The sequence below is a fragment of the Rutidosis leptorrhynchoides genome, chromosome 2 (assembly GCF_046630445.1).
Source record: "Rutidosis leptorrhynchoides isolate AG116_Rl617_1_P2 chromosome 2, CSIRO_AGI_Rlap_v1, whole genome shotgun sequence".
Classification (NCBI taxonomy): domain Eukaryota; kingdom Viridiplantae; phylum Streptophyta; class Magnoliopsida; order Asterales; family Asteraceae; genus Rutidosis; species Rutidosis leptorrhynchoides.
This window is the reverse complement of record NC_092334.1, coordinates 626,782,909-626,854,997: the sequence shown is the minus strand read 5'-3', so window position 1 is coordinate 626,854,997 and position 72,089 is coordinate 626,782,909. Positions and strand designations below refer to the sequence as shown.

At 33.8% G+C, this 72,089-nt stretch overlaps 3 protein-coding genes across 7 annotated transcripts; 2 read left to right on the top strand and 1 right to left on the bottom strand.

Annotated features, from left to right (window-relative positions):
* Positions 1-34,087: 34,087 nt before the first annotated feature.
* Positions 34,088-39,852, top strand: LOC139893613 (uncharacterized). Its single transcript, XM_071876780.1, has 8 exons — positions 34,088-34,228; positions 34,604-35,935; positions 36,037-36,226; positions 37,037-37,140; positions 37,229-37,331; positions 37,412-37,710; positions 38,238-38,543; positions 39,140-39,852. Exons 2-8 carry the CDS (start codon positions 34,625-34,627, stop codon positions 39,494-39,496), a joined length of 2,670 nt encoding a protein of 889 aa, XP_071732881.1. The 5' UTR covers positions 34,088-34,228; positions 34,604-34,624; the 3' UTR covers positions 39,497-39,852.
* Positions 39,853-50,653: 10,801 nt separating this feature from the next.
* LOC139893611 (protein RDM1-like) lies at positions 50,654-53,112 on the top strand. 5 transcript variants are annotated; one of them, XM_071876778.1, is made up of 3 exons: positions 50,654-50,730; positions 51,963-52,130; positions 52,618-53,112. In XM_071876778.1, exons 2-3 carry the CDS (start codon positions 51,980-51,982, stop codon positions 52,983-52,985), a joined length of 519 nt encoding a protein of 172 aa, XP_071732879.1. In that variant the 5' UTR covers positions 50,654-50,730; positions 51,963-51,979; the 3' UTR covers positions 52,986-53,112. The 5 variants fall into 5 exon arrangements, with proteins under 5 accessions (XP_071732879.1, XP_071732880.1, XP_071732876.1 ...); XM_071876779.1 differs by having other exon boundaries at positions 50,678-50,717; XM_071876775.1 differs by lacking the exon at positions 50,654-50,730 and adding an exon at positions 50,884-51,832.
* A 287-nt stretch (positions 53,113-53,399) lies between these two features.
* On the bottom strand, positions 53,400-57,484 carry LOC139893610 (CDP-diacylglycerol--glycerol-3-phosphate 3-phosphatidyltransferase 1, chloroplastic/mitochondrial-like). Its single transcript, XM_071876774.1, has 7 exons — positions 57,079-57,484; positions 56,126-56,223; positions 55,992-56,042; positions 55,673-55,786; positions 54,370-54,426; positions 54,168-54,253; positions 53,400-53,737 (listed from the first exon to the last, which is right to left on the bottom strand). Exons 1-7 carry the CDS (start codon positions 57,263-57,265, stop codon positions 53,617-53,619), a joined length of 714 nt encoding a protein of 237 aa, XP_071732875.1. The 5' UTR covers positions 57,266-57,484; the 3' UTR covers positions 53,400-53,616.
* Positions 57,485-72,089: the final 14,605 nt, after the last annotated feature.

The following is a 72,089-nucleotide window of genomic DNA, read 5'->3' as shown; positions in this document are numbered from 1 at the left end:
ATATATATTTAGTAGACGTTATCATAACGATAATCGTTATATATATCATTTCGAGTTTCTTAACTTAGTAATCTCATTTCTTATGTATATCACACATTTTTAATATACTTAGTGAGATACTTACTCATCATAATCTCATGTCAACCATATATATATGTCTATATATACCACAACATGTAGTTTCTACAATTTTGTAACGTTCGTGAATCGCCGGTCAACTTGGGTGATCAATTGTCTGTATGAAACTTATTTCATTTAATCAAGTCTTAACAAGTTTGATTGCTTAACACGTTGGAAACATTTAGTCATGTAAATATCAATCTCAGTTAATATATATAAACATGGAAAAGTTCGGGTCACTACAGAAACAAGTCATGCATTCTGGTTGTACTAATATTATTTCCCATCCTTGGTTATGTAGCAGATAACCATTATGACCGTTAGCTAGGCAGCACGTTGTAACATTGTCAAAAGGACGAGGGTTTCATAATGCCCAACAGCCCCGTAACAATCTAAAAACCTTGTTTTTCACCTCAACTACCGAGTCCGTCACTTGTGGGAATGTTTTATTTAAAAGTTGCAACCCAATCTTCTTTTTCTCAATTTGATGAGAGGCGAACATTATTAACCCGTAAGCATAACATGCTTCTTTATGTTGCATGTTAGAAGCTCTTTCTAAAGAACGGAGTCCTATATTGGGATATGTTGAGTCAAAATAGGTTCGTAACCCGTAGCGTAAAATTGCATCTGGGTTTTCCGCACTAAATGCCTTAAAGAAAACTTGGCGTAACTTAAAGTCTCCCCAATGTGATATACCCCATCTTTCAAAGGAAAGCCTTTTATATACTAAGGCATGCCTGGAATGTCTTTCAAACGTCTGACAAACTAATTTTGCCCTAACTAATTGTGCTGATGAATTCTGCCCAACTCTAGACAAGATTTCATCAATCATATCTCCTGGTAGGTCTTCTAAAATTTTTGGTTGTCTATCCTTAACGTCCATTTTTGTTTTTATACTGTAAAATAAACAAGGATTAGATTCGTAAAAGGTTATTAACAATACAAGCAATTTTTACATATAAAAAATACAAACACGCTACAATACATATATTACACAACATGATTACAACTCTTTATTCCGACTCACTCGTTTCTTCTTCTTCGGACTTAGTTCGTTTGGCTAATTTCCTAGGGATACTTGGTGATCCTCTAATACGAGCCGTCATTTTCACAAATGGTTTAGAAAAACCTGGTGGCCTAGATGTTCCCGGATTATTGTTAAAATCTAAGAAATACGGGCGTTTACGATATATATAAAGTTCATCGGGGTTGTAATCAGGTTTCTCTATTTTGATATCTTTTCCCTTATTGTTTCCTTTTGCTTTTTCAAATTGGGTCGAGGTAATTTCTATAACATCATCGGAATCCTCGTCGGGATCCGATTCATCAGAAAATTGGTAATTTTCCCAATATTTTATTTCCTCAGCGGAAACACCATTGACCATTATTAAGTTTGGTCTGTTGGTTGAGAATTTTCTTTTATTTAATCGTTTAACTGTTGGTATTAATATTTATTCCTCCGGAACCTCTTATTCTTCCGGTTCCTCCTCTTCCGGTTCCTCCTCTTCTGGTTCCTCCTCTTCCGGTTCCTTCTCTTCCGGTTCCTCCTCGGGATTTTGTGAATCTTCCCAAAATATATTCGACTCTTCATTATTAATAAGTGAGTCGATGGGATTTGTACTAGAAGTAGACATCTATCACACAATATCAAACACATTAAGAGATTAATATATCACATAATATTTACATGTTAATAATATATAGTTTTCAACAAAAAGTGTTAAGCAATCGTTTTAGAAGAAAACACGGTCGAAGTCCAGACTCACTAATGCATCCTAACAACTCGGTAAGACAAACTAATACAAAATTCTGGTTCTCTAAGACCAACGCTCTGATACCAACTGAAATGTCCTGTTCATATTGATTATAAACGTTCCATATTAATTGATTTCGTTGCGAGGTTTTGACCTCTATATGAGACGTTTTTCAAAGACTGCATTCGTTTTTAAAACAAACCGTAACCTTTATTTTATCGACAAGGTTAAAAAGTCACCACCTAGATTATCCAGAAATGATAATCTAAAAATATCACACTTACACACTACCAATACATATTGGTTTACAATATTAATATGTTACAACAAAGTAAATCTCGAATGTATTTTTAAACAATATTATCCAAGCATGCTGACACCAAATCTTGTCCATATTTTAGCATGCAACAGCGGAAGCTCTTAATAATCACCTGAGAATAAACATGCTTTAAACGTCAACAAAAATGTTGGTGAGTTATAGGTTTAACCTATATATTTATCCAATCGTAATAATAGACCACAAGATTTCATTTTTCAATAATATACAATCTGTATAAAAATCATTCATATATTGAACACCTGGTAACCGACATTAACAAAATGCATATAGAATATCCCCAAAATAGAAATCCATCTGTACTAATAACTCGAAGTACTAAAGCATACCATTTTCCAGTATAGGGGGAGTTAGGGCCCGTAGATCTACCTTTAGGATTCGCGTCAATTAGGGTGTCTGTTCCCTAATTCTTAGGTTACCAAGCTAAAAGGGTGATATTCGGTATTCATAATCCAACATATAATGTAATTTCAAGTACTTGTGTCTATTTTGTAAAACATTTACAAAGATGCATGTATTCTCATCCCAAAAATATTAGATTTAAAAGTGGGACTATAACTCACTTTCACAGATTTTTACTTCGTCGGGAAGTAAGACTTGGCCACGGGTTGATTCACGAACCTATAAAAAGTATGTACATATATATCAAAGTATGATCAAAATATAATTATAACATTTTTTATTACATTTTAATGATTTGAGTCTTTTAAGTCAGCAGTCCTCGTTAGTAACCTACAACTAGTTGTCCACAGTTAGATGTACAGAATTAAAGCAATATATTTTATCTTGAATCAATCCACGACCTCGTGTATACAAGCCTCAGGCTAGATCACAACTCAAAATATATATAATATATTGGAATCAACCTCAACCCTGTATAGCTAACTCCAACATTACTGCATATAAAGTGTCTATGGTTGTTCCGAAATATATATATAGATGGGTCGATATGATATGTCAAAACATTGTATTCGTGTCTATGGTATCCCAAGATTACATAATATATGTTAGATTACATGTATAATACAATATAAGTTAATTAAGTTAGGATTTGTATAGATTTGTTACAAATTTCACGTAGCTACAACAAGCAAAATTATCCAATCTTGTTTTACCCATAACTTCTTCGTTTTAAATTCGTTTTGAGTGACTCAAGTTGCTATGATTTCATATTGAACTTAAGTTTATGAATCTAAACAGAAAAAGTATAATTTTATAGTCAGAAATACAGGTTACAAGTTGTTTTTGTAAAGGTAGTCATTTCAGTCGAAAGAACGACGTCTAGATGACCATTTTGGAAAACATACTTCCACTTTGAGTTTAACCATAATTTGGATATAGTTTAATGTTCATAAGAAAAATCATTTTTCCAGAAGAACAACTTTTAAATCAAAGTTTATCATAGTTTTTAATTAACTAACCCAAAACAGCCCGCGGTGTTATTACGACGGCGTATATCCGGTTTTACGGTGTTTTTCGTGTTTTCAGGTTTTAAATCATTAAGTTAGCATATAATATAGATATAGAATATGTGTTTAGTTGATTTTAAAAGTCAAGTTAGAAGGATTAACTTTGTTTGCGAACAAGTTTAGAATTAACTAAACTATGTTCTAGTGATTACATGTTCAAATCTTCGAATAAGATAGTTATACATATATGAATCGAATGATGTTATGAACAACATTACTACCTCAAGTTTAGTAGGTAAACCTACTGGAAATGATGAAAAAATAACTTGAACATCAAAGGATCTTTGATGGCTTGGAAGTTCTTGAAATAGAATCATGACGCAAAAACAAGTTCAAGTAAGATTATTACTCGAATTAAGATAGTTATAGTTATAGAAATTGAATCAAAGCTTAAATATGAGTATTACCTTGATTTAGAAAGATAACCTACTATAAATAACAAAGGTTTCTTGATCTTAGATGATTGCTTGGAATGGATTAGGAAACTTGGAAGTAAACTTGTAAACTTGGAAATGTTCTTGAGTAATTGTTTTTATGATGATTATACGTAATAACCAAAGCTTGTATTTGATGATTTTTGCTGGAAAAATAGTAACTTAGATATTCATGGAAGAGTGTGTGTGTTTTGAGAGAGAATTGGGAAGAAAATTGGAAGTGAAATGGAGTAGGTGGTGAGTGGTGAAGGTGAGTGGGGTTAAAAGGAGTTCTTGTTTTTGTTTTCTTGCTCATAAGTCATGCTAGTTGTCTAATTGTTGGTTCCCCATGTTTTTTGACTATCTAGGGCTGCTAAGAGCTGAATTATTATGTGTATATACCAATAGTATATACGTCTAGAAGCTGGGTATTGTACGAGTACGAATACGGTTGCATACGAGTAGAATTGTTGATGAAAATGAATGAGAATGCAATTGTAAACATTTTTGTTAAGTAGAAGTACTTTGATATGTGTCTTTAAGTCTTTTAAAAGTGTACTAATACATCTAAATACACTACATGTATATACATTTTAACTGAGTCGTTAAGTCATCGTTAGTCGTTACGTGTAAGTGTTGTTTTGAAACCTTTAAGTTAACGATCTCATTTAATGTTGTTAACCCATTGTTTATTATATCTAATGAGATGTTAAATTATTATATTATCATGATATTATGATGTATGAATATATCTTAATATGATATATATACATTAAAACGTCGTTACAACGATAATCGTTACATATATGCCTCGTTTCAAAATTCTTAAGTTAGTAGTCTTATTTTACATATGTAGTTCATTGTTAACATACTTAATGATATATATAATTATAATTTTATCATGTTAAATATAGTGTAACAATATCTTAATATGATACATATGTATTTAGTAAGACGTTGTAATAACGATAATCGTTATATATATCGTTTCGAGTTTCTTAACTTAGTAGTCTCATTTTTATGTATATAACTCATTGTTAATATACTTATGGAGATATTTACTTATCATAATCTCATGTTAACTATATGTATATCCATATATATATCGTCATGTCGTTTTTACAGGTTTTAACGTTCGTGAATCGCCGGTCAACTTGGGTGGTCAATTGTCTACATGAAACTCATTTCAAATAATCAAGTCTTAACAAGTTTGATTGCTTAACATGTTGGAAATATTTAATCATGCAAATATAGTTTTCAATTAATATATAATCCTGGAAAAGTTCGGGTCACTACAAAATATGTGTTGGAGACTTTTGTGATCGGTATATATAATACTTTTGACCCCATATAAGTAGTGCCTCCAAGTCTTTAATGCAAAAACAACCGCGCCTAATTCCGAATCATGCGTCGTATAATTCTGCTCGTGAATCTTCAATTGTATAGACGCATAAGCAATTACCTTCGTTCGTTGCATTAATACACAACCGAGACCTTGCTTTGAGGCGTCACAATATATCACAAAATCATTATTCCCTTCAGGCAATGACAATAAAGGTGTCGTAGTTAACTTTTTCTTCAACAATTGAAACACTTTTTCTTGTTCATCATTTCATTCAAATTTCTTCCCTTAATGCGTTAATGCAGTCAAGGGTTTTGCTATTTTGGAAAAATCTTGGACGAATCTTCTGTAGTAACTAGCTATTCCTAAAAATTAGCGTATGTATTTCGGATTTTTCGGGGTTTCTCACTTTTCAACGGTTTCAATCTTTGCCGGATCCACCTGAATACCTTCTTTGTTCACTATGTAACCGAGGAATTGAACTTCTTCCAACCAAAATGCACACTTTGAAAATTTAGCATACAATTTTTCTTTCCTCAACAGCTCTAGCACTTTTCTCAAATGTTATTCGTGCTCTTGATCATTCTTTGAGTAAATAAGTATGTCATGGATGAAAACAATGACAAACTTGTCAAGGTATGGTCCACACACTCGGTTCATGAGGTCCATGAACACGGCTGGTGCGTTAGTCAACCTAATCGCCATAACCATAAACTCGTAGTGATCGTAACGTGTTCTGAAAGCAGTCTTCGGAAAATCATCCTCCTTTACCCGCATTTGATGATACCCAGAACGTAAATCAATCTTCGAATAAACTGACGAGCCTTGTAGTTGATCAAATAAGTCGTCAATTCTTGGTAGTGGATAACGGTTCTTGATGGTAAGTTTGTTCAACTCTCGGTATTCGATACATAACCTGAATGTACCATCCTTCTTTTTGACAAACAAAACAGGAGCTCCCCATGGTGATATACTTGGTCGTATAAAACTACGCTCTAAAAGTTCTTGTAGTTGGCTTTGGAGTTCCTTTATTTCACTGGGAGCGAGTCTGTATGGAGCACGAGCTATTGGTACAGCTCCTGGTACAAGGTCTATTTGAAATTCAACGGATCGGTGTGGAGGTAGTCCCGTTAATTCTTTCAGAAATACATCGGGAAATTCTTTTGCGACGGGAACATCATTGATGTTCTTTTCTTCGGATTTGACTTCTTCGATGTGTGCTAGAACGGCATAGTAACCTTTTCTTATTAGTTTTTGCGCCTTCAAATTACTAATAAGATTTAACTTCGCTTGCTCTTTTCTCCGTACACCATTAAGGGTTTTCCTTCTTCTCGTACAATACTAATTGCATTTTTGTAACATACGATCTCTGCTCTCTCCTTTTTCAACCAGTCCATGCCAATTATCACATCAAAACTCTCTAACTCTACAGCTATCAAATCAATCTTAAACGTTTCGCTAACCAGTTTAATTTCTTGATTCCGACATATTTTATCTGCCGAAATTAATTTACTGTTTGATAATTCGAGTAAAAATTTATTATTCATAGGCGTCAATGGACCACTTAAGTTAGCACAAAAATCTCTACTCATATAGCTTCTATCCGCACCCGAATCAAATAAAACATAAGCAGGTTTTTCATCAATAAGAAACGTACCCGTAACAAGCTCCGGGTCTTCTTGCGCTTCTGCCGTATTAATATTGAAAACTCTTCCGCGGCCCTATCCGTTAGCATTCCCCTGATTTAGGCATTCATTTCTGATATGACCCGGCTTCCCACATCCATAACAAATAATGGCGGTATTATTTGTTCCAAAATTATTTGTTCCTTTATTCTTGTTAGCCATTGGTCCGTAAACTTCATACTTCATCATACCATGACCCTTTCTATTACACTTAGTACACGATGTCGTACAAAGCCCAGTCGGATGGTATCCTTCACACCTCTGGCATGGTTTCTGCCTCTGGTTGTTATTGTTGGGATTGTTATTGTTGCGGTTGTTGTTATTGTTGGAATGCTTATTGTAGTTGTTGTAGTTTTTGTAGTTGTTGTTGGGATTGTTATTGTTGTTGCGGTTAAAGTTGCGGTTGTGGTGGTAGTTATTGCATTTGTAATTGCGATTATTGTTGTTGTTGTTGTTGTTGTATTGGTAACTCTTGTCACTGTTTTCTTCCCACTTCCTCTTGACTTGTTTCGTGTTGGCTTCTTCGGCCGCTTGCTCTTTAATTCTTCCCTCAATCTGATTTATGAGTTTGTGAACCATTCGACTTGCCTTTTGTATGGAGGCGGGCTCGTGTGAACTCACATCTTCTTGAATCCTTTATGGTAACCCTTTTATAAATGCGTCAATTTTCTCTTCTTCATCTTCGAACGCTCCCGGACACAATAGGCACAACTCTGTGAATCGTCGTTCGTATGTGGTAATATCAAACCCTTGTGTTCGTAACCCTCTAAGCTCTACCTTGAGCTTATTGACCTCGTTTCTGGGACGGTACTGCTCGTTCATTAAGTGTTTGAATGCTGACCACGGTAGTGCATAAGCAGCATCTTGTCCCACCTGTTCTAGATAAGTGTTCCACCATGTTAACGCAGTACCCGTGAAGGTATGCGTAGCGTACTTTACTTTGTCTTCTTCAGTGCACTTACTTATGGCAAACACCGATTCAACCTTCTCAGTCCACCGTTTTAATCCGATTGGACCCTCGGTTCCATCAAATTCTAAAGGTTTACATGCAGTGAATTCTTTTTAGGAGCATCCTACACGAGTTCTCGTGGCGTTAGTTTCATTGCTGGATTCAGAGTTATTGTTATTTTGCATCGCAGCCTGTACTGCGGCTATGTTTGCTGCAAGGAAAGCACGGAAGTCTTCCTCATTCATGTTCAAATTCTGACGAGTCGTCGGTGCCATTTCCTTCAAAAATAGCCAAAAGGATTGAGTTAATCATATAGAATATTAAGAGTAGTCAATAGTATGTCGTAGCATAATATGAACTCATTTATAAAAGCTTTTTCTTCATATTAGCGTTTTATAGTTTTAATTCGGGTAGTACCTACCCGTTAAGTTCATACTTAGTAGCTAACATACAATTCAACTACTACAATTCTATATGAAAAACTGATTATAATAATATTTCGCGTTCAAACTTTTATACAATATTTTACAAACTTACAATACCGCTATTTTTCATATAGCATAAAAATATAGCACACAATAACTTTGATACAAAGCAGTTGCAAAGACAAATTCCAGTTTAACGCAAGTCGTTCAGCAAAGACAATAAAGACACGTAATTCATAGGTCCAGAAACAAGTCATGCATTCTGGTTTTACTAAGACTACTTCCCATCTTTGATCTTGTGGAAAATAACTGTTATGACCATTAGCTAGGCAGCATGTTGTAACGTCGTCAAAAGGACGAGAGTTTCGTAATGCCCAACAGCCCCGTAACAATCTAAAAACCTTGTTTCTCACCCCAATTACTGAGTCCGTCACTTGTGGAAATGTTTTATTTAACAATTGTAATCCGATGTTCTTTTTCTCACTTTGGTGAGAAGCGAACATCACTAACCCGTAAGCATAACATGCTTCTTTATGTTGCATGTTAGAAGCCCTTTCTAACTCACGAAGTCCTATGTTGGGATATGTTGAGTCAAAATAGGTTCTTAACCCGTAGCGTAAAATTGCATTTGGGTTCCCCGCATTTAACGCTTTAAAGAAAACACGGCGTAACTTACGGTCTCCCCAATGTGATATACCACATCTTTCAAATGAAAGCCTTTTATAAACTAAGGCATGCCTAGAACGTTCATCAAATGTTCTACACACTAATTTCGCCGTAAATAATTGTGCCGACGAATTCTGACCGACTTTAGACAAGATTTCATCAATCATGTCCCCGGGTAGGTTTTCTAAAATTTTTGGTTTTCTATCCTTAACGTCCATTTTTAAAGAAAACACGGTCGAAGTCCAGACTCACTAATGCATCCTAACAAACTCGATAAGACACACTAATGCAAATTTTCTGGTTCTCTAAGACCAACGCTCGGATACCAACTGAAATGTCCCGTTCATATTGATTATAAACGTTCCATATTAATTGATTTCGTCGCGAGGTTTTGACCTCTATATGAGACGTTTTTCAAATACTGCATTCATTTTTAAAACAACCATAACCTTTATTTTATCGATAAAGGTTTAAAAAGCATTACGTAGATTATCAAATAATGATAATTTAAAATATACCGTTTACACACGACCATTACATAATGGTTTACAATAAAAATATATTACATCGAAATAAGTTCCTTGAATGCAGTTTTGTCATGACCCAGAAAATTTCGACTAATTTTGAACTAAACTCTCGATACGATTTAATATCTTTGACAAGATAAGCGAAGTCTGTTAGGTTGAGTCTCAAATTTTTTTTGATCTGTTTCATATATTCATTTACCATTCGACTGCTCTCGATGATTCACGAACAATTATGTGTAAATAGATATGTATGAATATATACATATGTGTGATTATTAAATTGAGAAATATTAATAAAACATTTAACGGTTTGGTTGATACGAAAATAAGTTATATAAAATAGCAGGCGACTATATAATACAACATGTTTTTAATTAATATAATATTATATATTCTACTTTAGGTTATTGAAAACAACAATAACAAACTTTCATTTCATCCGTGATTTATACTGTGCTTAATTGAAATTATGTAATGACTGTATTGTTTCCGTTAGACACATGTGGATATCAATCCACCTTTTTGTATCTATCATCCATCATATATATATATATAGATATATATATATATATATATATATATATATATATATATATATATATATATATATACATCTAGTTAATGCATGTACCAACTCAATCATGCAAGTTGTTTTCACTTTTCAATATCCTTTGTCACATTAGTGTATCCATTATCATATTTGAGTACTGTGTTTAATTGATGGATACAAAGACCCGTGATAATTAAAAAAAAAGGATTACTGTGTTAAATTTGTACTTCATGTCCTCATCATATTATTTATACATATACATAACCCACCATCGTTGAATCAGAAAAAAAAGAGATAATCAATCACCACTCTCCATCTCTTCTCTTAACTACCCATTACCTTTTCTTCAACCTTCTTACTTGATCACTAAACCATCAAGCAAACACCACAATGGAAACCCATCATCACCTTCTTTACTACTACTTGCTACTGTTATGTTTGAACACATACATGACAACCATCGTAAACCACCACTTTTCTCTTTATCTATTTTCCATCGACCCAAATCCAACACCCACCAAACCAAACCCACTTGACTGTGAATTTGTTTATGTATTGGGCCAATTTTCGATTGATGTGTAGCTGTGGATTGAAATGATGATGATAATAGAAGTTAGGATTTATGATGATGATATTTTGATGACGATGACGAATTGATATAGTTTAGGTAATGATGATGTATGTTTATAATCGAGATGATGTTGATATCACATGAAACGTGATATATGGATGATGTATGTGATCGATGATGATGGCAAGATAGATTAGATAAAGATGATGATAAAAGTTATAGGTGGTGATGAAATGGATCACGATAATGATAATGTTAGGATTTGGATGACGTTGATATGATAAAATGATGAGATTAATGAACGAACGCAGAATAAAGAGATTATGATTATGATTCATGATTATGAGTATGGGATGGTAAAATAATGATGATAAGTTCTAAAAAAGAAAAAAGAAAAGGTGTTAATTGGGTTAGCGGGACGTCGTGGGTTCAAACCCGGACTTGGGCATTTTTTTAAGGACTACTTCGTTGAGGTAGTACTATTTACTTAATTATTTATGATTATCATTATCTTATTATTATTATCATTATCATTATTAAATCTAGTCATTTTCATAAATATTATTAATATAACTAATAATATTATTATTATTAATATTTTGAAACATTTTTATAGTTATCATTATTATTAGTATTATTAATATCATTATTATTTTATTATCATTATTATTATTATTTTTAACATTAATATTATTTTATCAAGTAACTATTAGTTATATAAAACTATACTTAATACATATAATATAACTATATATATTTTTTTAAAATATATAAAATGAATACATTTATGAAACATACAAATTATTAATATAAAATGATATCACTAATAAATATATATATATAAATTTGTTTGATTTCAATTATATGTGTTATATATATATATATATATATATATATATATATATATATATATATATATATATATATATATATATATATATATATATATATATATATATATATATATATATATAAATGATATAGGCTCGTGAATCCGAGACCAACCCTACACTTGTTCAATGACGTCATATGTATTTTTACTACAAAATACAGTATGGTGAGTTTCATTTGCTCCCTTTTTAATTGCTTTTGCAATATATATTTTTGGGCTGAGAATACATGCGCTGCTTTTATAAATGTTTACGAGATAGACACAAGTACTTAAAATATATTCTACGTTGAGTTGTACCACCCTGCATATCTTCCCTAATAGCTTGGTAACTACTATTTACATGTGGTATTGTAAACGCGAATCCTGTTGATAGATCTATCGGGTCTGACAACCCCAACTGGACTGGACGACCAGTATTCAACGGTTGCACAGTACTTCATTTCAGTGACTACACTTGGTACAGTGTAGTGAGATTTCATAATAAAGGGAATATGCGACGTTGATTAAAGGTTAAGTATGGTTACCAAGTGCTCAACCACTTAGAATATTTTATTAAAATGTTTATGTATATGAAATCTTGTGGTCTATTAATATATTGAAATGATTGTTATGATAAATGTAACATCCCGCCTTTTTCCGTTTACTTTTCCGTTTAATTATTTAAAGTCCGTTATATGTTTATAACACCTCCCGTTAATACGCGTTTTAAATTATCTCGTTTAGGTAATTCACACACCCGATTAAAACTTGAGGGACCAATCTTTCCATGTGACCAAATTTTTGACTAGGTCAAAGTGGTCAAACCACTCCCATCCATTCAACTTTTTCATTTTCATTTTTCCTTTTCTCTTCATACTTTCCATTTTTCTTTCAATTCTCCAAACAAAGGAATCATCATCTAAATTCGTTCAAGAAAGCTTCAATCAAAACAAATTACATATTTGAACTCCTTGCAACTTCCTCTTCGATTCCATACCGATTATATCTCATTTGTGTAACTTTCTAAAATCACTAGATTTTGTGTTCTAGATGTTTTTAACTTATAAAGTTGGTAATTAGTGTATATGGCTCAAGTCTAACATGAATATATGATTTATATGTTCGATCTTGTTATTTTTGATAACTAGCATGAACTTGAAAATTTGGTGTGTTTGATTGATGATTTGGTTGCTTAAATGTTGTTAAATGTTATAAATGCATGTATTAAATGTGTTCCTAGTATCACTAGCTTCAATTTGATGTGTAGGTTGCTTGAGAAAGCTCCATAAACTTGATTAGTGAATTTGGTAAATTTGAGTTAGGGTTTGATAAGCTTGAAATGAATATTTGATGCATTGAATGACATAAATTATTGTTAGTAAGTAGTTAGTTGTATTGTATGCTTGATTATCTACAAAAAGGCGTGTTTTATGTATGCATTAAATGCCCGAATCATAAATGTGCACTTGTAAAATTTGAAGCATTAAATGTGTGCATTGATTGATCATTTGATTTGAAAAGTCGGTTATTGCAAATAAGGTTTTCGGTTGGTGAAATGTGTTTAGTTAAGTTCCTTGTCAAATTAGCTTTCTAACGATATAAGGTGCGAGTTCTAAGTGTTAGCGGTTTGTAATTTATGCTTAAAAGAGTTTTGATTTGGGACTTGAATAATTGAGACTGACCAGGTACCAGCACACGACCAATGCCGCGGCGCGGCAATCCTGGGTCGCGGCGCGACCTAAGCCGTGTCCAGCTTCTGACCTACTTGTCAATTATACGGAAAATGTTTGGCACGCTATGGACCTCCGATTCACATGAGACTTGTTCTAACATACTTATATATGAATAATTAGCACAGAAAAATAGTTCGGGACCCGACCCGAATGCGTTGACTTTTTCGTTGACTTTGACCGACCAAAGTTTGACTTTTTGTCAAACTTAACCAAATGATTATGCAATCCTTCTAACATGATCCTATACTTGTATCTTGCATGAAACTTGACAATTTGATTCACATGCTACATAATCGAGTCGTATTGAGCCATAGGACTAATTGGACATCTTTGACCTATCGTGTTTACCGTTATTGATACGACCTATTTGTTTAGGTCAAGACTAGCATTGTTCTTTGCACACATTACTTGTCGAAGTACTTATTTGCTCTTGCGCTCAAGGTGAGATCATAGTCCCACTTTGTACTCTTTTGAACTTACTTTTGGGATGAGAAAACATAAACGCTTCTTTTAACTAAGTGAACACAAGTACATGAAAACAAACATTCTACATACGAGTTTAGAATGAAAATCCTCAATTCGATTATAATTAGTTACACTTGACAGTGTAAGCGAGAACTTATGTTATATGGCCATATGGGTTTGACAAACCCTCATTCAGACGGTTCGCTACCGTTATTCGGATGAAATATATTTTCGAGAAACAGTGTATGTTCTAGCACTATTGTGATGGGGTACTATGGAAGGAAACGTTAAGCTTTGATAATTGGGTGCTCGTGAATATTAACTTTTAGAATGTATTACTATTTTATCAATGTGCAAATCTTGTGGTTCGACTTACATTTACTCACTTACTTATTTAAACCTATGATTTCACCAACGTTTTTGTTGACAGATTCCCTATGTTTTTCTCAGATCCTTGATCATTAGGTGATACATGCTTTCGCACATTCTTTTTGATACTTGCTTTGGATGTCGAGTATACTTGCATATGTGGAGCATCTTTTGACTACTTTAAACTGTGTCGCACGTGTTTCATTTATACTTTAAACACCGTTATGTACAAGTTATGGAAACTACTTTTGTAAACTTTGAAACATCCACACTTATGAAATGAATGCGACATATTTTCGATCAAACTTTATCTTAAAGACTTATGACCATGTAATGGGACCTACGTAGACGAAGCCGTCAAACATGATTTGGTTGGGTCGCTACAGATGGTATCAGAGCATTGGTTGTAGGGATTTAGAGTTCATTGGTGTCGACCCCGAGTCATAGGGTACATTGGTGAGTCTAGACTACAACCGGCATATAGACTTGACGTAGGAATTACTTGACTACTTGTGCATTTATACTCGAACTCTCCTACTCATATCTATTCTTATTCTACCTTAATCTCACGTTGACTAATTTGATTGACACACCACCTTGACTATATGAAGTAATGTCGAATGCACATATGAATTAGGGTAATATAATTTCCAGGATTATATTTCGGTGACTCATATGAACGTTCTGACATTATGACATTAAGAATTTAAGGCGAGTCAAGGAAAATTTTCTCTCTATCTTTATTCCATATCACGGTTAGTATTATTTAGAATACTAACCAACGGTATTCTTTTGTTTTGAAGGAACAATGCCTCCTCGCCGTGTGCCACGCCGTGAAACTCCCGAACAAGTACTACAATGAATGGTGGCCACCGCCGTAGAGGCGGCCATGGCCGGTCACTCCTCTAACAACAACAATAACAATAACAATAACAACAACAACAATCAAGGGGCCGGTAACTCAAGCGAAGGGTACTCCTACAAAGCTTTTATGGGGTACAAACCTCACACTTATGATGGAACCGGGGGACCGGTTACACTCACTCGATGGTTCGAACAAACGGAGGCCGTCTTTAGCATAAGCGGTTGTCGGGACCAAGATAAGGTCAAGTACTCCACCCACACTCTCGCTGGCATCGCTCTTACATGGTGGAATACCTATGTACAATCGGTGGGTACCGATGAAGCTCATGCCCTCTCTTGGGCCGATTTAAGGAAAAAGATGATTGTTGAATATTTCTCTCGCGAAGAAACCCGAAAGCTAGAACAAAAGCTAAGAACTTTGAAGGCAGTCAGAAACGATCTCAAGGCCTACAATCAACGATTCGTCGAGCTATCCTTGATGTGTCCCAACCTCGTGAACCCCGAATCTCAAAGGGTTGAACTCTATATGGATGGTCTTCCAAAGAGCATCAAACAAGGTGTGATGTCCTCCAAACCCGCTAATCACCAAGCCGCTTTGAACATGGCCCGCTAATTGATTGAAACGGTTGATGAAATTGTAGTGCCGGCTCCTAAGGCTGAGGACAAATCGGGTGGCAACAAAAGGAAATGGGAAGCCACTCTATCAAGTAACTACAACAACAACACCTTCACCAAAAATCCTTTCACCAACGACGACAAGAAAGGTTATGCCGGAACTCAACCTTTTTGCAACAAATGTCACAAGCACCACTCGGGTGAATACGGCAAGCTAATTTTCCACCGGTGCTAACGAGTTGGTCATAAGGCCAACAATTGCATAAGTGTTGCCCCCATCACTCGAAAGGGGCCCAATCCTCCAAAAACGGTCACTTGTTATGAATGTGGCCAAACGGGCCATTATAGGAACGAATGCCCGAAGAAGAAGGCCAACCCCAACACACGCGGCCGAGCCTTCAACATTAACACCGAGGAAGCCCGGGATGACAATGAACTAGTCACGGGTACGTTTCTTCTCAACAACACTTATGTTACTTGTTTATTCGATTCGGGTGCCGATAAGAGTTTTGTATCCAAGACTTTGACTCATTCTTTTAGCACTCCACCACTTTCACTAGATACCACTTATACCATTGAAGTGGCCAACGGGAAACTATTGAGTGCTGACACATATTACCGGGGGTGTACGTTAAACATTTTGGGTAATGAGTTTGAAATTGACTTGATACCCATGGAACTAGGAAGCTTCGATGTAATAATCGGTATGAATTAGCTAGCTAAAACGAAATCTCACATTCTTTGTGATCTTAACGCAATCCGAATTCCTATCGAGAATGGTGAACCTTTGATTGTTTATGGCGATAAGAGTTGCACCGGACTCAACCTTGTTTCGTGCATTAAAGTTAGAAAACTACTCCGTAAGGGTTGTTTTGCGATCCTTGCTCATGTTAAGAAAGTCGAGTCCGATGAGAAGCATATCGATGATGTGCCAATTGTTAGTGACTTTTCCGATGTATTTCCCGACGAATTGCCGGGTCTTCCACCTCATCGACCGGTTGAATTCCAAATCGATCTTATTTCGGGAGCTGCACCCGTAGCACGTGCACTATATAGACTCGCTCCATCCGAAATGCAAGAATTACAAAGTCAAATCCAAGAACTACTTGATCGTGGTTTTATCCAACCTAGCCATTCACCTTGGGGCTCTCTGATTTTGTTTGTTAAAAAAAAAGACGGATCCCTACGAATGTGCATTGATTATCGTGAACTAAATAAATTAACGGTTAAAAACCGATATCCTCTTCCTCACATCGATGACCTCTTTGATCAACTACAAGGGTCTTGTGTATATTCGAAAATCGATCTCCGCTCGGGTTATCATCAATTAAGGGTTAAGGGGGAAGATGTCTCCAAAACCGCTTTCCGAACTCGTTATGGTAGTTATGAATTCCTTGTCATGCCATTTGGTCTCACTAACGCACCGGCGGTGTTCATGGATCTTATGAACCGCGTGTGCAAACCGTATCTTGACAAATTCGTTATCGTATTCATCGATAATATTTTAGTTTATTCTAAAAGCGAAGGAGAACACGAGGAACACCTTCGACTTGTGCTTGAACTTTTAAGATAAGAACGACTCTATGCCAAATTCTCCAAGTGTGAATTTTGGTTGAAGGAAGTTCAATTTCTTGGTCATGTTGTAAGTGATCAAGGTATTAAAGTCGATCCAACAAAAATCGAAGCCATTAGTAAATGGGAGACTCCTACTACTCCTACTCACATACGTCAATTCTTGGGTCTCTCCGGATACTATCATAGATTCATCAAGGAAAGAAATTCGTTTGGGCGACCGAACAAGAATCCGCATTTCAAATCTTGAAAACAAAGCTAACCACCGCTCCTATCTTGTCACTTCCCGAAGGCAACGATGATTTTGTTGTGTATTGCGACGCCTCGAAACATGGTTTTGGGTGTGTGTTGATGCAACGAACGAAAGTCATTTCTTATGCTTCTCGACAACTCAAAATTCATGAACGAAACTACACGACACATGATCTCTAACTTGGAGTTGTTGTCTTCGCACTTAAAATGTGGAGACACTATCTTTATGGAACCAAGAGTACTATCTTCACCGATCACAAAAGCCTCCAACACATCTTTGATCAAAATCAACTAAACATGAGACAACGAAGGTGGATTGAAACCTTAAACGATTACGATTGCGAGCTTCGTTACCATCCCGGGAAGGTAAACGTAGTAGCCGATGCCTTAAGTCGAAAAGAAAGAACGGTGCCTCTTCGTGTCCGATCTTTAAACATCACCATCCACACCAACCTTAATAGCCAAATTCGGGTAGCCCAAGATGAGGCTCTCAAGGATGAAAACATTTCACACGAGCTCTTGAATATTCTTGTCTCTCGACTCGAAGTTAGGGAGACCGGACTTCGATATTTCTCCGGAAGGATTTGGGTGCCTAGATATGGGGACCTACGAAGTCTTATTTTAGATGAAGCCCATAAGTCACGATACTCGATTCACCTCGGTGCCAATAAGATGTACCACGACCTTAAACAACAATATTGGTGGCCGAACATCAAAAGGGACGTAGCTACTTATGTTTCCAAGTGTTTGACATGTTCCAAAGTCAAAGCCGAACACCAAAGACCGTCCGAACTACTTCAACAACCCGAGATCCCGCAATGGAAGTGGGAAAGGATAACGATGGATTTTATCACCAAACTACCAAAAACGACGGGCGGTTATGATACTATTTGGGTTATTGTTGACCATCTCACCAAATTCGCACACTTCCTTGCCATGAAAGAAACGGACAAAATGGAGAAACTTGCACAACTTTACACTAAGGAGATCGTAGCCCGACACGGTGTACCTTTATCGATTATCTCCTACCGAGATGGCCATTTTGTTTCTAGATTTTGGCGTACCTTGCAAGAAGCGTTGGGAACGCGTTTAGACATGAGCACCGCCTATCATCCACAAACCGATGGGCAAAGTGAACGTACAATACAAACCTTGGAGGATATGTTACGAGCTTGTGTTGTCGATTTTGGGAAAGCTTGGGACAAGCACTTACCTCTCGCCGAATTCTCCTACAACAATAGTTATTACGCGAGTACAAAAGCCGCACCTTTTGAAGCGTTATATGACAGAAAGTGTCGCTCTCTTCTTTGTTGGGCCGAGGTAGGCGATGTGCAAATCACCGAACCCGAACTCATTCACGAAACCACCGAGAAAATCGTTCAAATCTGAGATAGGCTTAGGACGGCCCGAAGTCGTCAAAAGAGCTATACCGACAAATGACGCAACGACCTCGAATTTCAAGTCGGTGACCGAGTAATGTTAAAAGTCTCTCCTTGGAAAGGTGTAATCCGTTTTGGGAAACACGGGAAGCTAAATCCAAGGTATATTGGTCCTTTTGAAATCTTGGAGCGTATTGGAACCGTTGCTTATCGTTTAGATCTTCCACCTCAATTGAGCTCCGTTCATCCTACCTTCCATGTATCTAACTTGAAAAAGTGTCTTGCCGAACCCGATATCGTCATCCCTCTCGAGGAACTTACTATTGATGACAAACTTCATTTTGTGGAGGAACCGGTTGAAATTGTGGACACCTCCGTCAAGACATTGAAACAAATCCGAATTCCGATTGTTAAAGTCCATTGGAACGCCAAAAGAGGACCCGAGTTTACTTGGGAAAGGCAAGATAAAATGCAAAGGAAATACCCTCATCTATTCCCGGTTCCGGAAACGCAAGATTCCGAGGAAGAAACAACGACTACTACGCCTACTTAAATTTCGGGACGAAATTTCTTTTAAGGAGTAGGTAATGTAACATCCCGCCTTTTTTCGTTTACTTTTCCGTTTAATTATTTAAAGTCCGTTATATATTTATAACACCTCCCGTTAATACGCGTTTTAAATTATCTCGTTTAGGTAATTCACGCACCCGATTAAAACTTGAGGGACCAATCTTGCCATGTGACCAAATTTTTGACTAGGTCAAAGTGGTCAAATCACTCCCATCCATTCATCTTTTTCATTTTCATTTTTCCTTTTCTCTCCATACTTTCCATTTTTCTTTCAATTCTCCAAACAAAGGAATCATCATCTAAATTCGTTCAAGAAAGCTTCAATCAAAACAAATTGCATATTTGAACTCCTTGCAACTTCCTCTTCGATTCCATACCGATTACATCTCATTTGGGTAACTTTCTAAAATCACTAGATTTTGTGTTCTTGATATTTTTAACTTATAAAGTTGTTAATTAGTGTCTATGGCTCAAGTCTAACATGAATATATGATTTATATGTTCGATCTTGTTATTTTTGATAACTAGCATGAACTTGAAAGTTTGGTGTGTTTGATTGATGATTTGGTTGCTTAAATGTTGTTAAATGTTATAAATGCATGTATTAAATGTGTTCCTAGTATCACTAGCTTCAATTTGATGTGTAGGTTGCTTGAGAAAGCTCCATAAACTTGATTAGTGAATTTGGTGAATTTGAGTTAGGGTTTGATAAGCTTGAAATGAATATTTGATGCATTGAATGACATAAATTATTGTTAGTAAGTAGTTAGTTGTATTGTATGCTTGATTATCTACAAAACGGCGTGTTTTATGTATGCATTAAATGCCCGAATCATAAATGTGCACTTGTAAAATTTGAAGCATTAAATGTGTGCATTGATTGATCATTTGATTTGAAAAGTCGGTTATTGCAAATAAGGTTTTCGGTTGGTGAAATGTGTTTAGTTGGGTTCCTTGTCAAATTAGCTTTCTAACGATATAAGGTGCGAGTTCTAAGTGTTAGCGGTTTGTAATTTATGCTTAAAAGAGTTTTGATTTGGGACTTGAGCAATTGAGACTGACCAGGTACCAGCACACGACCAATGCCGCGGCGCGGCAATCCTGGGTCGCGGCGCGACCTAAGCCGTGTCTAGCTTCTGACCTACTTGTCAATTATACGGAAAATGTTTGGCACGCTATGGACCTCCGATTCACATGAGACTTGTTCTAACATACTTATATATGAATAATTAGCACAAAAAAATAGTTCGGGACCCGACCCGAACGCGTTGACTTTTCGTTGACTTTGACCGACCAAAGTTTGACTTTTTGTCAAACTTAACCAAATGATTATGCAATCTTTCTAACATGATCCTATACTTGTATCTTGCATGAAACTTGACAATTTGATTCACATGCTACATAATCGAGTCGTATTGAGCCATATGACTAATTGGACATCTTTGACCTATCGTGTTTACCGTTATTGATACGACCTATTTGTTTAGGTCAAGACTAGCATTATTCTTTGCACACGTTACTTGTCGAAGTACTTATATGCTCTTGCGCTCAAGGTGAGATCATAGTCCCACTTTGTACTCTTTTGAACTTACTTTTGGGATGAGAAAACATAAACGCTTCTTTTAACTAAGTGAACACAAGTACATGAAACAAACATTCTACATACGAGTTTAGAACGAAAATCCTCAATTCGATTATCATTAGTTACACTTGACGGTGTAAGCAAGAACTTATGTTATATGGCCATATGGGTTTGACAAACCCTCATTCGGACGGTTCGCTACCGTTATTCGGATGAAATATATTTTCGAGAAACAGTGTATGTTCTAGCACTATTGTGATGGGGTACTATGGAAGGAAATGTTAAGCTTTGATAATTGGGTGCTCGTGAATATTAACTTTTAGAATGTATTACTATTTTATCAATGTGCAAATCTTGTGGTTCGACTTACATTTACTCACTTACTTATTTAAACCTATGATTTCACCAACGTTTTTGTTGACAGATTCCCTATGTTTTTCTCAGGTCCTTGATCATTAGGTGATACATGCTTCCGCACATTCTTTTTGATACTTGCTTTGGATGTCGAGTATACTTGCATATGTGGAGCATCTTTTGACTACTTTAAACTGTGTCGCACGTGTTTCATTTGTACTTTAAACACCGTTATGTACTAGTTATGGAAACTACTTTTGTAAACTTTGAAACATCCACACTTATGAAATGAATGCGACATATTTTCGGTCAAACTTTGTCTTAAAGACTTATGACCATGTAATGGGACCTACGTAGACGGCGCCGTCAAACATGATTTGGTCGGGTCGCTACAATAAACCTATGAACTCACCAACCTTTTGGTTGACACTTTTAAGCATGTTTATTCTCAGGTATGAAAGAAACCTTCCGCTGTGCATTTGCTCATTTTAAAGATAATACTTGGAGTCATTCATGGCATATTTAGGACAGTACCTCGCAATGGGACCAGATGTTGATGATTTCGTCCAGGTGGATAAGGGCGGGTTTTTGACATTTGGTATCAGAGCGTTGGTCCTAACGAATCAGGTCTTGCATTAGTGTGTCTAACTGATAGTTGTTAGTATGCATTAGCAAGTCTGGACTTTGACCTTAGCTGCATATTATAAGTATTGTTTATCATTCCTAGTGGAAAATTAGCTGCTTATCATTCCTAAGTCTAGACACAACTTCCTGCACTTGTTTGATAGATAGTGTACAGATAAATTCATATCTTAGCGTATCTGCTAATTCATATCTTAGCGTATCTGTTACTGTAGACTTTATCTGACACGTTTCCTTAAATTCCTTAGTAATCTACGGGATCTTCTGTACTATGTATAGGTATTCTATATAATTAGAATATCATCCGATATTCGAAAATCATTTCATATCGAAAAATCCTTTATTCAATCGTACGCAATGGAACTCACAACTAGTTCAAGTCCCTCGGATTCCGATATAGAGTCCCACTCCAGCCCCAGAAGCAGCGTCACCAGAATGAATCAATCAATCAGCCATCCCCAATTCATCTGATGGGTTCGTATTCGACTTAACCAATGGAGACAAGAAGAAGGCGATCCTTTCTACCCACCAACCTGCACCCTCTGCGAAGAACCTGAAGCACTTACCGATGAATCTATCCGAAACACCATTTTTAGCCTCATCTCCAGGGTAGCTCGTCACGATTATCTTCTATCTAAAATTCTAAACCTTATTCATCCTCTTGTTCAAACCGCCAATCATCCTGGAATAATAGAAGAAGTCAACGAACTTCGTGCTCGAGTAGTAGCTTTGGAGAGTACGATGCACAACTTGCAGGCATCACCATCAACACCAGCACCAACAGTACCACCAGCATCAGCACCAATACCATCAACAACACAAGCCTCAACACCACACATCTCAACATCACAATCTATACCTCGAGCATAATCATAGTTCTACGTATCATTCTATCTACTTTATCTTCGTTCTACATATCGTTCTACATCGATTATCTTCGCTCGACATGGCGATTATGTAATTTCTAAAGTTTTAGAGATTATGTAATCTAGTACTAACGATAAATCAAATGAGTTTAATATCTTATTGACTCATTAAATCTATGATTACATCTGAAGAAAATATATATGTAGATATGTTTTCATAAAGATTGTAATTAAAAATATCTCTCGTACAAACTGTTAATGGTGAAAATATTTTAACGGGTAGGTAATACCCGAGGAATATTTAGATTTCACATTAATAAATTACATCGTATATTCTTCGAATTTGATTCAACAGTCATTTACTATCCGATTTACATTCACCGATATACGAATCTGTTCACCACAAAATAACCATTTTTATTCAATTTCATAATTGGATTTTGACTCCTCAAAATCCAACAAGTGGCATAATGAAGAAAACATTGGACAAATAAAATTTGTTAGAAACAAACGAATTAACTAATTGAAATATTGATAAATATTCACGCTAACTGTTCCTAGCTAACTGATTACATTTTATTTATCGCAATTTATTCATCGCAATTTATATTCTTGCAATTTTATTTATCGTCATTTAATTTCTATTATTTACTTTATGCACTTTAAATATCAGGACACGTATACAAAGTTTTGACATATCATATCGACGCATGTATATATATTATTTGGAATAACCATAGACACTCTATATGCTATAATGCTCAAGTTCGCTATACAGGGTTGAGGTTGATTCTACAATAATATATATATACTTTGAGTTGTGATCGAGTCTGAGACATGTACACGAATTCTGTAATGGTATATATGTATAATAATATTCTTGGTACATCCTAATACAATAAGTATACAATACGTTTTGATAAATCCAAAGACAACACGTACACAATACGTCTTAGTTAATTCTAAGACAATATGTATACAATACGTCTCTGGGTTGATGCAAAGACAATACGTATACAATACGTCGTGGGGTGATTCTAAGATTATATATATATAAACCGATTATTGGACTATCAACATTGGACAATTAAAAATGAATTAAAATATTAATTATAACATATGAAACTAAACAATTCTTCAAGTCTGTCACTTGATTTCATCTTAAACCTCATTTGTACCTTGACAATTATAATCTGCGTTCAAACCTTTCATGATTCTTGAAAAAACCTCAATCGAGAGGATAAATCAACCGCACTTCATCTACGGAAGAAAAGATTGATACACATAGTTATGCAACTGAAAAACACTCGGAACCTGAGCAAACGTTTAACACGTATCTGTGCTAGCACCTTTGGCGTTGTTATTACCGAAAAATCACTTTACAATCCCATTTCAAAGTAGCCAATTTTGTCACAGCTCCAGCAAGTCAACTTCAACTTTTATTCGGGTTTGCCTTATTATAACTTTGATATATATGCGTGCTCATTTATTGTTACCGGGAAACCATTTATATTCCACCATATTACCATCAGCGTTTAATCATCTAAAAGCACAATTCTCCTGGAAACACCTCGGATTGATAATCGATGATTCAAATATGGCTGCATTAAATGCATACGAAACAGTAAAATTGTAGATGGCCTAAATGGCCAAGAGGTTGATGATAAATAAGAGAGTGTTAGGGAACGCTCGATAGAAAATTTGGTACTGAAAAATGGATTGAGCTAACCATGAAGGAGACCATGGACAAATACAAGGACCAAACCCTATATTCATGAATTCAGGTAATTCTGAATCCGATGAAATCTTTAGATATTATCCTGCTCCGAAGTCATGTTAAAATCGTGCGAATTTTTTTTTTTTTCATCAACCTTCGAACTTAGAAATTCCAAAATATCATCATAAATATCTTTGATATTTCTGAGGATATTTTCATAAATATTCTTGTCCGAAATTATCTACCTCTTTGTATTTCTGTATTCCATTATATTGGAAACTTCTGTAAAGTCTAAGTATAAATTATGAATGAATTGTGGAGAAGTGTTGGGAACTGAAGCATGAGTTAGTATAATATAATGCGCTTGGCCAACGTGATTATATTACAGTAAGTCATGCTGAGTTTCTAATGAAATGTGATGATGGTTCACAGTAGATTATACCATCATCATGTGTCATGTTACATAACTCTTTCATTCTACATAACCTCCGAACATATCAAGAAGAATATATTCTTGATAGTTCTATCTTCAGTAATTTTGATAAATTTGAAAATCAAATCGTGCTATCACGTTCCTTCCTGCTTAGAACATTATAACAATTCGAAATTCTATATCTACGAATTCTGGACCATTATTCGATTGACTTAAAGTCGGAAAGAGAAAACAAAAGCATAGAGCTTCGAAATATAAGGGAGAATATAAAGCCCGATAACAACGCATAAATTACAAACCGTGTATATCAATGTTTATCGCAACATAAAGACACGGGAGAATTAAAAACACTATAACCCCAAAGGCGAAGTAGAAGAAAGTAGATTCCTCTGGTGAAAGTTGGAAAAGGAGAATGAATGTTGCGATAGTAAGTATGAGGACAAGGATCAGAACTGGATTAAGCATTTTCACAATCGTTTGAAAGTATGGATCGAGAAAGAAAGAATTGGAGTGGTGAAAATAATGGAACGAAAGAAGTTCATTTATAGAGAATATACCAGACAAAGCAATCGAGACAGATAATCGCATTAAATTAAAGAGGATCCTAATTTTCCATAAATCCCGAAGAATCAAATCTTATAGATTTCCAAGATTTTCTTTTAAATCCCTTGAATTCCGAAATTCAATCGAGACAACGTCAAAAGTTAAGACGAACCTTATTTTCCAAAAATTCAACCATGACTAGTCAAAAGTTATGATGAAATTTGTCTTTCTCGTTTCACTATTTAGTGATAGCTTCATTCGTACTCTTCGAGTAATCGAATTGTCTTATTCATATTACTCAATAGTGATAAAACTCTTTTTATTAACTCATATTTGTCATGAAAACATTTTTATTGTTAGCCATGACGATCGCATTCAAATTTCGGGACGAAATTTATTTAACGGGTAGGTACTGTCATGACCCGGAAAATTTCGACTAATTTTGAACTAAACTCTCGATACGATTTAATATCTTTGACAAGATAAGCGAAGTCTGTTAGGTTGAGTCTCAAATTTTTTTTGAGCTGTTTCATATATTCATTTACCATTCGACTGATCTCGATGATTCACGAACAATTATGTGTAAATAGATATGTATGAATATATACATATGTGTGATTATTAAATTGAGAAATATTAATAAAATATTTAACGGTTTGGTTGATACGAAAATAAGTTATATAAAATAGCACGCGACTATATAATGCACCATGTTTTTAATTAATATAATATTATATATTCTACTTTAGGTTATTGAAAACAACAATAACAAACTTTCATTTCATCCGTGATTTATACTGTGCTTAATTGAAATTATGTAATGACTGTATTGTTTCCGTTAGACACATGTGGATATCAATCCACCTTTCTGTATCTATCATCCGTCATATATATATATATATATATATATATATATATATATATATATATATATATATATATATATATATATATATATATACACATCTAGTTAGTGCATGTACCAACTCAATCATGCAAGTTGTTTTCACTTTTCAATATCCTTTTGTCACATTAGTGTATCCATTATCATATTTGAGTACTGTGTTTAATTAGTGGATACAAAGACCCGTGATAACTAAAAAAAAAGGATTACTGTGTTAAATTTGTACTTCATGTCCTCATCATATTATTTATACATATACATAACCCACCATCGTTGAATCAGAAAAAAAAACGAGATAATCAATCACCATTCTCCATCTCTTCTCTTAACTACCCACTACCTTTTCTTCAACCTTCTTACTTGATCACTAAACCATCAAGCAAACACCACAATCGAAACCCATCATCACCTTCTTTACTACTACTTGCTACTGTTATGTTTGAACACATACATGACAACCATCGTAAACCACCACTTTTCTCTTTATCTATTTTCCATCGACCCAAATCCAACACCCACCAAACCAAACCCACTTGATGTGCACCCTATATTTTACGTTTCTGTTTTAAGAACACCATCAGCGATCATTCCATTAAACCATAATTCAACAACCACCTCCTTGATAAACACTCGACTAAAACCAAATGAATACTATGTTTCTGCCGTTATGAATTTCTGTTGAAACCACCATCGAACTACCATCAACACCCACTTGTTGTTCGGTTGTTAACCACCGTCAAACTGTCGTGAAAACTTCTTCTTTTATCGTTGAGATGATGACCGAAGGAAAACCCACAACCTTCCATCACCTTTGAAACACCATCATCCACCATTATCATTTAACCTTGAAACCATACACCACCTCGACCCTCTTCGAAAACCAACAACAAATGCCATCACCTGCTATCTTTGAACCTCATTTATGCTGTTTTGTTTCTGTGTTCAACTGAAAACCGAGAACCATCTACTATTTTCTTGTTGATTGTTCCATCGTGAATCAAATACACAACCAACTACAAGTTACCTGCTTCCTGATTCCTGTTTAGTTTCGAACAGCATAAAGGTTGTGTGTCTGTTTCTGTTTCAAAAAGTGATCATATTATGACAATAATGATAATAGATATAAGATAATGGTAAAGGAAAGTGTTGAAGAATAATTAAGGTAACTAGTAACTATATTCTTATTCCAGTAAATTGCTTTAAGTGGGACAACTTAAAAACTTTATGGCCAACATCCATTTAACAATTTAACCACTGGTTGATTATTGAAAGAAAAAGGAGAACGGGTTGTTACAGAATTCCTAGTTGGACTGTTAACATGTTTGTAGTATTGGGCCGAAATCCAATCTTTTTCTTTTGGGCGGATAGTTTGTTGGACTGTGAATTTGTTTATGTATTGGGCCAATTTTCGATTGATGTGTAGCTGTGGACTGAAATGATGATGATAATAGAAGTTAGGATTTATGATGATGATATTTTGATGACGATGACGAATTGATATAGTTTAGGTAATGATGATGTATGTTTATAATCGAGATGATGTTGATATCACATGAAACGTGATATATGGATGATGTATGTGATCGATGATGATGGCAAGATAGATTAGATAAAGATGATGATAAAAGTTATAGGTGGTGATGAAATGGATCACGATAATGATAATGTTAGGTTTAGGATGACGTTGATATGATAAAATGATGAGATTAATGAACGAACGCAGAATAAAGAGATTATGATTATGATTCATGATTATGAGTATGGGATGGTAAAATAATGATGATAAGTTATAAAAAGAAAAAGAAAAGAAAAGGTGTTAATTCGGTTAGCGGGACGTCGTGGGTTCAAACCCGGACTTGGGCATTTTTTTAAGGACTACTTCGTTGAGGTAGTACTATTTACTTAATTATTTATGATTATCATTCTCTTATTATTATTATCATTATCATTATTAAATCTAGTCATTTTCATAAATATTATTAATATAACTAATAATATTATTATTATTAATATTTTGAAACATTTTTATAGTTATCATTATTATTAGTATTATTAATATCATTATTATTTTATTATCATTATTATTATTATTTTTAACATTAATATTATTTTATCAAGTAACTATTAGTTATATAAAACTATACTTAATACATATAAAATAACTATATATATATTTTTAAAATATATAAAATGAATACATTTATGAAACATACAAGTTATTAATATAAAATGATATCACTAATAAATATATATATATAAATTTGTTTGATTTCAATTATATGTGTTAATATATATATATATATATATATATATATATATATATATATATATATATATATATATATAATGATATAGGCTCGTGAATCCGAGACCAACCCTACATTTGTTCAATGATGTCATATGTATTTTTACTACAAAATACAGTATGGTGAGTTTCATTTGTTCCCTTTTTAATTGCTTTTGCAATATATATTTTTGGGATGAGAATACATGCGCTGCTTTTATAAATGTTTACGAGATAGACACAAGTACTTAAAATATATTCTACGTTGAGTTGTACCACCCTGCATATCTTCCCTAATAGCTTGGTAACTACTATTTACATGTGGTATTGTAAACGCGAATCCTGTTGATAGATCTATCGGGTCTGACAACCCCAACCAGACTGGACGACCAGTATTCAACGGTTGCACAGTACTTCGTTTCAGTGACTACACTTGGTACAGTGTAGTGAGATTTCATAATAAAGGGAATATGCGACGTTGATTAAAGGTTAAGTATGGTTACCAAGTGCTCAACCACTTAGAATATTTTATTAAAATGTTTATGTATATGAAATCTTGTGGTCTATTAATATATTGAAATGATTGTTATGATAAACCTATGAACTCACCAACCTTTTGGTTGACACTTTTAAGCATGTTTATTCTCAGGTATGAAAGAAACCTTCCGCTGTGCATTTGCTTATTTTAAACATAATACTTGGAGTCATTCATGGCATATTTAGGACAGTACCTCGCAATGAGACCAGATGTTGATGATTTCGTCCAGGTGGATAAGGGTGGGTTTTTGACAAGTTTTTACACAATATCATACAATTATGGACTCCAAATCTTGTCCTTATTTTAGTATGCAACAGCGGAAGCTCTCTAATATTCACCTGAGAATAAACATGCTTAAAACGTCAACAAAAAATGTTGGTGAGTTATAGGTTTAACCTATATATTATCAAATTAATATAATAGACCACAAGATTTCATTTATTCAATAATCTTACACTCGCAAGTGTATAAAAATCATTCTATGATGAACACCTGGTAACCGACATTAACATAATGCATATAGAATATTACCCGCATACTCGCAAGTATGTCATAAATTGGCAATCACAATCACCATATAAATCGAAGTAATAAAGCATTCCAAATTCCAGAATGGGGTTTGTTAGGCCCATAGATCTATCTTTAGGATTCGCGTCAATTAGGGGTCATTTCCCAAATTCTTAGGCTACCAGACTTGAAGGGGCAATATTCGATTTAATAATCCAACCATATAATGTAGTTTCGCGTACTTGTGTCTATTTTGTAAAACATTTATAAAGCTGCATGTATTCTAATCCCAAAAATATTAGATTTTAAAAGTGGGACTATAACTCACTTTCACAGATTTTTTACTTCGTCGGGAAGTAAGACTTGGCCACTGGTCGATTCACGAACCTATAACAAATATGTACATATATATCAATTTATGATCGGAATATATTCACAACATTTTTTATTACGTTTTTATGATTTAAGTTTGTTAAGTTAGCAGTCCTCGTTAGTAACCTACAACTAGTTGTCCACAGTTAGATGTACAGAAATAAATCAATATATATATCTTGAATCAATCCACGACCCAGTGTATACACGTCTCATGCTAGATCACAACTCAAAGTATATATATTTTTGGAATCAACCTCAACCCTGTATAGCTAACTCAAACATTATTGCATATAGAGTGTCTATGGTTGTTCCAAATAATATATATAGATGGGTCGATATGATATGTCAAAACATTGTATACGTGTCTATGGTATCTCAAGATTACATAATATGTATAATACAATATTAATTAGTTAGGATATGGTTAGTTTAGATTTGTTACAAAATTTTCGTAGCTAAAACTAGCAAATTTATCAAATTTTGTTTTACCCGTCATTTCTTCGTTTCAAATCCGTTTGGAGTGATTCAAGTTGCTATGGTTTCATAATGAACTGAAATTTATGAAACTAAACAGAAAAAGTATAAGTTTATAGTCGGAAATACAGGTTACAAGTCACTTTTTAAAGAGGTAGTCATATCCGTCGAAAAAACGACATCTTGATGACCATTTTGAAAAAACATACTTCCACTTTGTGTTTAACCATGATTTTTGGATATAGTATCATGTTCATATGTAATATCATTTTTCCAGAAAACAAACTTCCAATTCAAAGATTAAGATAGTTTTTATTTTTCTAACCCAAAACAGCCCGGTGTTACTACGACGGCGTATGTCCGGTTTTACGATGTTTTTCGTGTTTTCAGGTTTTATATCATTAAGTTAGCATATCATTTAGATATAGAACATGTGTTTAGTTGATTTTAAAAGTCAAGTTAGAAGGATTAACTTTGTTTGCGAACAAGTTTAGAATTAACTAAACTATGTTCTAGTGATTACATGTTCAAATCTTCAAATAAGATAGTTTTATATATATGAATCGAATGATGTTATGAACACCATTACTATCTCAAGTTTAGTAGGTAAACCTACTGGAAGTGACAATAAATGATCTAGCTTCAAATGATCTTGGATGGCTTGAAAGTTCTTGAAGTAGAATCATGACACGAAAACAAGTTCAAGTAAGATTTTTATTCGAATTAAGATAGTTTATAGTTATAGAAATTGAATCAAAGTTTGAATATGAATATTACCTTGAATAAGAAAGATAACCTACTGTAAATAACAAACGTTTCTTGATCTTGGATGATTACTTGGATTGGATTAGAAAGCTTGGAAGTAATCTTGCAAACTTGGAAGTATTCTTGATTTTATGAAACTAGAACTTGTAGAATTTATGAAGAACACTTAGAACTTGAAGATGGAATTTGAGAGAGATCAATTAGATGAAGAAAATTGAAGAATGAAAGTGTTTGTAGGTGTTTTTGGTCGTTGGTATATGGATTAGATATAAAGGATGTATAAGTTTGTTTTCATGTAAATAATTCATGAATGATTTATAATATTTTTTGTAATTTTGTGAGATATTTCATGCTAGTTGCCAAATGATGGTTCCCACATGTTTAATGACTCGCATGGGCTGCTAAGGAGCTGATGATTGAGTGTATATACCAATAGTATATACATCTTAGAATCTGTGTATTGTACGAGTACGAATACGAGTGCATACGAGTAGAATTGTTGATGAAAATGAATGAGGATGTAATTGTAAGCATTTTTATTAAGTAGAAGTACTTTGATATATGTCATGAAGTCTTCCAAAAGTGTATTAATACATCTTAATACACTACATGTATATACATTTAACTGAGTCGTTAAGTCATCATTAGTCGTTATATGTAAGTGTTCTTTCGGAACCTTTAAGTTAACGATCTTGTTAAATGTAATTGATCCATTGTTATTACACTTAAATGAGATGTTAAATTGTTATGTTAACATGTTAACATGGTGTATTAATATATCTTAATATCATATAAATATGTGTAAAATACTATTACAACGATAATCGTTACATATATGTATTGTTTCGAAATCCTTAAGTTAGTAGTCTCATCTTACTCGTGTAGTTCATTTGTAATACGCTTAATGATATATGTAATTATCATTTCATGATGTTAAACATAGTGTATTAATATCTTAACATGATACATATGTATTTAGTAAGACGTTGTTGTAACGATAGCCGTTATATATATCGTTTCGCGTTTCTTAATTCACTACTTTCATTTTATGTATATAACTCATTGTTAATATATATAGTGAGATACTTTCTTATCATAATATCATGTTAACTATATATATATATATATCCATATATATATATATATCATCAAATAATTTTTACAAGTTTTATCGTTCGTGAATCGCCGGTCAACTTGGGTGGTCAATTGTCTACATGAAACTCATTTCAAATAATCAAGTCTTAACAAGTTTGATTGCTTAACATGTTGGAAACATTTAATCATGCAAATATAGTTTTCATTTAATATATATAATCATGGAAAAGTTCGGGTCACTACAGTCACGCCTCCTATTGCGTCGTCGCGCCTCCTATTGCGTCGTCGCGCCTCCTATTGCGTCGTCGCGCCTCTTATTGTGTTGCCATGCACCTATTGCGTAGTCACGCCTCCTATGGTATTGTCAACATCAATGCGATTTGGAAAGATCTTTTGGGAGGTTTTCTCAACCTTCGATGGTACTGCCAACATCGTCGCGAATTGAGTTACCTCCTAACGCGTGTTGAGTGACAAATGAGAGTTTTCGATGTCGTCATTAAAATAAAATTAAAAATTAAATAATTAAATAAATAATAAATAAATAGATGAATACTCCGTAATACGTAGTAACTAGTGTATGAACCCTCGCTTCGCGCTGGGGGTTCGGTTTTCAATGTATTTTATTGCGTTTAGTTTGTAAAATTATTTCGTGGCTAACGATGATGTCGTTGAAGCGCAACTCGAGTCGAATCAAAAGGTATAACCCGTGAAAGATTTAAATGTTATTTTAAATTAACAATATATGTGCATCTCCGCGTTTCGCTATGGAATTGTCAACTTTTAAAAATTTGACGCAAAATCAACGTGTATGAAACACACCCCAAATATTTAGCGTTTTTTTAAAAAACGTCCGTTTTGCGTATAGCTAGTGACATTGTGTTTCTAAAATTATTTCGAGTTTAACGATGGTGTCGGAAAAATTTGACTCGTTGCGAGCGAGAAGATATGGCCCGTTGAATATTTGGGTGGAGTTTATTTAAGATTTTTTATGAAAATGATAATTTGACACTTTACCCCCTGTATGAGGGGCCGATTTGATTCTTTGAAGAAAGTGTGGGGGTTTTTGTTGTGCAAATGAAATTTAGCTAAGTTAAAAAAAAAGGAAATGAAAAGTCGAAAATGCCCTTGAGCACTATTCGTTACACCCCTCTCTTTTAGATTTTGGGGGATGATTCTCACACACTGTTTTTTGATCCTCACACACCAATTTACTTGAACTCCTCCCTAATAATAGGGTAAAAGGGTGTGTGAGGATCAAAAAATAGTGTGCGAGAATCATCCCCCTTAGATTTTAGATATAGGTATAATATAATATAATATAATATAATAATACAATATAATATAATATATAATATATAATATATAATATAATATAATATATGATAAACTGAGTAAATAAAGTATCTTATAAAACTTGCAATTAACAGAAATAGAAGGGCAGTTTTATAAATTTTATGAAACCTCCTTTAATCTATTATCGAATTGGGCCGATTTCCTCTCACGAATTCACGAATTCACAAAAATATTTGGGGGTCTCATAAGCGTCGCTTAACCCCGATCCGATATCACTGATTTTTAGGTTTTTTCACTCAGCAATCAATCAATCAATTGTATTGTATATTCTCCTCGTTTGAATTCCGTCTGCTCGCCGGTAAGTTTTCTGAAACCGTAACCCTAACCCTAACCTTTTTCTACTTTTCAATTTCATTAAGTTTGATACTATTTTGTGCAACCTGAAGCTATTGCTGTAGTTATAATAATAATAATGTTTCTTTCTTTTATGTGATTAACTGATACAGTACATAAATAGTCTATATACACACACACACACAGAAGAATGATATGATTTTTTTATATTGGGAGAGTGAAATTAGGGTTTACAAGTTTGAGCTTAACCAGCTTTACAATGTATAACGTTCGCGATTTGTTTGTATCGCTCAGCTATAATTACCAATGTTGCGTTTAGTTTTGGCTTAAATTATACGATTTGAGTGTTTATATTGATGACATTTTATTGTTGTTTTAGTGACAGGACATTGAATATATAATGGATCGACAAAGGGAACGAAATGGGGATAGGAGTGATGATGAAGATAGATATAGAAGCAGAAGAGGTGGTGATAGGTTCAGGAGTGAACGTGATAGTCGAGATAGGAGGATCAATGATAAGAGTGATGACGAAGATAGATATGGTAGGAGGGGACGATATAGGAACAGGGATCAAAGAGTTGTTGATGAAATTGTTAAAGACAGGAGAGGTGGGAACAGGAATATGAGTGATGATGAAGATGCTAATGATAGGAGGAGAGATAGAGATAGGGATGATATTAGGAGGAGAAGAGATGGAATAAGTGACGATGAAGATGTTAATGATAAAACGGTTGATAAGAACAAGGATAAAAAGGTCAGTGATGAAGATGATGGTAAAGATAGGGTTAAGATGAAAAAGAGTGGTGATGGGAGAAAAAGTAATGGGCATGATCAGAGTGATGAAGATGGTGAAATTAGGAAGACTGTTAGAAAAGGGAGGCATGAAGGTAAGAGTGATGAAGAAGATGGTGAAATTGGGACTAATGCAAGAGAAGGGAAGCATAAAGTAAGGAGTGATGATGAAGATGGTGAAATAAAGAAGAGAGGGAGAAAAGGTAAGGATAAAAAAAGTGATGATGAAGATGATCGCAAAGACAAAGCAAGAAGGGATAGGAAGAAGGATATGACTGACGACGAAGATGATAAATATAGAAAGAAAAGGGAGAGAAACAAAGATCGAAGGCATGATGATGATGATAAGAGGGAGAGGAACAGAGATCGAAGGCATGATGATGATGATAAGAGGGATAAGAGAAGGAATGGTGATCATAAAGATAGGAGGAGAAGTGATGACGTGGCGAAACCTAGAAGTGATCAAAATGGAGATAAGGAGACTGTGGATGAAGGTCCAAGGTTCCAAAAGTTGGCTGAAATGCAAGAAGGGATGACTAATTTAGGGAAGAGTGGAGGGGTTTATATTCCACCGTTTAAGTTAGCTCGTATGATGAGCGGGGTTCAAGATAAAAGTAGCATGGAATATCAAAGGTTGACTTGGGATGCATTAAGGAAGAGTATAAATGGGTTGGTCAACAAGGTCAATGCCACAAATATCAAGAACATTATCCCAGAGTTGTTTGCTGAAAATTTGATCAGGGGAAGAGGACTATTTTGTCGATCTTGTATGAAGTCCCAAATGGCCTCTCCTGGTTTTACAGATGTCTTTGCGGCGCTCGTTGCTGTAGTCAACACGAAGTTTCCCGAAGTGGGAGACCTTTTGCTGAGAAGGATTATTCTTCAACTACAAAGGGCTTATAAGCGAAATGACAAGGTGCATACTTTTTACATCTTCGTTTTGTAATTGACATGTATTTGTAATTTGGTATTCATGGATGTTTTTGTTTGTGATGACACTATTACTTTGTTTTACAGCATCAATTGCTAGCTGCTGTCAAGTTTATCGCCCATTTGGTGAACCAGCAGGTAGTTCATGAGTTGATTGCTCTTGAACTACTGACAACTCTTCTTGAGAATCCAACTGATGATAGCGTGGAGGTTGCAGTTGGTTTTGTTACAGAATGTGGGTCGATACTTCAGGATCTCTCTCCCAAAGGCTTGCACGGTGAGTTAACTTATTGAATTCTACTCCTTCTTGTCCTTGAGCAGAAGCTCTTGGTTCATTTATTCATTTTCCTCATACGACTATGACATGCTTTCAGGTTGTTTACAACCTGTGTGTGTTGGTGGACTTATTTGTAATTAAGGTCACGAGTTATTTTCTTATAGTGAACTTAATCCGCAGGAAATGACTTCCGTATCGGAAATAATATTCATGGCGATGAAATTGTAGTTTCTTTTGTGAGTTCAAAAGGCTTTAATAACTTATTACTTATAATATTTTAGCAACATATGTGAACATAACCAATCAATTCAGAGGTATAAATTGTGAATAATTTCTTCTCACTTTCTGTTGGTGAAATTGTATGTTTTGGGCGAAGTGCGATTATTAATCGCAACAGAGTACAAGGTCTCGAAATCTGGTCTGTCGTACTTTCTTTTTGTTTTCTGAGACCATTCCTCATCCAGTTAAAGCAAACAAATATGCATGTAGGTTAGCTGCATACTTGATAGATTTAGCAATATTAGTTAAGATGTGATTAACATCCATTAAGGACCAAATGACATTCATTTAGTGAGTATAATGAAACAGGCGCTAGTAACAAATTAGTGTACTGATATATGCATTTAAATAAGTTATATGTGTTGACAGTTACCATCATCTATTGGATATACTTGGAGTAAAGTTTTCTGTGATTGCATTAACTTCTGTTTTTAGCTTTTTATCTTGTTCTTCAGTATCATGCTTATTATCATACTTGGTGTTATTTTCCCATCGATGTTATCTGAAGATCTTTGCCCTAACCTTATACAGGTATTTTTGAGCGTTTTCGTGGAATTCTTCACGAGGGAGAAATTGACAAAAGAGTCCAGTTCTTGATCGAAGGTCTTTTTGCACTAAGAAAGGCCAAGTTCCAGGTCAGAATCTTATTATCGTTTATGTACTCATGTTACCATTTGTTTTTATATCTTTGTTCTTGCTTAATCACTGTTTTTACTTGTACAGGGCCATCCAGCCGTTCGTCCGGAGTTGGATCTTGTTGAGTTGGAAGATCAGTTAACCCACGAAGTTTCTCTTCTTGATAAGATTGACCCAGAAATTACCTTAGGTAAATAAAAATCCCTTTTAATACTTCAAATACTTTTGTTTTTAAGACTTGAGTGTAACTCTTCTTAATGTGCACCTCAGATATTTTCAAGATGGATCCTAATTTCATCGAGAACGAAAAGCGCTATGAAGATTTGAAGAAAAACATTCTTGGTGACGAATCTTCAGAAGAAGAAGAAGAGGATGGCGAAGATTCCGGTGATGACGAGGACGATGATTCTTCGGAAGAAGAAGACGAGGAGCAAATGAGAATCCGAGATGAAACCGAAACAAATCTTGTTAATCTCAGAAGGACCATTTACTTGACAATTATGTCTAGTGTTGACTTTGAAGAAGCTGGTCATAAGCTTCTGAAAATTAAACTGGAACCAGGACAAGAGGTTAGAATCATCTTTTCGATAATTTCTATAAATCTGCTGCTTATCTGAAGTATTACTATACCTGGCAAATGAGTCTGGTTGAGTCGCTTTGGGTAACGGGTCAAAACGGTTTTGGGTTGAATGGGTCATGGGTCAAACGGGTCAGATTTTAAACGGTTCAGGTTGGGTCAAGTTGGGCGCCAGGTTAAATGGGTCATGTGTCAAGTGGGTCAGGTTGGGCCAAGTTGGGCATCAGGTTGAAACGGACATATACTTTTACATTTGATTTTTTACATTAATGATTACGTTTTACGTTTATATTTACGTTTATACTTTTACGTATGATTTTATCATCATTTATGATTGCATTTGACGGATGAAACTTTTTATGATCTTAATGCTCAAGGCCCAGTTGGCTTGAAAGCTTGACCCTAATGACCCAAATTTGAAAGTATGGGTTTCAATTGCCAGGCATAAGTAAATACCATTATATATGATTTACGTAATTATTGTCAGTTATTCACAATTATTGGAATTTGCATATGCAGATGGAATTGTGTATTATGTTATTGGAGTGTTGCAGTCAAGAGAGAACTTACCTTCGGTACTATGGGCTTTTGGGCCAGCGTTTTTGTATGATCAATAAAGTCCACCAAGAAAATTTTGAAAAGTGCTTTGTTCAACAGTACTCTATGATCCATCGACTCGAAACAAATAAGCTGCGGAATGTTGCCAAGTTTTTCGCTCATCTTCTTGGGACCGATGCTTTGCCTTGGCACGTTTTAGCTTACATTCGATTGACTGAAGAAGATACAACGTCGTCTTCTCGAATCTTCATCAAGATTCTCTTTCAGGTTAGCTATCATGGAACTGTATTAATCTTTTCTTTTTACCCTTATCGAAACCATCTTGCTTGTCTAATTTTATGCATGTTTGTTGGTTATTGATTTACTGCAGTGGAATTTTAATCCTGTTAAATGACCCGTTGGCAAATGGGCTGGTTTGGTGAATTGAGTAACGGGTCAAAACGAGTATTTTATGACTAGCTCAGGCTGATCAGAAACCCTTGTCATTATATACTTGTATATTTTGCATTATAGTCTAATAGAATCATTAAATTGTGTATTTTTATTCTAATAATATGTTTTCAAGTTAAACAATTTAAGAAGCTGCATGGATTGAAAATACAGTTTGGCAACTTTTGACCCGTTTTACTTGTTTTTTTAGTGGCTAATTTGTACTTGTTTGACCCATACAAAACACAACCTGAATCGGCGTACTGAAAATAGGCCAAAATTGCCACTACTATATTTTCTAAATACATATCAATAAAAGTAGTATATAATTTGATTTATAAAGAGGGTAAGTTTACTCTTGATGTGAGTTGAAAAGTCATTCTCTTTTGGGTTTTATATAATAATTAAATCAGTTATGATGTTGTGTGCTACAGGAACTGTCTGAACATCTTGGCATTCGTCTGTTGAACGAACGTCTCAGTGATCCAACAATGCAGGCTGATTTCGAATCTATCTTCCCACGAGACAATCCTAAAAACACACGGTTTTCAATTAACTTCTTCACATCGATTGGGCTCGGTGGGATCACAGAAAACTTGAGAGAGTATTTAAAGAACATGCCTCGTCTTATCATGCAACAAAAACCTGCCTCTGAATCAGACGATTCTGATTCTTCTAGTTCAGGATCTGATTCATCATCATCAAGCTCTGATGAAAGCGAGAGCTCAAGCAGCAGTGATAGTGAAAGTGATCACAAGAGCAGCAAAAACAAACGCAGGAGGCGGCGTTAGCTTTTTAAAAAAATCTTACATGAAGTGTGTTCATTGTACTTTGTCTATTTACATACACTACATTATGTTCTTGTGACGTGTAATGATTTTGTTATGAGGTGGTAGACAATTTTGTATGTGTTAGTTTCATGTTGTTTTTTTGTCTTCTAAATGTGGCTTATAAAGTTTGGATGTGTAGTTGCTTTAAGACCGGTTGAAGACTACATATTTGGTGGCTAAGTTTATTCAATTACAGACTTACAGTGGGTACAGGTCTAAGTGGGTAAAACATTAAGAAGATAGATTTGTTGTATGTTTTTCTTTGTTGAGATGCATATGAAAATTTGTAGAAGCTGTTGTTATTGCCTATTGTGACGAAACGAAATTTCGTAGTAATTATTAGTTAGCGAAGAAAATATTAACAAGTCTGAAGGATTATTTATCCGGATAGTTTATTCCTTGCGAATGAATCAGGTATTTACGAATTTGTTTTGTACCTTTTGAACTAGATTGGCACCAGGGGTTTTAAACCCATTTGAGCTCTAGAAATTATATGAAATTCACATATACACACATTGGGTCAGTGTAATGGGTTAGAATAAATAGGTCAAGTGTTATAGGTTTAGTTGTTATATATATATATATATATATATATATATATATATATATATATATATATATATTTTTGGGAAATGATTCTGTCATTTTATTAATGACACATAGATTATGGATGCAATTTGAATGTGATGGATCATGAAATTTCAAAAAATGACAGATATATATTTTTACTGAGGCTAACACACATTTGCATTTATGTGCATAGGTACCTACAAAATCACATTGTTATGTTTATCTTCTCTGCTTATAGTTTATATAGTTCACACATGAACTTCGGGTTCAATCAATTTGAAGCATTTATAAGTACATGTCTGGAAGAGAATCAATATATTGCAGGTTCTTCTTTCTGATTTTTCTACCTTTGTATGGTCTATCTTTGAAGAATTCATTATTTAATTAGCTATGGTAGCAAGTTGAGCCATTCTACCTGTTGCTTATATAGATTTAGTTAGTTTGTCCGATCTAGCCCCACAGATTGGCTATAAGCCTATCCCCACAGATTGGCTATAAGCCTATAATCATCCAATCTATAGCAAAAAGTGTATGCCATGGTAAGCACTTCCCTTTTATTTAGAAATATTCAATATTTAGAAATATTCAGTATTATCTTTATTGTTCATTTAGAAATATTCAGCACTTCCCTTCTATTATATTGTTTATAAGCAGGTTTGAAAAAACCCCTACTTTTTAATACCTTAAAGAGTTATGTCACTCATGTAATGGCGTAGTCTTTATATATTGTATATTTTAAAAACACATGATTCCAATAAGGGCTTACTGTGTCACTTGCAGCACATACAAAAGAAATTATTTTGTTTTTGTCTTATGTGTTCATGCTCACTATTGTACTGATTGTAATTTATCTATGTATTGAATGCATTAGTGTGTACTGATATTCGTGCATCTTTTTACTCCCGCTATAATTACAGGACATCACCATGATATCTTTGGATAAATATGGAGGTTCTTTAGACCATCAGTAGATGAACATAGTATCTGATCAGGCGTCACAGAGGGATTTTGCTTTGCTGCCCTGAATTGACACTATTTTGGCTTACAAATAATTCTTGGCTTTTGTTTTAACAAGGTCGAAAAGGTAATCTACGTTTTGGCTTCCTCTTTACTTTTACTTTCATATTTCCATCACAGACTATGTTGTGTTATATACAAAGTATGCTTTGTGGTTAGAATTAGTTGGTTCGTTTGTGTTTCTTGTGAAAGTTTGACGCTTAGAGGCAATTTTTTGATTTTAGGAGTTACTGGTAAGTTAGTAGGAAGTTTACCCGCATGTCTTAGGTTCTACTCTTATCAATAATATTATTCACAAAGAAAGTGGTATATGAAAGATTTATTTCTATATTGAAGTTTTCAGTTTATTTGAAAACATTTATATGAATCAAGTATTTATTTAAAATTGATTTCTACAGTTGTAATGATGTATGATGTATAGTTTAAATCTTGACCCATTGTAATACTTGTCATTGAAACCTTTAAATTTTCTTTTACCATATTAGCCATGTTTAGGTATATAGTTGCATTGATAAATGGGTGGTTCGCAGAAGCACTCAAAGTTGTATTGTTGATCATATTAGCCATTACTTGGTGTGCAATGACTGGATGGAGACTCAGATATATTGTTGGTCCTAAACACTATATTGCTAGAGTCAGGTATCTAATGCTACATTAAGACTAATTGTACACCTTATATCTACTGCTGGGGCGGTCGTCGTCATTATTTTGTTGATGTATATGATATGATCTTTTATTGTGAACGTTGTTGCGTTAAACAAAAAGAGCAGGAGCTCTGTTATATATTTTAAATCCGTTGGTCCTGTGTTGATTATGCAATTTGACGGTTTATATGCTTAGCTTTACATTGCTTATAAGTATATCTTCATGTACCATGCCCAGATAAGATCATAAGAATGTTTTCATTATGTGTAAACCGTATTTTTTTTTCTTTTTTTAAATTGGTTTATTGTGTGTTTGGTTGTGTAAGGAGTAGCTGATTGTTGTACATAGTTGGAGGAATTGATGAAGTTATCGCTAAGGCTAAGAAGATCGCAAAGGAATCTACTTTTTTTTGGACATTCTTTACCATTTTTTGCCCCTTGATAGTTGAGAAAAATTATTGTTGTTGATACACTTTTAATGCTTTTTATGTGGTAAACTAACACATGTTTAGAGGTGGACTATTGAAAAAGTTTATACCCATTCTCTAAAAGGTAAAGTTATGAATAGTAACTCACTTTGGTTCTTAAAATGTTTGTACCTCATGCTTTTGAATATTGTACACACTAGGAAACACTACTAACTTGAAGGGCCATTGGGTCAGTGTAATGGGTCAGAATAAATGGGTCAGTGTTATACGTTAAGTTGTTATATAGTTTTTTTCCTTCTTTTTTAAACGGATTGAGTCAGTGTAATGGGTCAGAATTAACGGGTCAATGTACCAAATATATTATGTGTAATGACTCACTTTGTAATGGATCAAAATAATACTTTGTCAATATAATGGGTCAGTGTACTGTAGAAAATATATTACACTTAGTTTATATAGTAGTGTAATGGGTCACAATAACACTTGCAATAACAGTTTGTAATGCAATAACATTTTGGTATGCTTTGCCAATATAATGGGGTTACAATAACACTTGCACTTTGTAACACTTTGTTCAAAATAACAATAGCAGTTTGTAACACTTTAGTAAAAATAAAACTTTGTCAGTTTGTAATGTGTCAAAATAACACTTGCACATACAGGTTAGTATACTGGTAACCTTTTTCATCAATTTTTAAATTACTTAATTTAGATTATGTCCTTATCTCTGATGGGTAATAAGAAGATAAGGATAGCGAAATGGGTAAAACGTCGACAATTGTACTCTGAACACATAGAAATTCAAAACAAAAGCACTTGTGACATTGTCGGTATAATTTGTTAACATATATATCATTTAAGATTCAATATTGTTTGCGAAAGAGTCCCCGTGCAACGCACGGCTCATAAATCTAGTATAATTATATGGTTGGATCAAGTATGGAATATGTTAATAACATTATTTAAACTGATCCTAAACAAACACATCTAATTATATGTTTGTATGAATTATGAATTGATTTAACATATATAATAAGAAATGATAAAAGCTTTTATGATTTTAACGTGCGTATCATCTTTAAGTAGGAAGAAGTTAATTATCATGACCTACCAAGTTTAAGACGTCTTATACAAAGGTTAACCCAAAAACTTGTATAGCTCCAGACAAGTTTTTTTTACATTCAAGAGAAGTGAAGACATCTGTAAGGAAGAACATAGAAAATGAATGACAGAGAAGTATGTCGAATGTTCCACATACTGATTTGTAATAGAGGTTACAAATGAATAAATCATGGTCAGTAGATTATATTGATTTTGGCTATTGATTTAAGATGTTGAAGCCTATATAAACAATATCTCATTTGTTCTATCCATCCTAAACATAAATTTGTAACAACATTTATCAAAATAAACAAAGATTAGACCATAAACTTGGGTTTTCTTTGTTCAAAGATGTATTTAGTTAAGAACTACTATAAATTTTAACAGTTAAACGCGAACATAACTACCCTTGTTAGTATAACTCTATTTGCCCGTTGATTATTGATCCATTTTCTCTACCCCTAATTCTATGATCAATTTGATATATCAGAGCTCTCAATCTCCAATTGATGTTGCTGAATATAACATAACGAGTGGAGAGATAACTAGCGTGTTGCTGCGAAAAATAGTTTGCAGAAACATATGGTTTCGTTATATACATTAAGCATTGTTTCAGTAGTTTAAAATTACCATATGCATATAAACGATTAATACAAAGGGATATTGACTAAAATACACTTTTTTAAAAACTTTTATAACAAAATACACTTATTTAAAAAAATTTGTCAATTTACACCATCAGGGCGACCAAAAGTTTGGTCGACCACCATTATAACATGGTTGACTGCGTAGTCGACCAACTCTAACAAGGTGGTCGACCGACCATTACAAGGTGGTCGACCACTCTTATTCGCACAAAAATTTGGTCGACTACCGTTATAACAGGTTGACTACGTAGTCGACCAACACTAACAAGGTGGTTGACCAACCAATACAAGGTGGTCGACCAACCCTAGATTTCATTTCCTATCCCTGACGCCATTCCATCGGACCCCTCATTATCATACATCATGATATTCAAACATGTATTGTTAGTCATCTTCACATTTATATACATATTCTACCATAATTGGGTCCAAACCCCAACAATCAAGAAATTGAAAACGAACAGATGGATGTCGATCTTAAAGTTATGATGGTTGCTGATTTATTGTTTTTATAAAGAAAGCCGTCTGATTTCAAATTTGAGATTGGTTCAATTAAGAAACCTCCCTTGAGCTTGTTAATTTGAGCCTTGATTCTGAAATTGAAAACTAACAGTTTTGTGGTCAACTTCAACTGACTCGATCTAAAATGTGTATCATTTGAATTTATATATCAATCTCAGATTAACTCAGCTAGGTACTTCTATGCTTTACCTGACTAAAAATCTGTTACAGAGTTTGATGAATATATAAAATATAAATATACATATAAGGAGTACATGATAAAGGGGGAAACGTGAAGTAGAACAAATTTGGTCGACCACCTTGTATTGGTTGGTCAACCACCTTGTTAGTGTTGGTCGACTACGTAGTCAACCATGTTATAATGGTAGTCGACCAAATTTTTGTGCGAATATGAGTGGTCGGCCACCTTGTATTGGTCGGTCGACTACGCAGTCAACCATGTTATAATGGTGGTCGACCAAACTCTTGGTTGCCCTGATGGTGTAAATTGACAATTTTTTTTAAAAAAAAAACGTATTTTGGCATAAAAGTTTAACAAAAAGTGTACTTTAGTCAATATCCCTAATACAAATCTTTTATTTAATGAAATATATATATATATATATATATATATATATATATATATATATATATATATATATATATATATATATATATATATATATATATATATATATATATATATAAATCGCTAAGGTTAATCCCATGTGGTAGCTGCTGATTACCCCATTAAATCACTTGCTAACGTGTAAATTACTGATTTAATCTTGATTAATACAAAGTTACACGTGGATAAAGATGTAGCCTTGAAAAAACGCACACCCCAAATCAATCTCTAATAAGTAACAAATTCTCGCGCATACAACCCTAAACCACCATCTCCCATCGACGATCCCCAATCACCATATAATCATCCGATTACCTCCCTGATTCCATCGAACGCCGCTCCTTCCATCAACATCATTCTTCTTTTTTTCTCCATCGATTACCAATTCATTCACCATTTATCAGAGATCGGAATCTTTTCAAATCAACAATGAATTTCGAATAATACCTGATTGTATTAGACCGTGATGTATTTATACAAGTTATAACTGTTATTGTTCATGAATAATCGGACCACCATTAAGGTTTGTTTCTAAAATTCAAATATTGCTATGATTTTTCTATTTTGTCCACTTGTATTGGTAATAATCATAGCCGTTTATCAAAAATACTTCTGATTTTGTTACTATGAAATCTTTTTTTCAATTTGCTTTTATAAACTTCTATTTTTTCGATCAGATTGTTGTATGTATTAATTTGCTAAGTATATCAATTTCTGTTTGTATTGCTCTGTATTATTGGTAAACATAAAAGTAAGATCCTAAATCAAAAGTAAAACAAGTATATTCAGGTTAACTGTTACCTTAGCAAAATTGAATCAGACTATAATATAGTTTTGTAAATTGAGTTTTCATAGAAGTTTAAGTAACGAATGCTAAATTTCAATTGCACACTAGGGGCTGTTTACTTGCACCTTAATCAACTTAATTGGTTGGAAAACTTATTTGGTCACCAACTTGATGTGTTTACAACCAATAATCAGAACTTACCCCAAGACTTTCTCGGTCAACCAAAAATGCTCACTACTCCCCATCCAGTCATTTTATTTCCACAATGCCCTTATGTATCCGTGCTTTTAAAATAATAAAATCCCATCTGCTTCACACCTTCTCACCGTCGTAGATGTACCACTATTTGCTCCTCCACCATCGCAATAATTAACCATCTGCCATTGTCGTAACTTCCTCTTTCACCAACACCCATCTGCTGATTCATCGTCGTAAACTCACCACTACCTCCACCGTCGAAATATAAATCACATCTACCACCATCGTAACCCGCTCTTCCACCAACACCGTCTGCTGCTCCACCGTCGACAATTATAAGGAGCATCCGAGAAGAATTTTAAGATCAGGAAGTTAACAATTGACAATGGATAACTGTTTGTGAAAGATTTTAAGAAGCATCTGGAATATAAATATTGTAAACTCGAAATGAAAGTTGTAATCACAAGAGTATTTTGGGTATTTGTTTAAAGACAATGAAAATTTTGTTGATCAAAGGAGTGATAGTTTTATTACCGCATATACATTTGATGATTATTTATTTAACTTAAGGGCGGAATTGTTATTTTTATCATTCAGTACAATAAGTAAACAAGATTATTTATTAACTGATTAATATATATTGTCATTGTATATCCATACTGCCACATTTACCCATATGGATCTTAATGGAAAAAAAAGTAACAACCCCTAAGAGTTTGATTAATTGCTTGAATGAACTAGGGTTAACAACAAGATCGCAAATTATACAACAATATGCATTTACAAAACCAAAGAATAATAACAATCGTTTGCTCAACCGTGCCAAATAATTTTATTATAATAAGGTCACATCTTACGGTCAGCGATATCCATTTGCAGTTTACTGGCATGAACTTAAGCTGGTAATATGTTATTTGTTATTGATTTACCAAACTTTCCAGGAGTGTCACGAGATGAGAAATAGACCTATACTTCTTTCGAGCAGACCCAATGTAACAATAGTTTACTACTTTTTCTTTTTATCTTTTATAGTCGTTTATTAGCTTAAATGCACTTTATCGGCTCTATTTTTGAGTCAACAACAAGCGTCAATTTATTAGCGTCTTGACTGCCATTTAGAGCCTAAATTGAATTTCAGTCAGGATTTAAATCCCATGGAAATTTAATTCTACCATTTTCATTGCGAGTTTTACAACCTTGAATATTGAAAATATTAGCGTCTTGACTGTCATTTATAGCCTAAATTGAATTCCAGGCAGGATTTAAAACCCATGAAAATTTGATTCTACAATTTTCATGGCGAGTTTTACAACCTTGAATATTGAAAGTATATAATATGTTAACCCGTTCAGTCTCTTTTTATGCTATATACATAATTTGTAGATGTTGTTGGCTGGCTGGTCGAAATGCAACTATTACGTGTGAAAAGTGACAAGAGTGTGGATACAAAATCAATTCAGTTTGTTCTGCTTGACAATAGGTCCCGGGCGGGTTAATACTGTATAGCACTATCATACGCTTTTATTGCCTTTATATATTTTATCTATATTGTTATGTTACACTATTTGAATCTCTAAAGTGGATAACGAACCAGGTATAATATTTATATGTGTGTAAAGTTGTATGTATTTTTTTTAGCTTGAAGAGAAAGCAAGATGATCCGAGTTTTGAATTTGACGATGTTAAAAATTAGATAACTAACCAGTTATTCTATTTGGTGTTGAAGCAAGTCATAAATGTTTATTAGTGGTGGCAGTCTAGACTTTTTTTTACTTATGGTTCAATAAAGGAAAGATCAACTGCTACATGTTATGTTTAGGATACATTTCAGTAGAACCATCGGGCTTAGCTTGGATGGCCACCTCTTGGGATAGGCCTCACCTTTGGTGCAGGTTCGATTCTCAGGGGGGACGGGGTTTTCCCGGATATTATACATACTTCTGTTCCCCTTGTGGGGTCTTCCCCTTGTGGGGCAGGGGGTCCCCTACTACAGTCTGCTGGGTAGGGTGTATAATAAAATCGATTGGGTCGTCACAGCGAAGATCGAGACCGGGTTTCCTCGTTGCGTGTGTAGCGTAAGTGGTGTGTTACCCACTGATCTAGGCCGTTAAAAAAAAAGGATACATTTCAGTAGATAAATATTTTGCCAAATACTGCTTATTTCATTATCCGACTTCTAACTAACTATAATAAGTCATTATTCATTATTGTTACAGTTTGTTGGTAAAAGGTTTTGATGGAATTGAGATACATGGTTAAATTCATGATTACCCGCTTGAGCAAATCAATAATTATGAGAATTATGGTGGATCTTTAGAAAATCGCTGCAAAATTTATCTTAAGGTGCTACAAGCAATAGCTGTAGCTAATGTTGTAAAAACCTCGATTACTCGCCGATTAATCTCATATTAATCATTTTAAAGAGAAATCCGTTCTGATTTTCAGAAAACCGTTTAATTAAACGGTCAACGTCAATTGATGGGTCAAAACCAAATTTAGTAATCAAAATCGGTCAAAGTCAAAAATGGTTAACATTTTAACATAAATTTAAACTAGAATTATATAGTTTTGGAGCAAAATGAACAATTTTAGACAATTATGTTAAAGTTTATTTTATATTTATGGTTTTTTCCTATATTTATAAATATAATTTTTAAAATTTAATATTTAAATGTATACAGTACAATCCGATTAATCTCCGATTACTCCCCGAATTGCCGATTAATCCTTCCAAAGTCCCGACCGATTAATCTCCGAATAGCGAATTTTGCAACCTTGGCTGTAGCCATTGGTGTAGATTGAGTTGGTGTTAGAATCTCTCTGTCAATCGGTCATTTGGATGCCATGAACTATGATCCACGCACCCAGTCATTGAAAGTAACCTTCTATGTTACTGGTCAGTACTCAATTGAATTTTGATAATTTTCTGTTAACTCATGTTAAAGTGGTTGTAAGAGCGCAAAGATTATGATTAAAAGACTTAAGTTTTATATGTATGATGAATATTAGTTGAGGGTAGAAAGACACTAAGAGTAATAGAAACCAAACTCTATGTGCCCTGGTGAATAATTAAGAAGCACAAATGGTGTGATCCATTCATCAAAATCACTATATTTAAAGAAGCGCTCATAAAGCATACAACCTCCAAACTTCCTTTTTTTAAATAAATTCGATTATTATTGTAATATTATTGATTCTAAATTACATTTAATAAATCAAATGTACTCTAAAACTTTAAGAAGGCAACAAATAGGGGTTTCAACATTTCAGGTAATCCATCAAAACAGTAGAATGGGTGAACTTTTGCTGGGAACATATGAAATTACTCCTATTAGGTATGATTGCACCAAGTTTTTTTTTAGTTATATAACATGTAATTGTTTATTATTTGTGTCATTGTTATATGTTATAAATGGCATGTTTTCACATTTAATTTAATAGGTTGATAAATCATTAGTCTACTCGTAATAAACTTTTTACAAGGGTGAGAATTCATTTAATTGTCTTTTAATTGAATAGTTTAATTTAATGCTGAATGATGAACTATTTAGTATTAGTGCGTTTATTAATGATATATGAATAACAAATGATGTTGAACCGTTTAACAATTTGTGATGAACATTCGAAGTTGAAATACCATCTTAAATTCTTAACCATTCAGCACTTTCATTTTCTTTAATATTTTTCTTAAATTACATCATAACACTTAACATATCAATTCGAAATAAATTAAATGACATATGTGTAATATGCGATAACGTTATGGACCAGTCGCGTAATTTTTTTTATTATAATATCATATACCTACTTTTATTGAAACATCTATATATCGCCGATCGCCAAGTAGTAGGCGATTTGTGTATCTTTTTTGATAAAATATATTTTCACATTTTTTTTATTACAATATTCATATTAAATTATTAATTTGACTCGTCTTATTTTCGTAACTAGTTTTCGAACCCTCGTTTCGCGGCGGGGGTTCAATTTTTAATATATTTTATTGTCTTTAGTTACGGAGCCTGCGAGTGAAAAATCAACATATATGAAAAGTACTCTAAATATTTAGCGTTTTTTTAAATGTGTCCGTTTTGCGTATAGTTAGTGACATTGTGTTCATAAAATTATTTCGAGTTTAAGGATGGTGTCGGAAAAATTTAACTCGTTGCGAGCGAGAAGATATGACCTGTTGAATATTTGAGTGGAGTTTATTTTAGGATATTTTATGAAAATTTTGATTTGACGCTTTAACCCCCTGTGTTGGGGGCTGATTTTAATTTTTGAACAAAGTGTGGGGGTGAGAAGATATGACCTGTTGAATATTTGAGTGTAGTTTATTTAAGATATTTTATGAAAATTTTGATTTGACACTTTAGCCCCTATGTTGGGGGCCGATTTTAATCTTTGAATAGTACCAGTGTGGGGACTTTTGTAGTGTTACTTGAAAGAAAGAAGGGAAAAACCAAAAAAAGTGGAAAGATGAAAAGACAAATGGTACTATTCATAAGTTTGGGTAATAGAAAAACCAAAAAAAACCAAAAAAAGGTGGATGAAAAGGCCACTGGTACACTGGGACTATTCATATTTTTTGGCTAATAGTGTGTAGGGTAATTTCTCTTTTTAGCAGTGAGTAAGCTCCAACATTTCAAGCTCTCTACTTTCCTGTAAGTATAATCTGTAAATCTATAATTTTGTTTACTTTTTCCAGTTTTTAAATTTACTGGTTTTTAGTGCTTCTATTTAATATTTAATTCCCAAAATGTTTAATTTTTTCCTAATTTCATACTCTGCATGTTTTTTTTTTTTTTTTTTTCAGTTTTGAACAATCAAATGGAGTACATTAGGTTATTTTATAAAAATACTACTCAGCTGTAATTTCAGATATGCCTGACTATTCTCTTTCAATTTGATTTTTTTTTTTAGTTACGGAGTATTAGTTAAGGGGAGATGTGATGTGATTAACTGTAAATTTGATGGGTGCAATTTTTGGAGATTTAGTTTCATGCTGATTCGTGAAATTAAGTTTTATTGATGTATTTCTGATGTCTGCAGCTTATGTCTTCTAATTTTCAGTCCATTTAATCATTTCAGCATAGTTTAGTGGTTAGGTGTCAGTTTCAAACCTAACAGATTTTGGGGTGGTTAGAAAAAAGGGTCGGATACGGATAATCCGGTTAGGCCGTATAAATCTGATTAAAATTAATCTTTCTTAATGATAGCCTGAATAGGAAACCTAATCCGTTGAGAATTCACTCTTTTGCACAATAAACCCTTTCATGTTGTTTACTCATATATATAATTATGAAAAATTGAAATCGGAGTTTTTGATTTTATCATTGTACTCTATTGTTCATTTGTTTCAACTCCCATATGTTTTTCTCCCTTGGTTTTGCTACCTTTAAATGGTTGGTGATAGGATACACGTGTATGGAATTTTAAATAAACCGGATGTTAAATTCTGTTTATGAGTTTTAAATTATTGGTTTATTTGGTTTATGTGTTGAAACTGAGGTGTCACCTCATCTTTTGTGTATTTATTTCTTCGTTCTTTGGTCTATATACAGAGGTATTAGCATTTGTGACTAAGTCACTTACCTCCCCTAACCTAAGTTTAATTTGACATGTAAATATAATCAAGTTTTGTTATTAGCAAAGATAATTGCAAGTAACTTCAAATCTACTTAAGTATTTTTATGGCAGAATGGACGGATTCAAGTAAGATTGGGCGGACCCACTGACAAATTTTACCTCTTCATTAACTTGCTCGATTTGTGAAATGGTTTGTCTTACCTAAAGTAGATGTAATGGTTATGAATCATCAATCTGCGTGTTTTTTGTTTGTAAGCTATAGTTTTAGGACGCATGTTGTACTGTTAATTAACCTTCACATTATTGATTTTTTTTTTCAGGTTGCATGTGAATCGCAATGAAGAGCACTTTACCGGTTCCTTTGGATATATCGTCAGATGAAGATGATAAACCTTCGCCATCTAATGGAACCAAAAACCTTGCTGGTACGAAACGACCAAAACTTGAGACTGCAGTTATCATGCCTCTCAAAAATGTAGTAACTCAAGGTAATTTGTTTAATCTTTTGTACTAATGTCGAGTAGGTGTATAGTTTAATGGGTCAAAAGTCGAAACATGGTTTGGGTTGAAAGAAGTCCTCTTTTAGTACGAATTGAAATGAGTTGGTTCGGCTGCGTTGACCCGCAATTCTGCAAGTTTCTCGATAACAAAACTGAAAGTAAGAATATATAACTTAGTAGTGTGGTAAGTCATTACTAACAAACATTATCAGTAGAACATTAATCTGAATCTGGGAACAAAATGTTTTTGGAGGTTATATGCATTACTGGACTTTGGATGACTTTCACCCGTTTGACTTTGACTCATTAAACCCATTTGAGATAAAACACAACTCTAGTAGAGCATAGACTTACTAAAGTTCAAATTTTGATATTATATATTGTAAGAACCAGGTAACAGAAGTTAGTAGCTTATTTTGTTTAACTATTCTGATAGTTTCATTAAGGGGTACTCTTAAATCTTATATTGATGCAGAAATATTGATAAGAAGTGCAAAAATGTATCAAGACTACATGAAGCAGATCCCGATTCCAGCTCAACGTGGCTCAGTCATATCATTCACCTCATGGAGTAGTTTAGCGAAATCGATGAAACAATTGTATTGGCAACCGCTTCATTACCTCACCAACGTTCGTGTAAAAGAATGGGATCAAATGAGAAGTGATGATGTCATCAATGGTGAACCGTTGGACACCATAATTCATCCATGTAAAGCTGAAACTAATATTTGGCTCATGGAAGAAGTTCACAGGCTAACAACCTGTCATCAGTTTCTTGCTAAACTTTGGTTAGCCAATCCCATGTACAATGCTTTTATTGATTCTGTTTTCCCCCAATTATGAGGGGTTTTTTTTCTTCTTATGTAATCCCTTATTCACTGATGTTTGTAGCTTTTAATTTTTTTATTTTTGTTGAATTGATGTTGGTAATTTAGTTTTTAGAATTAGGGTTATGATATTTGAATTTCCTTATGCGGAATCTGTTGATTGTTTATTATTTTCAGTGCAAAATTAAAAAAGACTGGTTTTTTTTTTTTTTTTTTTTTTCACAGCTCCTAAATGACGCTTACACGCCATTTTTTTCATGCTTCCATACTTCTATTCTATCTTTAACATTGAGCTATCAACATGAAACATATCTATCTGTGCAAATATGAAGAATCAGTCGGTAAAAAACAATCTACAAGTAACAATACAACACATTTAACCGTGCCTTGTTAAGTCATACCAGATATAATAAACATATGTTGCATCGAGGGTGAATCTCCCAGACGACAAATAATTATTTGTTTCATATATAGTTGTTTTCCTCCGTAAGACTAAAACATCAACGTGAGGACAACAAATCGACATCTGAACTACCAAGGGAAATCTATAGAATATATTGTATGGCAAATATAGAAAATTTGCGTAAAAAGAGAGCAGCTTAAGTTGGAAAGCAACGGGTCAAAGTAGCTGTTGATATTTCTCATTCTTACATCAGCAATACTTTGGATATCTTCTTCATATACACGACCAATGACCATACAGCTAGCCATGCCGATACGTAAAGTAAACCAACACCAGATGCTCCCAGTAACCCTAACTCTGTAAAACTGCATATTTAATGTCAAATGGTCAATACAAATGCTTGTAACCATGGGTTCGACATATTAGAACTAGAAACCGAAAATGGTGGTCAAGTCTGGCAACAGGCCAAAAGGGTAGTTTTGAGTCAGTCATATAAAAAAATATTTTAACCTATTTGATCACCTGAAAATAAGACAACAGAATTGACCCATTTTCCACATCTACTAAGATACTTTATTCTAACAGCTCTATTTAAAGTCCACTTTTATATTTGACTTGGATTGGATAGTTGTATATGTTGAAGTATTTCATCATTGATTTAAAAGTTTGTAAACTTAACAAGTGACACATCAAAAAGTCAAAATGTGGACTTGTGTAGGCTGGAGGGAATACTTAAATATCTTAAACTGAGAATTAAAAAAAAAAAAAAAAAAAAGCATATAGTTACATACAAACCTTTGATCTCTAATGGCGAGAAGAATGGTTAATGATGTCATTTGTGTGGCTGTTTTCCACTTCCCTAAATTATTTACAGCAACAGCCTGCAGAAGTGCATAAATATTTACAACAAACATTATAGAGTTTTGAAAAATAATATAATAATAATAATAATAATAATAATAATAATACTGCTAAAAGACAATGTTATAGAGAGTACCCCTGAAAGTTTACTACCCTGAGAAGCAGCCCATTCTCTCACTGCAGACATTGTTATCTGAAATAGAGTGTATACAGTTCATCAGATACTTAAGAACACCAAAAAAAAAAAAAAAAAAATTTCACATTGCCATACATTATTACCAAATACATGTTGCAGAGTGTCATGAAATATTTAATCAGTATAACACAGAGAAAAGTATAATCAATGCACATAAGTACTATAATAGAATTCTATGCTCAACAGTCAATAGATTGATAATCGCGTGTTTCCTCTATTTTTTCCTTGTAAAGTGCCATTTTATTCATGGCCAAACATTTGTAACTAGCTACATGTGAAGGAAAACATTATTTACAATTAACTGTTAAAACCATCATCTAATAAAAAGTATAAGAGTATTTTCTTCATGGGTCAATCTTATCCAATTGGCCTAAGCTTGTTCTAAATTAAATTCTCACATCAGAAGACCTCATTATCTATAAAGTTAAGCTGTGTGACGTTCCAGGCTGCATAAACAGAAACTGATCGAACCAACTTTAAGCTGATTTAAGGGCAACTCAATAGTGACCAGGACCTTTGCCGTGAATTCAACAAAGCTCACATGTATAATACAGAAAAGTATTTTTGAGAAACGGAAAGCAAACCGCAACAAGATTGTTGAACAAGCGAAAATTTATTAGATGGTCCAGTTTAAATGTTAAAATGATGCATACATCAAAAGAAAGAACATATTCCCAACATTTCAAACATATTCATTCATGCCTAATGATGTGTATTGTGGAGAGAGAACAAAAGGTTGGCCCCATACTTGTGCCATGTGCCAAAAGACAACAAATTATTAGCCTAACCTGAAAGGCTGCAATCTCCACATTAAGCTTCAGCCCCATCAATTACTTCATTAAGAAAGAAAGAAGTAACATCAAGGTGTCACATTTCAGTTAAGAGGGAAATGAGGGCCCACAGTTTGAATTTTGCAACTTTGCCAAATTTATGTCTAGCAGATTTAAGCGAATGTCAAAATATCTCATTCACACTTTCTAGCCAACACCTTAATTAGTATAATTGGTTGCTACACTGAATAGTGTATATGACTCATGTTAACTGTCAATAACAATACTTGTTAATTAACATTAATCAGTCAATAATCAGCAGCAAGCTGATTTAAAACCCTCTTTAAACAAGGAAAGTATATGATGCTGATGATGAAAATATATGATCAAATAAAAATCCAAGAACAGTCTAATTACATATTCAAATATCATTTGCAAGAACAATTTGTTGAGCTGAGGCATTAGTGCATTACCTCTCTGCCGATAATTGCGATCGATGGTACGGTCAATAACCAAGGCCACTGTCCAAGCTTAGCAGCTTCCGGCGGTTTTGTACATAATAAGACCAACGTAGTAGCAACCATAAGCTGCACCCAATAAGGACGAATAATTAGACAAATTTAAAAAACGAGTGATAGAAAAATCTTGATATATTCTTGCTAAGAAGAAGGCCCAATAGTAAACCAAGGAAAAAGATAGCAATATTCAACGGTACAATGCAACTACTGAAAAGAAGTAGCCAAGAAAACAAAAGATTCTAATGTCCAAATAAGCACCCAGTTAAAGACATACCTTGTCAGCCACCGGATCTAGAAATGCACCAAAGGCGGTTCCTAGGTTCATCTAAAACGCATACAATTTTAAATTTAGTATAAAAAAAAAAATCTACTATCTTTTTTCAAAGTTCAGAGCATATAAATGCATACCTTTCGTGCAAGATACCCATCGAGCCAATCGGTAATAGCTGCAGCAATGAAGATGATTGTAGTCGTAGTTGTCCCCAGCCGACTATTCATATAAAAAGCTAAAGAAATCGGGAAAAATACTGTCAGTATCGTCAAATGGACATACATACAACATGAATCATACAACCATCTAGTATAATATGGACATGTATAAAACAAACAGTAAAATCAGGTTCCTTCTGGTTAGTTCAGTCTCATCTAAGCCAAATGCCATTCGTAAAATAGTCAATGCAATTTTTTTACTGTAACGACCGACATACAGCTGAAAGGGATCAAACATCATAAACAACAGCACAAATAAGTCATCAGCAAAATGCTACGACTGTGTTAATATGTTGCAGCAGTCCAGGTGGTGTAGAAAACAGGGATAGCCATACACGTAGTTATGCTTAGCGCAAGATATCGTTTTTCATATCACAAACTCCAAATTTCATATACAAAGTTTCATAAACAGATTACATTAAGCAACTTCAATAAACCTACAACGTATATCAAGACAATAATCGAACATTATCTAATCTCGTGCATAAATCAGACCTAATAAAAAAACTAGAAGAAAACAAAATTCATACATTAATTAATTATCAAACAGCTCCAAAAATTTTCCTCAATTACACATAATCGATATCATCTACCATACGAATTCATCAAGTAACATATATATCAAATAACATTCACAATCTATACACAAGTATACATAATATTGAATATATATATATATATATATATATCAAATAACATTCACAATCTATACACAAGTATACATAACATATATATATATATATATATATATATATATATATATATATATATATATATATATATATATATATATATATATATATATATATATATAATATAATCTCTAATTAAAAAACGCACAAATAATCAAATACAAATGTAGAATAACGTACTGCTAACGAGCACCGGAATTGCCGCAACGCGACCAATCGTTAAAATCGTCGGCAACGTCAGCAATCTATTCGCCGGATTTTGCTTCGACGACGGCGATTTTACGTTGCGGTGGTTCTCCGACGACAATGTCGACATGATACGACCATTTTCCGTTACCAATTTATCATCCCCGTTTACGGATCCCATACTCACTCTACTTTCACCGTTTAATGCCAATTCTTATGAACCACGAAACCCTAGCTTGTTGTTATAATTATATTGTAAATTGATTTATATATTGTTATTATTAAAAATTAATAAGAATGCTGTTGATATTATCGTTGCAATTATTATTATCGTGCGCTGAGTTCGCACAATTGGTTGTCCATCACCAGCTCGAGGACATTGCCGGTGACGTCTTCGTAGATCTTCTGGTGGCGATAGCTATCATAAACACCTTTTGTTGCGACAAAATAACAGAACCTGCATTTTATTATATTTTATTAATTAATTATTAAAGTAATAAAGTAATAATTATTTTTATTTTTATTATTATTACTCCGTATTGATATATTAATCTATATTTTAATTGTAAAATATTTATTTTTATTATAAATTAAAGAAAAATATCAAGATGGCAATACAAGTCAACAACAATAGATAAACCTAACATAGGACGATGTCAAATCATAGGAATCACAATGGATCGGATATGGATTGGGTGATACCATATTCATATCCATATCCATTTAGTTTTTGCTCATCCATATCCATATCCATTTAGTTTCAGGTCATCCATCCATATCCATATCCAGTGGATTAAGCGGGTTAATGGATATCCAATGGATATTTTAAAATATGTTATAATATTTTCTAATATGCGATTAAAACATAAATGTAGTATAGCAAAAATAAATATAAAATGATATAATTAAAATCTATCCATAAGAATATGTAATATTTGTCGAAGATATAACAAAATTTGTTAAATTTACTATAAAACATAGATTATGAAAAATTAAATATGAAATCGCAAGTTTATTTTGTTAGATTTACGTATTTTATTGTAATATATTCTAGTTATTTCATTATAGGGTTGAAAGCAAAATGTAAGTGTAACGGTAAATGAACTTGTAATATTAAATATGTAAGCATATATCTATATTTATGTATTTTTATATGTATTTCGGGTGGTAATGGATATATCCATGGATGGAATTTTTCATCCATGTCCATATCTATATCCATTTAGGTTCATCCATATCCGTATCCATATCCATTTAAGTTCATCCATATCCATCACGAAGCGGATGGATCGGGTGGATATCCACCGGATCGGGTGGCCATTGGCATCCCTATACGCAACACACCACACAAAATGTGAAAATAAACCCAAGAACTCCACATCTACACCCAAAAAAAGAAACTGAAAACCAGACTAAATTATTATCATGAACAATAAACTAAAACGAAAAAAGAACAATAAACCTGTAAATGTCGACTATTTGTGCCAATGCCCCGGCCTCTCTGACTCTACCCTATTCCTAGCCATCTCTCATAGCCTTTTTCTCTTTTCTTGTTTTGTGTGTTTGACTTGTAGTTCATGGATAGTTTACATCAATGGCGAATCCATGATGAAAATCCAGTGGTGTCCTAATTTTTTTTTTCAAAGCTAATTATATATTAAGGTTACTTTAGTAGTTGTTTACTTCCAAAAACCTATAAATTCTAATATTATATGGGGTTCAATAGTTAAATTTAGTGGTGTCTGTTTGAAGCTTCGACAAGCCCAATACACCCACTATAGAGGATCTAGACTATACTAGACTCACTACACCAACACTTTGACGTTGATTAGCCTTTAATTTTATGAATTCTTAGTGCACAATAGTACTTAGGCGACAGTGTCGACCATATATCATTTAGGCGGTATAACCGACCATGTATCACTTAGGCGGCAGAGCCGACCATATAAGAAGAACAACACAAGTGCACTAAGAACTTAAACACAAACTGAGGCTTAACCGGGAAAGTTAACAAAGAACATTTTTATTAATACAAAGAAACAATTACAATATTATGGACTCAACTCACACTCTTACTTCTTCACAACTTCTACTTCTAACTCTTATTCACTTCTTACTTCTTCTCTACTTCACACTTCACTTACTCACACCTTACACAAATGAACTACTCATCACCCATATCTATACTAACCCATGGAACATTCTAGAAACTAGATATTTCCATGAATAAATATCTAGATTTTTTCTACACATACAAATATCTAGATTTTTCTTATCAAATACAAATTTCTAGATTTTTCCTACCATATTCTAAATTCTAGATATTTTCTTATACATATTAATATATAGATATTTTACATATATACATCTACTAATACCAAATTTGCATTGTATTTTAACACTCCCCCTCAATGCAAATTTTCTTCCAACGATATCTTGCAGACCATTCCAAGTGCTTCTCTGAATTTTGTAAACTTCGGTTTACTTAGGCTCTTGGTGAATATATCTGCAACATGTTCATCTGTCTTTGTTGGCATCATCTTGATTTTCCCTTCAAGGACCTTCTCGCGAACATAGTGATAGTGTACTTCTATATGTTTTGTTCTTGCGTGAAAGACTGAATTCTCTGCTAGACGTATAGCTGATAGGTTATCGCAGAAAAGCTCTACTTGATAGTCTGTTGATTGACGAAGGTCTTCCATTAGTTGTTTCAATCATGTAATTTCTTGTGTTGCTGATGATGCCGATCGATATTCTGCTTCAGTGCTTGACAAAGATACTGTTGGGTGTCTCTTGCTGCACCATGATATTACTCCTGATCCAAGACTAAACATGTATCCAGTTGTTGACCGTCGTGTATCATAGTCTCCAGCGTAATCGGCGTCACAATATCCAGTCACATGACATTCTTTTGTTTTCTTGTATAAAATACCAAAGTTGATAGTGCCTTTAACATACCTTAAGATGCGTCGTACAACATCAAGGTGAGGCTTCTTCGGATTGCTCATGTATCGACTAACCACTCCAACTGCATAAGATATGTCTGGCCGGCTTAGTGTGAGATAAATAAGACTTCCGACCATCTTTCGATACATGGTAACATCTTGAAGACTTTTTCCTTCATCTGCTCGTAGTTTTGTATTCGGATCCATCGAAGTTGAGATAGGTTTGCAATTAAGCATTCCATACTTTTGTAAAAGATCTCGCGCATATTTCTGTTGTCCCAGAAATAATCCTTCTCTTTTCTGCTCTATTTCGAGTCCAAGAAAATGTTTGAGTTCTCCAAGCTCCTTCATATGAAATCTGATAGACAGATTCTCTCTTGTCCTTTGGATCTCCTCATAGTGATCTCCCGTGATGATTAAGTCATCCACATATACTAGCACTATAGCTAGTTTTTCTTGATCTTGTTTCACAAATAAACTAGAATCTGAAGGAGCAACTGTGAAACCACTTTGTACCAAGAACTCGCCAATCTTCCCGTACCAAGCTCTTGGAGCCTGCTTCAAGCCGTATAGTGCTTTCTTTAATTTTCAGACATGCTAGGGATGAATTTTGTTCTCAAAGCCTCTTGGTTGATCAATATAAATGTCTTTATCAAGTTCTCCATGTAAGAAAGCGTTCTTGACATCCATCTGCCACAGCTTCCAAGATTTGCTAGCGGCTAAAGCTAGTAGTGCTCGAATTGTTGTGATCTTCGCCACTGGACTAAACGTTTCTTCATAATCCAGCCCATATTGTTGAGAAAAACCTCTAGCAACAAGTCGAGCTTTATACCTTTCAATGGAGCCATCTGATCGAGTCTTCACCTTGTAAACCAATTTACAAGATATTGGTTTTACATCTTTTGTCTTTGGAACTAAACTCCATGTCTGGTTTTCTTTTAGTGCATTAATTTCTTCTTCCATCGCTTTCTGCCATTCTCGACTTTGTGCTACTTCTTCATAAGTAGAAGGCTCAATAGGTATTGATTCATCCACATGAGCAGCATTGACATACCTTGGATTAGGTTGTCTCGGCCTTGTTGATCTCCTTAATTCTTGTGCATGCTCTTCGACTTCCTTTTGGCTTGGACGAACCTCCTCAGATATAGATTGATGTACACCAAGTTTTCATGGACTTTTTTCCTTAGAGTACGACCCTTCTCCTTCTTTAGTTGGATCCAATACGTGCTCTTTAGGCTCTTCTTTTTCTTCTGGACATTCTTCTAATCCATGAGATTCTAGAAGCTCTATCTTTTGAGGTGACCACCATGAAGAAGCTTCATCAAATACCACAATTCTTGAAGTATGACACTTTCCAGTATTTGGATCACAACATCTCCATCCTTTTCTTGATTCATCATAACCGACAAAAATGCACCGAATTGCCTTCTTATCAAATTTGCTTCAGAGATGATCTGGCAGTAAGACGTAGCATACACATCCAAAAACCTTGAGATGGTTGACGGTTGGCTTGATCTTCCATAATCTTTCATATGGTGAAATATATCCCAACTTTGTTTGTGGGAGTCTGTTAATCACGTACGATGTCGTCCTCATACATTCAGCCCAAAATCTGCCAGGTACATTCTTACCATGAAGCATACTTCGACAAGTTTTAGCAAGATGACGATCTTACGTTCTGCCACTCCATTCTGTTGTGGAGTATTAGGCAAGTTAATTGCCTTCTGATCTTGTGCTTCTCAAGATACATATTGAACTCCGTCGATAAATATTCTCCTCCATTATCTGTGCGTAAGCACCTAATCTTATTATTGAGCTCACTTTCTATCTTCTTCTTGAACTCTTTAAACTTCTGAAAAGTCTCCGACTTTTCCTTCATGAAGTAAACCCACGCATACCTTGAGAAGTCATCAATGAATGTCACCATATACTTCATTCCTCCAAATGATATTTGTTTCACTGGGCCAAAGACGTCTGAGTGTATGAGCTCTAGTGGTGTCTTGGACTGATGTTGTGACTCCTTGAATGGCAATTGGTGAGCTTTGCCAAATTGACATCCAACACATATTGTATCTGTTCGGATATCAATTTGAGGAAGCCCATTTACTATGTGTTTCACCATCATCTCCTTTAACTTGTTGTAGCCCACATGCCCAAGACGTTCATGCCAAATATCAGCCGTCTCATTCTTTCGAGTCTTATCCACATATGCTGTTTCAGCAGATAGTACATAGACCGACTCTAATCTTCTTCCTTGCATAATTGGATTGCCAACCACCTTCACTCTCTTGAATACGGACACATCTTCTGGTCCAAATAGCACGTAATTCCCTTCTGCTGTCAATTGTGGTACTGATAGTAAATTCTTCTTTAGGCCAGGGACAAGATACACCTTCTCGAGTTGGAGCTTATGAGAGTCGCCTTCATTTGAAATTATTGTCTTTCCAATGTGAGAAATAGACAACCTTGAATTGTCGGCTGTCAACACGACTCTCTTTCCTTTATAATCCTCCATTTCTTGCAGCTTCATCCCATCGTTGGTCATATGATTTGAGCACCCAGAATCGATGATCCAATCATCGTTGTAGTTTGTTTTTAACTTTAAAGTTGTTGTGAGAGCTTGATCATCTATGTCAGCTTCAACGGAGAGTCCAGCTTCTGCATCCCATGTTTCCTCATTAATGGTTGCTTCGAATGTGACCTCTTTCTTCTCATCTCTTGCGGCGGCCACATTTCCTTCGAAAGTTCGCCTTCTGGGGAATCTACAATCTCAAGCAAAATGACCCTTCTTGCCACAATTGAAGCATTCACCATTCTTTCTCTTATCATTTTCCCCGTATTGTTGGCGATGATCTCTTCTTCCTTGTTGAGCTCCTCCTGAAGCATTGTCTTTTGATTTTGGGTGACCCTTCCACTCATATGTCTTACTTTCTTTCATCGCCTCTTGTCTTCGAGATGTTGCTTTCTTCTTATTAGTGAAAAGTGCATCTTCTTCGTCTTTTATGATTACTTCATTCATCTGCTTGGCTAATGCCTCTTGATTAGCCAATAAATTCTCGAGCTCTATTAATGATGGTTGAGTAGGCTATCCTCTCACAGCGGCTATAAATCCATTATACTCGGATCTTAAGCCATGGATGATAATTCTCTTCATCCTTGCATCACTCACTTTCTCTTCAGGAGCAAGTTGAGATATCTCACGACAAATAGATTTCACCTTGGTGAAATACTGAGAAATGGATAGACTTCTTTGTGAGATACCTGCGAGCTCATTTTTCAAGAGCTGGAGGCGTGCTTCATTCTTATTTGAAAACAATTTTTCAAAAGTTTTCCAAGCTGCCTTTGGTGTTTTCTCGTCACGGATGTGCTCCAATAGATCCTCCTTGAAAGGACCCGTCCTAATCCATCCGGACGAAGTCCATATCGATTATAAACGAATCACAACAGTTGATTACATCACGAGGTACTTGACCTCTATATGATACATTTTACAAACATTGCATTCGTTTTTGAAAAGAAAATATTTCATTACATCGAAAGTGGACGGCATGCATACCATTTTATAATATCTAACTATAATTGACTTAATAATAATCTTGATGAACTCAACCACTCGAATGCACGTCTTTTGAAATATGTCATAAATGACTCCAAGTAATATCTTTAAAATGAGCAATTGCACAGCGGAAGATTTCTTTCATACCTGAGAATAAACATGCTTTCAAGTGTCAACCAAAAGGTTGGTGAGTTCATTAGTTTAACATAAATAATCATTTCCATCATTTTAATAGAACACAAGATTTCATTTTCAGTTCTCATAAATATACGTCCCATACATAGAGACAAAAATAATCATTCATATGGATTGAACACCTGGTAACCGACATTCACAATATGCATAAGAATATCCCCATCATTCCGGGATCCTCCTTCGGACATGATATAAATTTCGAAGTACTAAAGCATCTGGTACTTTGGATGGGGCTTGTTGGGCCCGATAGATCTATCTTTAGAGTTCGCGTCAATTAGGGTGTCTGTTCCCTAATTCTTAGATTACCAGACTAAAAAGGGGCATATTCGGTTTAATAATCCAGCCATATAATGTAGTTTTAAGTACTTGTGTCTATTTCGTCAAACATTTATAAAGAAGCGCATGTATTCTCAGTCCCAAAAATATATATTGCAAAAGCATTTAAAAAGGGAGCAAATGAAACTCACCTAATGTATTTTGTAGTAAAAATACATATGACAACATTGAACAACTGAATAATACAGGGTTGGCCTCAGATTCACGAACCTATATCATTTGTATATTTATTAATATACATAATTATAATCGAACAAATATATTATTATTAGTGATGTAATTTATATATATATAGTTGATTAACAAGTTTCATTATATTTATATTTTCATTTTATATATAGATATATTAATATAGTTAGGTTACGTGTATTAAATATATATTTATATATAAAATCTTTATTTTTATACCTATAACTTTAATAACTTCATTAAAGCTATTATTTTTCATAATCATAATTACAATATTGATATAGATAATACTGTTAACGATAATGATGATAGTTTTGGTGAAAACAATACTTTTAATAATGATGGTAATTTTTAATAGTTTAAATACGAATTTCAATAATCATACAGTATTATTAATATTAATGCTTAATGGATAGGTCTATTAATAATAGTTTGTAATATTAATAATACTAATGATAATACTAATAATAACACTTATGTTACTGATAAATAATACTAATAATTATAAAATGATACAGGTACTAATGAAAATGATAATACTTTGTATCATTTTCATAATAATAATATAAATTATCCCAATCACAACGATAATAATACTTATTTTTAATAATACAGATAAATCTAAAGTCTTGGTAAAAATACTTTTATTGATATTGATAAGGATAACAATGATAATAATAACACTATTAATGGTAATATAATAATAATAATCTCAGTCATAATAATAATAATAATAATAATAATAATAATAAATGTTAATACTTTGTAATGACAACAATATTAGTAATCATAACATTAATAATAATTCACTTTCTTAAATCCTAATAATAATAGTAAGTATTAATTTATACTACTAGTAATTATAATACTAATAATAATAATAATAATAATCTAAATAATGAATATAATAATAATAATAATAATAATGAAAAATGAAAAATGGAAAACTACCTCAAAAGATTATGCTCCAAAAAAAAAATAACCCATAGCCCGGCTCGAACCCCTGACCCCTCGATTATACCCAATATGCCCAACCATCCTTCTATCGTCTCGTTTCCAAATCATATCCCAATTTAAACTATATGACTCGTACAGCCTCAACTTCTTTCGGCCCAACAGCAGAGAAAATAACGGCCCAACATTAGACTAGAACAAGCCCAACAATAAATTAGAACAAGCCCAAGAGTAAACTTGTTATGTTCTCGATATGAGCCGGGAATCAGAAAAAAATAAAAACGGCAGCAGCAGGTTAAGAGCTCTGGCTCATCTTCACACTCGTTACACCATCATCAACAGCAAATAATAATAGTATCATCGTTGTTATATCAGGAAGAAGAAACAGAAAACGCATCACTTTAATCATGGTCACAATATCATCGAGCTCAACCTATCGTTATTGTATATCATCATCAACATCATGAACGACATCATCAATAACATTAAGCATCGTGATTCAGCAGTATGATCATCATTATTCCGCCATAATACAGAATCATCATCATCGTACATTTCACTGTTCATCATCTCTTTCACTCGTCATCATAAATCTTACGGTTTATAACATCATCTTTATCTCCTTTTGATCAGAAATAGAAAACACGAAGCATGATCGTTGTACCATCATCATTAATGTACCCTCGTCAATACCCATCACTGTTCATTGTCTTCTTTAATTAATCATCATCATTTTCTCCTTCGTTAATCAGCTGCAGGAGCAACAGCACTCTAGCAGCAGCAGCAGAATCGATGATATAGCAGGAGAGTCGTGATGATTGTCAGTTGGAACAGAAAAGAAGAGGAAAAAAAATTAACACGAAGGTGGTGGTTATGTATGGTGGCGTTCTTAGTGGCCAATTGTACTTGTGGTGGTCGATTTGAAGGTGTTTGTAGAGTGGTTTACAGCAGTGATGGTGGTCATGAGGTTGAGGATGGTTTTCAAGGTTCACGAAAAGAAAAATTTTAGAGAGAGAGAAGAGAGAGAGAGCTATGGTTGTGGTGGTTGTACGGTGGTGTTGGAGGCGGCGGTGGAGTGGAGGATGCAGGTGAGGTGATGGAAGCTCATGAATGATTGATGATCCCATGCCTATACATCGATATACATATATATACTAGAATTATATTTACATTACATAATGTTTAATATAATAATAATAATTATAAATATAGTACTGATTAATAATTTTAAAGTGTATGGGATATAAAAAGCAGTCTCAACTCTTAATAATGTGTACCGACACTTTTTCCCGGATGACTGTATCGTGTTGATAATGCTAAAAACGAACATATATTTCATAGCATTATTCCCCAAGAAAGACAAGCTTTTAGTTGCAAATATTCTATTTACAAGTGATATTCGTTTAAATATTAAAAGGTGAAGACAAAAGACAGATTCGACGAATTGAAGACGCAAACGACCAAAAAGCTCAAAAGTACAAAATACAATCAAAGAGGTTCCAATTATTGATAAGAAACGTCTCGAAATTACAAGAGTACAAGATTCAAAACGCAAAGTACAAGATATTAAATTGTACGCAAGGACGTTCGAAAATCCGGAACCGGGACCAGAGTCAACTCTCAACGCTCGATGCAACGGACTAAAAATTACAAGTTAATTATGTATATAAATATAATATAATATATAATTAATTATATTAATTATATATATATTATATTTATAAAATAAATCGTCGGCAAACAAAGAGCCAAATGTGGGTGAGCTGTAAAAACGATCTCCGCGACTCGCGGAGTTTGAAGAAGGAAAGGGCCGCAAGTCGCGGAGCCCCAAAAACTGAAACTCCCTATAAAAGCAAACGAATTCTGATCATTTTAAAAACATAATATATCAATCTCTCTATCTATATACATAATATTTATATTTATAATTTATATTTTAATTTTAATTTTAATCCTAATAATAAGGGTATGTTAGAGAATGTTGTAAGGGTGTAAGTCGAAATTCTGTTCGTGTAACGCTACGCTATTTTTAATCATTGTAAGTTATGTTCAACCTTTTTAATTTAATGTCTCGTAGCTAAGTTATTATTATACTTATTTAATCCGAAGTAATCATGATGTTGGGCTAATTACTAAAATTGGGTAATTGGGCTTTGTACCATAATTGGGGTTTGGATAAAAGAACGACACTTGTGGAAATTAGACTATGGGCTATTAATGGGTTTTATATTAACTAAACAATACCTTGTTAATTTAATATACAAACTTATAATTCGACGTATTTATATATAACCACATACGCTTGACTGGGTACGGTGGGCGGGATATCTATAAATACCAATAATTATTCATTTTACCGGACACGGAACTGGATTAATAGTTAATAGACTTGTTGAAACAGGGGTGAATTACATTCAAGGGTAATTGGTGTAATTGTTAACAAAGTAGTAAAACCTTGGTTACACGCAGTCGATAACCTGGTGTATTCATTAAACAAAGTATTAAAACCTTGTTACAATTCGAATCCCCAATTAGTTGGAATATTTGACTTCGGGAATAAGAATAATTTGACGAAGGCTTTCGCTCTTTATATTTATGACTGATGGACTATTATGGACAAATCCGTATGGACATATTAAATAATCCAGGACAAAGAACAATTAACCCATGGGCATAAAACTAAAATCAACACGTCAAACATCATGATTACGGAAGTTTAAATAAGCATAATTCTTTTATTTCATATTTAATTTCCTTTATTTTATATTTAATTGCACTTCTAATTATCGCACTTTTATTGTTATTATATTTAATTGCACTTCTAATTATCGCATTTTTATTTATTGTTATTGTATTTAATTGCACTTTTAATTATTGTACTTTTTGATTATCGCAAGTTTATTTTATCGCACTTTTATTATTCGTAATTTCATTATCGTTATTTACTTTACGCTTTAAATTAAGTCTTTTATTTAATATTTTACATTTGGTTTTAACTGCGACTAAAGTTTTAAAATCGACAAACCGGTCATTAAACGGTAAAAATCCCCCTTTATAATAATAATATTACTTATATATATATTTGTATTTTTATAAATTTAAACTAATATAGCGTTAAGCTTTGTGAAAAAGATTTTCCCTGTGGAACGAATCGGACTTACTAAAAACTACATTACTGTACGATTAGGTACACTGCCTATAAGTGTTGTAGCAAGGTTTAAGTATATCCATTCTATAAATAAATAAATATCTTGTGTAAAAATGTATCGTATTTAATAGTATTTCCTTGTAAAATATAAAGCTATTTTATATACACCTCGCACGACATCAAGTTATTTTTGGCGCCGCTGCCGGGGACAATCTAGCTTAAAAGCCGGAAGCGCAACACTAATAATTAAAAAAAAAAGATTTTTATTTTTAGTTTACTTTTATTAAAATTCACTTTTATAAAAATACGTTTTTAATTATTCAAAAATATAAAAAAAAAAAATTTAAATTTTTTTAAGATTTTGTTAAATATTTAAGTTTTATAAAGTTTCTTTATTTTTATTTTATAAAAATATAAGTTTTATTTAAATATTTTTATTTAAACAGAAAATATAAAACAGAATATATAAAAAAAAACGCGTCGAATTTTAATCAACCTGTCATTTGAATTTTGGAACCCCGCGACTCGCGGAGTTTGCTGCTTCGAATACCGCGACTCGCGGAGCCACCCTGACACCGACAGAAACCCTAATCAGCATTTATTACGGATAATTATTATTATTATTATTAATAAACCCTAATTACTTAATTATTATTATAATTAGGTGAAGTTTTTAAATTAAATTGTATTTTAAAGTTAAATTAGTTTAATTAAAATATAAAATTAATAGTTTAATAAAATAAATAATATAAAAATAATATTTTTTGTAATTTTTACAACTTTTAGTATATTTTTATATTTTGCCCTTTTTAATTGTTTTAGCGTAATATTTGTATTTTTCGCTCGTATTTAGTTTTAAGATATAGTTTTTGCCATAGTTATTTTTTTTACTTCTAGATTTTTAGGCTTTGCCATAAAATCCCTTAAGTGCTTTTTCTTTAGACTAAGATTTAGGTGCTTTAGAATTTTGCGACGCCTTTTTAAGTTTTAGTTTCTTTTTAAGTTATTGCCATTTGGGATATAGTTTTTCTTGTAAGCTTTAATATTTTTAGACACCTTTTACCTATCTATCAATTATCATTCCAATTAGTAATCTCAATTTGCGATTATAAGTTTAAGTTAGTGATAGTAATAAGGCTGGGTTAGTCTAGTGTTTTTAAGTTCTATAAGTCACTCTTTTTCTTTCTTATTTTTATTTTTCGATCTTTTTCCGACACGCTCTTTTTCTTTCTTATTTCTCGCTATTCTAGTTTTTAGGACATAGATTTTTATTCTACTTTTTATCTAAATTTCTTAAAATTACGAAAATTTATTTTAAGTGGTTAAATTGATAGACATCAAAATTTTCTGGTTCGTAGTAATAGTTGGATTTGTACGTGGACCGGGTTATTGGAGCCAAACAGTCCTCAATTATATTGAGACCAAACGAATCCTGCCCCTCTGATGAATCTTTTGGCTATTCGAAACGTGGGCAAAATCAGAAAAGTCTATTAATTGGATAACTTATATAATTTTTCTTTCCTTTTAAAAACTAATAGGATATTCAGTGAATGCACCGACCAAGACGTTCACCACCTTTTGTACGTTCACCACCTGTAACTAGATCAAGACATTTAGCAAATATTGCCACCGTTGATTTTTCTTTAGAATCTTCATCCAGTCGACCAAGTACTCCAATTCAAATTTCCGATCACCTCACAATTGAGAATCCGGAGAATATTCAGGGACGATTCATAAATCCTGAACCATTAAATTTTCCTCCGGAACCACCAATCATTCAAACAGAGATTGTTGAGGAACGAACCATTAAATGTGAATCCTCTAGTGATTCCGATTCAACAAATTCAATTATGGAGAATCTGGAACCTTTAAGTATGGAAGAACGAATGAGAGCTAAACGCACTGGCCAAGGTCACGCAATTACTCATCCTGACATTAATGCGCCAGATTATGAAATCAAAGGACAAATTCTACACATGGTGACTAATCAATGCCAATTTAGTGGTGCACCGAAGGAAGATCCAAATGAACATCTTCGTACCTTTAATAGGATCTGCACACTATTTAAAATAAGAGAAGTGGAGGATGAACAGATATATCTCATGTTATTTCCCTGGACTTTAAAGGGAGAAGCCAAAGATTGGTTGGAATCGTTACCTGAAGGGGCGATTGATACATGGGACGTTTTAGTTGAAAAATTTCTTAAACAATTCTTTCCGGCATCTAAAGCTGTAAGACTTCAAGGAGAAATTGTTACGTTCACACAGAAGCCAAATGAAACTCTATATGAGGCGTGGACAAGATTTGGAAAGTTATTAAGAGGATGTCCGCAACATGGTTTAGACACCTGTCAAATAGTACAAATATTCTACCAAGGATGCGACATCACTACAAGGAAAGACATAGATATAGCAGCTGGTGGTTCTATTATGAAGAAAACCGAAACTGATGCTTACAAAATTATTGATAACACTGCTTCCCACTCACATGAGTGGCACCAAGAAAAAGATATCGTTAGATCATCTAAAGCAGCTAGAGCCGAATCTAGCCATGACTTAGATTCCATTTCCGCAAAGATAGATGCTGTGGAGAGACGAATGGAAAAGATGACTAAAGATATTCACTCAATACGAATTAGTTGTGAGCAGTGTGGAGGACCACATTTGACAAAAGATTGTCTCAGTATTGAATTAACAATGGAACAAAGAGAGAATGTTTCATACATAAACCAAAGGCCTGGAAATAATTATCAGAATAATTATCAACCGCCAAGACCGATTTACAATCAAAACCAGAATTATAACCGAAATATTCCATACAACAACCAACAAGGTCCTAGCAATCAACAAGTATCCAATAATACTTACAACCAGCAAAGACCTAATTTTCAAAACAAACCACCACAACCCGATGATAAAAAGCCGAATTTAGAAGATATGATGACGAAGCTAGTTGAAACTCAAACGCAGTTTTTCACATCTCAAAAACAAACTAATGAACAAAATGCTCAAGCATTTAGAAATCAACAAGCTTCTATTCAAAACTTGGAACAAGAAGTAAGTAACCTAGCAAGGTTAATAGGTGAAAGAAAACCGGGAAGTCTACCTAGTGATACAAATGCTAACCCCCGGAATGAAACAGCTAAAGCCATTACCACAAGAAGTGGTACAACACTTAAACCACCTGAAATACCTGTAACTTCTGATGAAGCTATTCTTACTCTACAAGAACCACAACCTGATCAAGATAAGGAAAAAGAACCGGTAGTTGAAAAGGTTAATGAAGATAACACAGTTAAGGCTAAACCTTATGTTAAACCATACCAACCACCACTTCCTTACCCGAGTAAAATGAAGAAAGAGAAACTTGAAGCCGAGCAATCCAAATTCTTGGATATGTTTAAACAGATAAATGTAAATCTTCCTTTCATTGATGTGATTTCAGGAATGCCTAGATATGCTAAATTCTTGAAAGATCTAATCTCAAATAGAAAGAAAATGGAAGAACTCTCGGCTGTTACCATGAATGCTAATTGTTCAGCAGTGCTGTTGAATAAGATACCAAAAAAATTATCTGATCCAGGAAGTTTCACAATTCCATGTTTTCTGGGTAGTCTTAGTTCAATAGAAGCATTAGCAGACTTAGGTGCTAGTATAAATTTAATGTCGTATTCACTATACGC

Bases quoted from the DNA above. Each gene is read 5' to 3' on its own strand.
- LOC139893613 (XM_071876780.1), top strand. From the start codon at position 34,625: ATGGATCGACAAAGGGAACGAAATGGGGATAGGAGTGATGATGAAGAT. The intron at 36,227-37,036 runs GTGAGTTAACTT...AACCTTATACAG, and splicing joins CTCTCCCAAAGGCTTGCACG to GTATTTTTGAGCGTTTTCGT. The intron at 38,544-39,139 runs GTTAGCTATCAT...TGTGTGCTACAG, and splicing joins TCATCAAGATTCTCTTTCAG to GAACTGTCTGAACATCTTGG.
- LOC139893611 (XM_071876778.1), top strand. From the start codon at position 51,980: ATGAAGAGCACTTTACCGGTTCCTTTGGATATATCGTCAGATGAAGAT. The intron at 52,131-52,617 runs GTAATTTGTTTA...ATATTGATGCAG, and splicing joins CAAAAATGTAGTAACTCAAG to AAATATTGATAAGAAGTGCA.
- LOC139893610 (XM_071876774.1), bottom strand. From the start codon at position 57,265: ATGGGATCCGTAAACGGGGATGATAAATTGGTAACGGAAAATGGTCGT. The intron at 55,787-55,991 runs GTATGTCTTTAA...TATTGGGTGCAG, and splicing joins TAGATCCGGTGGCTGACAAG to CTTATGGTTGCTACTACGTT. The intron at 54,254-54,369 runs GTACTCTCTATA...GCACTTCTGCAG, and splicing joins AGGGTAGTAAACTTTCAGGG to GCTGTTGCTGTAAATAATTT.